This window comes from Miscanthus floridulus, chromosome 7 (assembly GCF_019320115.1).
Source record: "Miscanthus floridulus cultivar M001 chromosome 7, ASM1932011v1, whole genome shotgun sequence".
NCBI lineage: Eukaryota > Viridiplantae > Streptophyta > Magnoliopsida > Poales > Poaceae > Miscanthus > Miscanthus floridulus.
In genome coordinates this window covers 117,506,033-117,577,752 of record NC_089586.1, presented here as the reverse complement: position 1 = coordinate 117,577,752, position 71,720 = coordinate 117,506,033, and the positions used below count along the sequence as shown (strand labels likewise).

At 42.9% G+C, this 71,720-nt stretch overlaps 3 protein-coding genes across 5 annotated transcripts; 1 reads left to right on the top strand and 2 right to left on the bottom strand.

Moving 5' to 3' along the window:
- The first annotated feature begins 18,637 nt into the window (after positions 1-18,637).
- LOC136467706 (nuclear-pore anchor-like) lies at positions 18,638-46,273 on the top strand. 2 transcript variants are annotated; one of them, XM_066466473.1, is made up of 49 exons: positions 18,638-19,098; positions 19,181-19,327; positions 19,945-20,043; positions 20,210-20,338; positions 20,416-20,508; positions 20,584-20,649; positions 21,158-21,247; positions 21,346-21,423; positions 21,551-21,693; positions 24,768-24,876; positions 24,960-25,052; positions 25,478-25,526; positions 25,668-25,771; positions 25,844-25,912; positions 26,292-26,426; positions 26,530-26,634; positions 26,753-26,866; positions 26,987-27,065; positions 27,230-27,273; positions 27,365-27,438; positions 28,003-28,105; positions 28,250-28,384; positions 28,460-28,558; positions 28,647-28,688; positions 28,773-28,826; positions 29,075-29,254; positions 29,340-29,381; positions 30,726-30,770; positions 31,069-31,152; positions 31,465-31,539; positions 31,622-31,806; positions 31,895-31,997; positions 32,733-32,849; positions 34,163-34,255; positions 36,434-36,589; positions 36,671-36,724; positions 37,314-37,427; positions 37,565-37,642; positions 37,727-37,876; positions 38,130-38,201; positions 38,658-38,804; positions 38,882-38,935; positions 39,029-39,116; positions 39,214-39,278; positions 39,346-39,453; positions 44,130-44,192; positions 44,343-44,532; positions 44,700-45,853; positions 45,937-46,273. In XM_066466473.1, exons 1-49 carry the CDS (start codon positions 18,793-18,795, stop codon positions 45,988-45,990), a joined length of 6,030 nt encoding a protein of 2,009 aa, XP_066322570.1. In that variant the 5' UTR covers positions 18,638-18,792; the 3' UTR covers positions 45,991-46,273. The 2 variants fall into 2 exon arrangements, with proteins under 2 accessions (XP_066322570.1, XP_066322569.1); XM_066466472.1 differs by having other exon boundaries at positions 44,694-45,853.
- Positions 46,274-52,815: 6,542 nt separating this feature from the next.
- Positions 52,816-54,111, bottom strand: LOC136464415 (peroxidase 31-like). Its single transcript, XM_066463366.1, has one exon. It carries the CDS (start codon positions 54,024-54,026, stop codon positions 52,950-52,952), a length of 1,077 nt encoding a protein of 358 aa, XP_066319463.1. The 5' UTR covers positions 54,027-54,111; the 3' UTR covers positions 52,816-52,949.
- A 1,192-nt stretch (positions 54,112-55,303) lies between these two features.
- On the bottom strand, positions 55,304-60,035 carry LOC136464414 (chaperone protein dnaJ 16-like). 2 transcript variants are annotated; one of them, XM_066463365.1, is made up of 12 exons: positions 59,595-60,035; positions 59,119-59,242; positions 58,962-59,044; positions 58,769-58,880; positions 58,577-58,681; positions 58,103-58,153; positions 56,669-56,755; positions 56,479-56,587; positions 56,250-56,398; positions 56,108-56,161; positions 55,736-56,036; positions 55,304-55,643 (listed from the first exon to the last, which is right to left on the bottom strand). In XM_066463365.1, the coding sequence occupies exons 1-11, from the start codon at positions 59,753-59,755 to the stop codon at positions 55,746-55,748; spliced, it is 1,326 nt and encodes a 441-aa protein (XP_066319462.1). In that variant the 5' UTR covers positions 59,756-60,035; the 3' UTR covers positions 55,304-55,643; positions 55,736-55,745. The 2 variants fall into 2 exon arrangements, with proteins under 2 accessions (XP_066319462.1, XP_066319461.1); XM_066463364.1 differs by having other exon boundaries at positions 55,305-55,643; positions 55,729-56,036.
- Between the last annotated feature and the right edge of the window lie 11,685 nt (positions 60,036-71,720).

Below are 71,720 nucleotides of genomic sequence, written 5' to 3'. Positions count from 1 at the left end.
CACAGTGTGCTGCGGGCAATCTACTCGGCCCGAATAATCTCCCAGCTTCGCGATCGGAAGGTACTTTATCCGGCCAGCTAAATGTAAGGCATGCGTTCAACATGACTCGAGGCCCAACAACGGACGGTCCTTAATCGACACAGACGGAAACTAACAGCAGCCCAGAACCCTGTCTGGTTGCCTCCAACTTTTCCGTCCGGTCTCCAATTATCCATCACACATGGTTAATTCTAGGATATCATTCTTTTCATAACTAAATTCTTTCAGTAACCACCTATAAATGTAGGTGACCGGATATCACCGATCGCTACCAGTCTAAGCAAGGCTAAGCAGTTATTCGATCCCGACCTAATAGGGTAATAAGGTAATAAGGTAAGCAAGGATAATACTAAATGCATCAACAGTTTCAATCAACTCCTACAACTTAATGCAACAATATATAACTCATATATAGAAAGAATTGCTTTTATAAAGTAGGAGACTTAGAATGCTTCGGGGCTTGCCTGGGATCCGACACAAGTCAGTTCAGTTAGCTTGCACCATCCTGGTGACGTCTTAGGTCCTAGCACTCGCTTAGTCCTTCCATCTTTGGGATAGATCCTCCATACATCGTCTTCGGGTTTGTCTCCAACATCACGTTCTTCACATGGTTCATCTAGCGCACCTAGATGAGATGCAAGATGCGTGTGTATGAATGTGATGAATTTTAACACAAGATGCATCACATAAACATTCAAGACAAACACAAGATTATGCAAGACATAGACACCAATAGCTATTTAACTAACCTCACACCACTAACTATAGAGAGCAAGCTACTCACATCAACTCATATCAAGCAAACAAGTTATTCACAAAAATCACAGAGTCAAGGCTGCAACAGCAGCAACTAATTTTACTCATAACAGGAGTTGTACTAATCCAAAAGACATGTAACAAGACAATCTGGAAAGCTTATGGAATTTTCTACAATTCATCTTTAATCCTCTTAGCATGATTCTCAAGTTAACTAAGTCAATTATACCCATTTACAGAAACTGGTCCACAATTGACACAAAGCAGCCATTTCTGAAACCCAACTTTAAACAGGCATAACTCACAAACCACAAGGCCAAATACCACCAAATTTTAACAGAAACTAGATACATGAATTATCTACAACTTTATTATTCTCATATTAAGATGATTTTACAGTTAGAAGGGTCAACTAATGCAATAATTGCATCTCTATCCAAAACATAGACAGAAACTGACATGCCACTTTAAACAGCTATAAATGGAGTTATACATATACTATAAATGTGATTCTAGACTTTTTAGAAAGCTTAGCAAATTCTAAACAACTTTGTTATAAACACCTAAAGCTAATTATACTATTAAGAAGGCCCCACAATAAGAACAAGGAAACCCTCTCTGGTTTTAGGCAGAAACAACCACAGAGATTTAAGCAAGTATAACTCAAGATCTACTTAGCCAAAAATCATGATATTTAACTTTTTGGAAAGCTTAAGAAAAGTACCACAACTCATGTATTTTCACCAAGTCATGATTCATAACTTAACTGAGCCAATTAGTTCAAACATGCAGAACTATTCAGAGTAGAAGCAAAGCAATACAGGGCATTTGTTATTTTTATAACTCTTAAACTATAAATCCTAAACTCCTGAAATTTTTACCAGACAACAACAATCACCTTAGTAGCACTCCACAAAAATTTCACATTTATTTGAGCATAAAAACTACAGTTATGAAAAAGACAAGACACCACTAGTAGTACAAACCTAACTGCATCAATTGATTTTTACAGCACAAACTTTAAACTAAATACTACCATATTATAGATCTACTGCATAGAGAATTTCACAAGGATTCCAAAAAGACCTCATTTTCTATTTTACGATTTTTGTATGAATTACTATGAATTTTCAAATTGGAGCATTCAAATCTGCCTAAATCAAAGAAAAAGGGATCTAAATCTTGCATCGAGGACCCTGAAGTTTCCACAAATAAAACCCAAACGAACGGGTCCTTTACTGCACTATTCATTAGAGTCACTGTCTATTCACTTAACCCCCTGGAAAAGCTCCTATTCATGCGCGGGTTCCTCTTTCTTCTTCCTCAGTACGGCAGCAGGGAGTGGTCGGCCGGCTCGCGGCTCCGGCCGGCCGTGGTCGTCGACAGCGGCGGTGGCGTGGCGGGGCGGACCAGGGGGGCCACATGCATATGCTGGGCTGCCTAGCATGGCCTGACGTGGCCTATGGTGGTGCGGCCACAGTAGCCGCGGCGACGACGGCAGCTTCTCTGACGGCGGGGAGCAACAGAGGCCAATGGCGCCGGTCTAGGAGGTCCAGAGGCGCAGCGCGATGAAGAGAAGATGATGTCGCGCTTGGTTCGGACGGAGGAGGGATGGAGTGGAGGCAGTAGCAGCGGCAGCGAGGTCGGCGGCGACATTCATGGTGGCCGCGCTCTGGCGCGCACGCGCCGGCGCCAGAGAGCGAAGGAGGCGATGGGGAGCGCAGAGGGAGGGAGCGGGAGTGGAGGGGGAGCCTCTGGCGCGTGTTATGGAGGAGCAGGGCACAAGGAGGCACGCGGCACGCGGTGGAGAGCAGGGGCGCAGCTCGCGCATGGCCGCCACGCACGGGGCACGCGGCATGCGTTGGGGCATTTCCGCGAACAGCTGGCGGGCGACGGAGTGGACATGGTGGGAAGCCGATTTGGGTCATCTCGGTTGCGAATTGGACTTTGGGCCTATAATGAAGTTTGCTTCTTTCCTGACGCTCTACATTTCTTATTTAAGGAGCTAAGTCATTAGAGCTCTGGATCAGTGGGTAATTAGGCTCCAAGTTAATAGTGTCAATGCATTGACGGCGATGAACAAAAGCCCAAATTGAGGGTCAAAACGAAGTCCAACAAGTGTCATCTTTATACATGCTCATCTCCATCATGTACACTCCAACTTTTATCTTTGGACCAAGTTGAGTTGCTTAATGAATTTTGGAGAACGCGGAATGCCAACGTCGTTGCTTAGCGAAACTGACTTAGAATAATTCGAAGTGTTGAAATCAGCAGCAGGTTCCAACTTCGAGCCTCTGTTTGACTTATTTCCAAGTTGATCTAGCTCTTGGTCCAAAAACAAAGTTTGTTCTACATGATATATACTACAACTTTCATTTAAGGTCCAACCTCAAAAATGGTATAGAACCTACTGTTCTACTTTGACCAAAGTAGGATCACGATGAAGCTTAAATTAGCCTTTTTGATCCATTGGAGCATTTTCTTGGCATTTGCTCAACATGAACCTTTCATGACTTTTGTTGTAGAGTTCATCTAGAGTCATTTGGGCATGGTTGCAAGATTTGGTTGACATCTCATGTTCTCATTCACTTAATAGTGCAATTTAAGCACTTAGCAAAGTCATTCCAATAAGGATATAACTTATCATTTCATGTGACTTTTTGATTCCAAACTTCATGAAACTTTTTGAGTGTCCAATATAGATGGGTATTGATGTGAGACACATGAAGATATCCCAATCACACCACCCAAGCATATATCTTGAAAATGGGTCTATAGGCGAGCAAAGGTGCAATACCCAAGTTTAGGTTGGGGCTCGTTTCTATAGGTTTAACCTTGACATCTTCATCATCACTTAATATACCATGTTTTAGCTCAAACCCATTACTTAACTGGTGGCAAACACCTAGGGTGTTATAGCCCTCCCCCCTTAAAAGAATCGTGTCCCGAGATTCAGGACGAAAGACTTTTGTGGAAGAGAGACATGCTACCAGTTTCCAATATCAACAAGAGCTTTAGGCTACATAGCTTCAAGCATAAGAGAGTCTAATTTGGTCAAGACACTTTCTGATACTTGTCCTTTGTAGTAAGTTTTGTCTGAAGAATTTCCTTCGTTGGCCTTCATGATGTATTGTTACTTTGAGAGGAATCCAAGATAGCAATGTCCTACGTACTTCGTCCTCGTTGTACGAAGAGCGATACAAACGTAGACTAAATACTTGTAGCATCTACTTCCCAAGTGGATATAGCACAGACTATATGGACTTTGCACTAGACCGCAGCCTGTTGACAGATATTCCTTGCAACGGTGCTATATTTGTTCCCAAGGTTTGAAAAGCAGTTCTCTATCAAAGTGGCTTGAGCACAACTTCTCGCAAAGGATGTGATCATAAATGGGTAAACGTCCTTTGAGGGTATGAGAAGCTAGTTAACCAATATCCAAACTGGTTGTAGTGGTGCAATCACTCAAATGTCAACTGATGGAAGGCTACATATATTCCATGTGCGCAGTGCTCTTTCTTTGATAACAATATTGTATGGTCTGAGTCTGCTGAGTGAGTGGTAAACATAGTAGCTGACTCTGTCGGTTCAACATTCTCGATGATCATTCTTTAGGGAGCCTTTGGATCCAAGTTGCAACAATGATTCTGGGTGGGATATGATGCAACCTCTTGGGTAAAAACACATATAAGGTACCAAAGGCATGTCAGCATTGGAGAACCATTAACGCAGAAGGATGTTAGCGAGGCTTGGAGGACAACACAAGTTGCAAGTAATCACAAAACTAGGGACTAGTTCACTACCAAGCAGGTTAAGTATAATTTGCCTTCGTGGTGCAGTTGCACTGCAAGTTGGGTTGACTTGCATCGTAGTAAAACCAGCTTTCTTAAACCGTATTTGACATCGAGGCTTCCATTCTAGGGTCAATCAATATCTCCAATCCATGATCCAAAAATCTATGGTTTGACACCTTTCCAATTACTCTTTGACTTGCAACGGCACAAGTTGACTTGTAGAACATCTTGACTGCTCAACTATTATCGATACAAGAGGACAAAGGTATGGCACAAACATGGGTGCAAGGAGTCTTCTCTAGGGCATATAAAGGATTATCTAATGGCAAGACAATGATCGTGTTGCCAATCTTGGCATCAATTGTAAACACAACTTTCTCATGTGAAGGATGATCGCAATCACAGCGAAATTATAGATTCTGTACCCTTTTGTTTTCTATTCATATCTCACAAACTACTGCTCCAATATGCACAAAATTTGGTGGGCTTGTAGATCCATGGGTCTTCTAACTACTCACCAAAATCAACTCAACCGGACACTGTTGACCATCCAAACAATTCATCTACCAAAACTGCTCTGTTCTGAAATGGCAGCAAACCGAGCCTGACAAGATATCTCTCAAATTCGACGTTTTACTCAACCAATACTCAAACCATCTTAAGACATTGAAGGGCCCTAAGCAAGGAATGAGATCACCAAGTTTGGGGGTCAATTCAACTTCGTTTGAGTCACTAATCGCTGGCTTGAAGAGAACCGGTTTAGTGCCACAAAATCTAGATAGATTTCGTGTCCTCCCTTTTCTTCGCTCCACACGTTGAGGTGTGTGTTTGGCACTCTCTAACCTTTCTCATAGCAGCAGCAGTCTTTCTCTAGCTGAGGATGGAGGCTAGAGTTTTCCTTACATGCTTCTCTGGTAACACTTCAACCATCGTTCTAGACACCAACTTGACTATGCACAAGCATTGGACTTGTGGGCTGTTTTCGCAGGGCACAAAACATTATTCCACATGTAGGGCATTTCTACATTGATAAGGAACCATTCCTATATATCCTTTGGCACTTCATCCAATAGAGTTCGGACACATGTGTTAGTGGCAACTTGGGGCACAAAGATGCTGGCTAAAAACTAGGGACGTGCTTTCGCTAGCTCCTACCTAGCCGATACAACATCTTGTACTATATACGTGATTGTCCATGATGGAATTGACTTGATAGCACATTTGGAGAAGAAGTAGCACTTGCATTGCAGGGCTAGGTTTGTTGTTTCCTTGATCAACATTGTTCTATGAGATCTGGCCTTCATAGTTACCAAATAGTTGTTACCTAACTGAAGACTAACTTTTCTACTGGTAACAAATTAGTTGTCCCACAACACTAAAAAGCTTCCAAATCTTCACTCTTGATAATAAAAATTGTGGTCGAAGCCTACAGATGGTCGCCATTGAAGTCAGCAGAAAGGGGTCACACCAAAGAAGGTCGGTTCGTCTACGTCATCTTTATGCACATAAAGATTGAGAACTTGGACATGAATCTCATATATACCAGGTGACCTATTATAGCACATAATCTCCTGGTCCATTTATCATCCGACTGATAACTTGTTCAACCTTAAGTGTGGTGCACCTTTTTGATCCAATAAAAATGACATAAGTTGCTCACTAGATGATCGACGTCATTACAGAGACAGTCACGTCGAGTAGAGTCACTTGTCTACCCTCTTGCAGTCTGTTTATGTTCCTGTTAGTGACCTATTCTTCAAAGGTTAACCATTGGACTACTACAGAAGGAAGTCCTATTGCATCTAGTTCGACATATAGATCTCTTGACATGATAAGGAGAGATAACCAAGGAAGAGCTCAAGTGAGAATAACATATCGGTGTAGTTCTATAATGGAGCATAACTAGAAACCTTGATACCAGCGCGTACCGAGCAGCACAACCTTGTGTGTGCACCCACAGGGGCTCTCGGTTTTGTCATGGCACCATAGATCGCTAATCGTGGCACCATTACTGAACATACAACCCACAAGAAATCTCACATGGCATAAATTGGGTTGCATAGGAGCAAGGACTATGTGAAAGAGGGACAGCAAACAAAGGTAGTCACAAGGTTGGGAGTCAACAAACAGGGGATCCGAAGATCAAAACACAATGCAAGAGAGCATAGCTTAATTGCTAAAGACAACTAAGTATGAGATTCTTGTTTAAATTCCACGCATGCCTCGCGTCTACCAAGGTGATTACCAGATGAAAGATTATCATAAGATCCGATCATGTTGAGCAACAACATGAGACCAAGACTGATAGACATCCCGAGACATGGGAAGGTTGGAGACAAGATAAACAAGATTTAAGGGACAGAGCCAAGGCACTGACTAAGGATTCAGTTGATAAGGCAACGACATGATCTACGAGGAAAAGGTTCCGAAGCAGAGTAGATAGCGATTAGCGTTGCACCAGATCATCAGTAGAAGAAGGAGCAATGAGATCTAACAAGGTTTTTGAGCAAGGTCCTCCCACACAGGAGCGGGACAACCACGAAACATGCGAGCAAAGAAGGGGGCTAAGCTTGGGTCAAAGGTCAAGCAAAGGTAGGGATAAAGGTCTTCGTAGCACAACGTTCAAGGGCTAGCAACCACATGTACAGGCTCAGGCTCCTAAGAGAGAACTTAATTAAAAACGACAACCATGAGATTACCAAAACTTAGACATGGTTCTAGGATAGTGCTCTTCAACACTCGTATGCTTACTGAGGACAAAATAGGTGATAACTATGGCACTAATTAGATAACAAGCATACATACCCACCACTTGGCTAAACTAGAGGATATTATAGGTTAAGCATGGAACCACAATTATTTATAGCAAGGCTAAGCACACACTTTTCTCAAGCACTTCCTATTCAAACAACATGGAACAAGGCATTCTTGTTTAACTCCACACAAGGAAGATAGTGCAATACATCGATCACAAGTTACTTAGTACTTAGAATAAAGGAAGGGAAGCATATTTATGCACAAGCACAATCATGATGCATGCTCGTCCTATTCGTCCTCACAAAATTGCCAGCCTAAGGTGGCAATCACGTTCTATGTCAGTGGCATAACACGTACTCTCTTGATATATAGCTAGTCGTTAGCTACATTCAATCTACGCATTCGTGGTTAGCGTACCTGTAGACAAATTCATTGCAGCCCATCCCCACAAAGAGATAAATAAGCACACAATGAAAGCAGTAAACTAAGATACTCTCCATATATACATCCCCAGATATATATACTTCGATATCCATAGCTACCCGATAAATATACCCGCAATTAAGTACCTTCATATATACATGGGTGTAACATGTAAATATTCCAGTAACCACAGCTAACTCTCCCCTAGACCGACAGTTGGACGGTCATACTCTCACAACTCACACTTATCTGGGCGTAGAGGCAATTGATCCATATAGTACCATTCAAGCGAATGACATCCATACAATAGCACGCCGTATGGACGATGAAAGAAAAAAAATTGCAATACAGTACATCTCTCAAAGTTAGTACTTAGATAGCCACCTAATAGTCCTTAACTGGGCATAAAGGTGGATGTCGCTAGCATAGTTTTGCAATTTAGTTTTGACAAATTTGCTTGTAGCTAAAGTTTTAGTTAAATAGACTTTTTAAAACCAAAACTTGGCTTTTAAAACTATGTACCTGACAGTATTATGCTTAATCTCGCTCTGATACCAGCTGTGATAGAACCGCCCAATTTATACAAGATCAAGTACGGTTGTCCCTGCTAACATGTTGACATACCCATACTTTCACTCATATAAACCCGGTAGTCCGCCGAGTGTCCCGAAAGACCTCGGTAAATCAACATCACAACCAAGATCGCGTGATTAAGCAAATACACATCACATACATTGGGTTGCAGTGGAAATAATATTACAAAGGGGTTAACAAATAATAGTACAAGTTTGGATTTCAAAACTGCTTAGTGAAAACAACATAGCTTTCAAATGATTACATTAATATAAGTTCTAAATATATTGCTAGCATAGTGATATCATCCGACAAAAGCATATAGATGAGAAGTAAGCATAGAATCACCGAGCCCACCGGTGGTTAGCCACCATCATCAACAGGTCGAGAACATCACCTGCAACAAGGTGGGATAAACCCTGAGTACTCGAATGTACTCAGCCAGACTTACCCGTCGGAGACCAAAACAAATGACACCAAGGATCAGGCAAGACTTTCTTTAGTGGGCTAGCTGACTTGTTTACGAAAAGTATAAGCTATCATGAAGAAACCATTTTAAGTACTTTGCATTATCTTTATTATGACCTATCCATCTAGGTAAGCACCTATACTATAGCAATCACTTGATTAACCAATAACATCCAGTTACCAATTTAGATTTAGCATATCCCATACCATCCAGATAACCATCATTGTTCCATAATAATTACTATGATGCAGTAACTCAAGTCAAGTGCTCACTATCCAGGAGCGATGGCGATTCGAATCGATTCCTAACCAGCTGGTGATTTATTCCTTACACAAACCTCACTCACCCGCTAAAGTGAGATATTGATCACCGAGTCAACTATCCAGGAATCTCGAGTTTGCCAGGAACTACATGTACCCGGGGGCCGACCGACTGCACTTTGGTCTTATCGTCTCGCCCCCATGTCCTACCACACCTGCTCCGGCACAGTGTGCTACGGGCAATCTACTCGGTCCGAATAATCTCCCAACTTCGTGGTCGGAAGGTACTTTATCCGGCCAGCTAAATGTAAGGCATGCGTTCAACATGACTCGAGGCCCAACAACAGATGGTCCTTAATCGACACAGACGAAAACTAACAGCACCCCAGAACCCTATCTAGTTGCCTCCAACTTTTCTGTCTGGTCTCCAATTATCCATCACACATGGTTAATTCTAGGATATCATTCTTTCCATAGCTAAATTCTTCCAGTAACCACCTATAAATGTAGGTGACCGGATATCACCGATCGCTACCGGTTTAAGCAAGGCTAAGCAGTTATTCGATCCCGACCTAATAGGGTAATAAGGTAATAAGGTAAGCAAGGATAATACTAAATGCATCAATGGTTTCAATCAACTCCTACAACTTAATGCAACAATATATAACTCATATATAGAAAGAATTGCTTTTATAAAGTAGGAGACTTAGAATTCTCTAGGGCTTGCCTGGGATTCGACACAAGTCAGTTTAGTTAGCTTGCACCGTCCTGGTGATGTCTTAGGTCCTAGCACTCGCTTAGTCCTTCCATCTTCGGGATAGATCCTTCATACATCGTCTTCGGGTTTGGCTCCAACATCACGTTCTTCACGTGGTTCATCTAGCGCACCTAGATGAGATGCAAGATGCGTGTGTATGAATATGATGAATTTTAACACAAGATGCATCACATAGACATTCAAGACAAACACAAGATTATGCAAGACATAGACACCAATAGCTATTTAACTAACCTCACACCACTAACTATAGAGAGCAAGCTACTCACATCAACTCATATCAAGCAAACAAGTTATTCACAAAAATCACAGAGTCAAGGCTGCAACATCAGCAGCTAATTTTACTCATAACAGGAGTTGTACTAATCAAAAAGACATGCAACAAGACAATCTGGAAAGCTTATGGAATTTTCTACAATTCATCTTTAATCCTCTTAGCATGATTCTCAAGTTAACTAAGTCAATTATACCCATTTACAGAAACTGGTCCACAATTGACACAAAGCAGCCATTTCTGAAACCCAACTTTAAATAGGCATAACTCACAAACCACAAGGCCAAATACCACCAAATTTTAATAGAAGCTAGATACATGAATTATCTACAACTTTATTATTCTCATATTAAGATGATTTTACAGTTAGAAGGGTCAACTAATGCAATAATTGCATCTCTGTCCAAAACATAGACAGAAACTGACATGCCACTTTAAACAGCTATAAATGGAGTTATACATGTACTATAAATGTGATTCTAGACTTTTTAGAAATCTTAGCAAATTCTAAACAACTTTGTTGTAAACACCTAAAGCTAATTATACTATTAAGAAGGCCCCACAATAAGAACAAGGAAACCCTCTCTGGTTTTAGGCAGAAACAGCCACAGAGATTTAAACAAGTATAACTCAAGATCTACTTTGCCAAAAATCATGATATTTAACTTTTTGGAAAGCTTAAGAAAAGTACCACAACTCATGTATTTTCACCAAGTCATGATTCATAACTTAACTGAGCCAATTAATTCAAACATGCAGAACTATTCAGAGTAGAAGCAAAGCAATATAGGGCATTTGTTATTTTTATAACTCTTAAACTATAAATCCTAAACTCCTGAAATTTTTACCAGACAACAACAATCACCTTAGTAGCACTCCACAAAAATTTCACATTTATTTGAGCATAAAAACTACAGTTATGAAAAAGACAAGACACCACTAGTAGTACAAACCTAACTGCATCAATTGATTTTTACAGCACAAACTTTAAACTAAATACTGCCATATTATAGATCTACTGCATAGAGAATTTCACAAGGATTCCAAAAAGTCCTCATTTTCTATTTTACGATTTTTGTACGAATTACTATGAATTTTCAAAGTGGAGCATTCAAATCTGCCTAAATCAAAGAAAAAGGGATCTAAATCTTGCATCGAGGACCCTGAAGTTTCCACAAATAAAACCCGAACGAACGGGTCCTTTACTGCACTATTCATTAGAGTCACTGTCTATTCACTTAACCCCCTGGAAAAGCTCCTATTCATGCGCGGGGTCCTCTTTCTTCTTCCTCAGGACGGCATCAGGGAGTGGTCGGCCGGCTCGTGGCTCCGGCCGGCCGTGGTCGTCGACAGCGGCGGTGGCATGGCGGGGAGGACCAGGGGGGCCGCACGCATACGCTGGGCTGCCCAGCATGGCCTGACGTGGCCTGTGGTGGTGCAGCCACAGTAGCCGCGGCGGCGACGACAGCTTCTCTGACGGTGGGGAGCAACAGAGGCCAATGGCGCTGGTCTAGGAGGTCCAGAGGCACGGCGTGATGAGGAGAAGATGATGCCGCGCTTGGTTCAGACAGAGGAGGGATGGAGTGGAGGCAGTAGTAGCGACAGCGAGCTCGGTGGTGACATTCATGGCGGCCGCGCTCTGGCGCGCACGCGTCGACGCCAGAGAGCGAAGGAGGCGATGGGGAGCGTAGAGGGAGGGAGCGGGAGTGGAGGGGGAGCCTCTGGCGCGCGTTATGGAGGAGCAGGGCACAAGGAGGTGCACGGCACGCAGCGGAGAGCAGGGGCGCAGCTCGCGCATGGCCGCCACGCACGGGGCACGCGGCATGCGTTGGGGCATTTCCGCGAACAGCTGGCGGGCGACGGAGTGGACATGGTGGGAAGCCGATTTGGGCCGTCTCGGGTGCGAATTGGACTTTGGGCCTAAAATGAAGTTTGCTTCTTTCCTAACGCTCTGCATTTCTTATTTAAGGAGCCAAGTCATTAGAGCTCTGGATCAGTGGATAATTAGGCTCCAAGTTAATAGTGTCAACGCATTGACGGCGATGAACAAAAGCCCAAATTGAGGGTCAAAACGAAGTCCAACAAGTGCCATCTTTATACATGCTCATCTCCATCATGTACACTCCAACTTTTATCTTTGGACCAAGTTGAGTTGCTTAATGAATTTTGGAGAACGCAGAATGCCAACGTCGTTGCTTAGCGAAACTGACTTAGAATAATTCGAAGTGTTGAAATCAGCAGCAGGTTCCAACTTCGAGCCTCTGTTTGACTTATTTCCAAGTTGATCTAGCTCTTGGTCCAAAAACAAAGTTTGTTCTACATGATATGTACTACAACTTTCATTTATGGTCCAACCTCAAAAATGGTATAGAACCTACTATTCTACTTTGGCCAAAGTAGGATCACGATGAAGCTTAAATTAGCCTTTTTGATCCATTGGAGCATTTTCTTGGCATTTGCTCAACATGAACCTTTTATGACTTTTGTTGTAGAGTTCATCTAAAGTCATTTGGGCATGGTTGCAAGATTTGGTTGACATCTCATGTTCTCATTCACTTAATAGTGCAATTTAAGCACTTAGCAAAGTCATTCCAATAAGGATATAACTTATCATTTCATGTGACTTTTTGATTCCAAACTTCATGAAACTTTTTGAGTGTCCAATATAGATGGGTATTGATGTGAGATATATGAAGATATCCCAATCACACCACCCAAGCATATATCTTGAAAAGGGGTCTATAGGCGAGCAAAGGTGCAATACCCAAGTTTAGGTTGGGGCTCGTTTCTATAGGTTTGACCTTGACATCTTCATCATCACTTAATATACCATGTTTTAGCTCAAACCCATTGCTTAACTGGTAGCAAACACCTGGGGTGTTACACCAGTTTTCGGTCCTCGATAGTAGCTCCTGAGCCCCTGGGTGATTCGGATATAATCGCTCGAGGGGTGATTCGACTTGTCGGAGGGTGCGCGCGAGCGCACCCGACGGGTGTAGTCCCGAGTCTTCGGGTGATTCGGATAGAATCATCTGGGGGTATTTTGATTCGCTAGAGGGTGCGCGCGAGCGCACCCGTCGGGTGTAGCTCCCGAGCCCTCGGGTGATTTGGACATAATCGCTCGGGGGGTAATTTGGACCCTTTACGGGTATGGCTGCGAGATTTGGTGTTTTTTGCTAGCCGAGTAGCTTAAAGAGAACCCTGGTATCCCGTTCGTGGGGATTCGTTTAGGGTCAGCCCGGTTGAGACTCGATCCCAGATCGAGACTCCCTTGAGGCTCGCGCGCCTGAGTTTTGGTCGCTTGTGGGCCTATCTCATTGTTGAGACGGCCATTGAAACCATTGGGTCAGCCCTCGAACTCCTAGGCCTAGGCGGGCCGAAGAAACATTTTTTGACCCGTATGCCTTCTGTGGGAAAGAGTCCTGGTCTGTCCAGGAAGGCGAAACGTCCAGCGTGACTTTGGTGGGAAATGATAGGTAGTGCGGACGCATATCCCGTGTGGTGACGTGGTGCCGAATCATGGCAGGCATGGAGAGCTAGGCGGACAGTTGCCTTTCTCGCATCCGTCACCCCTATAAAACTAAGGGGTTCACCCCTAGGGTTTTGTACATTGCCTCTTTATCTTTGCATCTACAACCTCCGCCGCCAGTCACCTAAGACTTCCGCATCCATATCACAGCCACCGTCAAGTTTGCATCCACCCTCCCCAATCGTTCAATGGAGCTGTGGGGTAGATCCGATGTCACCCTCCAGCGCCTGGAGGGCCTCGTTCGCCGTGGCCTTCTTTGCGCGTGGACCACCACCGAGGAGTGGTGGCTACCCGGCAACGAGGACACGCCGTCATTGCTCGAAGGCTACATTGTGTCCTTCGCTCACTTCCACGAGTGGGGATTCACCACCCCCGCCCACAAGTTCCTTCGGGGGTTGCTGAATTACTACAATGTGGAGCTGCAGCACTTTACTCCTAATGGGATCCAACACATTGCGGCGTTCGTCGTCCTGTGTGAGGGTTTTTTGGGGATTAGTCCCCACTTCGACCTATGGCGACATTTCTTTGCCGCCACCCTCCTGAAGAAGCGGGAGAAGAGGCAAGAGTATCCACTCATCCGTGCAGGGGCCTTTCCCGTTCCACGTAGGGGAAAGCACATCCGTAGGGCCGAACCATCGGCCAGCCCTAGGAGATAGCAGGAGTGGGTGGGTCTACCACCACGCCCGAGGTGCCGGCATAGGGAGGTGGCCCTATCGGCACACCTCAAGAGCTATCAGGGGTAGACGGATCTATCGCCGCGCCCGAGGTGTCGGTGGAGCGGGGTGGCTCTGCTGCCGTGCCCCCAGACGCAAGGGAAGCGGGTCCCTCTGCCTAGGAGAAGGGGACGGGCTCAAAACGGTCCTGCCCTAACAAGGTAGAGCAGAGGCCCGGGGGGTTCGTCCCTCAAACATCTGCATCGACCAACAGCACCAACATAAGTCATCAGCTTCTCTATTTTCTCTGTTTTTCTCTGTTTTTGCCTGTTGTCATCGTGACTCACGCCTTTTGTTTCTTCTGCAGCGTCGAGAGATGGGTCAGACAGGGCACTTCTTTAGCGCTGGCGCCCAAGAAGAGCTTCGCCATTCAGGCAAGGCGGGGGCCATTGCCTAACATTGCTCCTGGCTACGAGCAATAAGAGACTAAAAAAGATGGTGGTCATAAGACAAAAATAGAGGAAGAAAGAGGAGGGCAAGAGTCAAGACTAAGTGAATACTCGGCCGGTGGGAACGATGACGTATTGCAGGGTGCCCCTAGCCTAGTTCAGAGCATCCAGCGCGGCTGTGATCCCCTCGTTGAGCCTCTCTCGCTCCATGCCCTCGGCGGCATCGTTGAGGATGAAGAGTTCTGACGATGGGTCCCATGGATTCGTACACCGAAGCAGGGACTCATCCTACACGGGCGGGTGACGGCCCTCCAATGTCAGGACTAGGGACAACTCCCTACCGGTCTTCTCGGCAACCACTGCAGTGTATGGAGGTCCCTTGACCATGACCCCCTCCGTCCTGCCCATGGCGGGTGTCGTCTCTAGGGCCGCCGGTAGCACGGGATGCGTCGCTGCCTCGGGCGTCGCCATCAAAGCATCTAGGCCCAACACGCAATAAATATAAATTTACTAGTTCTTGTTTATTCAAAACACCGGCAGTTAGCGCGCTAGGTAGGGGGTACAAACAGTCGAGAGAGGGACGCGTCCCAAGTCTTTGATGAAAAGGTCGAACGGGTGCTGAGAGCTCGGTTGCTGCTCAGCTGTGTGTTATGTGATGCGTGGTGTGTTGAATTGATGCGTCTCTCTAGTAGGGTGCCCTGCCCTTTCTTTTATAGATCAAGGGGGAGGAAGGATTACAGATGGAAGAAAGAGGAAAAACCAAAGGCAGAGAAAGTTCTTCGAAGGTGCCGGGTCTTTCTTCTTCTTTGAGCCTACCCTGCTGACATGGTAGACGATGCTAGGGATGGCACGTTCGCTGATCCTGATAGGGTCATGCTATGGCTTTGTTCAGCAAGTGGTCACGTCCCATCCCACTCCAGCGGGCGACGCGACGCACCTGGGTGCCGAGCCGTGACCCTATAGGGAGCCGACAACATAGAGGCCCCACGTTCGTTACTGTAGATGATATGAGTTTCCTTCTTGGATCGTAGCGGTTGTCGTATGTTTCCATCGGGATTCATGTCCGAGGGCAAATACCGGCGCCCATAACACTGTAGGATAAATATTGATGCCCGCAGCACTGTTGGGGCTCTAACATGCCTGGAATGGCTTAAAGAGCCTACCCTCGGACGTCGGGCGAGGCATAGACTGCTTTCAGGCGTCGGGCGAGACGGAGCCTACCTTCATACATCGGGTGAGGCGGAGCCTAGCCTCTGGACGTCGGGCGAGGCGAAACCTGCCCCTAGACATCGGGCGAGGCTGAGCCTGCCCCTGAACGTCAAGTGAGACGGAGCCTAGCCCCTAGACATCGGGCAAGGCGGAGGCTACCCCCAGACATCGGCGCGAGGCGGAGTCTGCTCCCAGACGTCGGCGCGAGGCGGAGCCTGCCCCTAGACATCGGGCGAGGCAGAGCCTGCCCCCGAATGTCGGGCGAGGTGGAGCCTGCCCCTAGACGTTAGGTGAGGCAGAGTCCAGCCCTCGGGGGTCAGGCAAGGTGGAGTCTGCCCCCAGAGGTTGGGCGAGGCGGAACCGGCCCTCAGGGGTCTAACGAAGTAGAACCAGCCCTCAGGGGTCGGGCGAGGCAGAGCCAACCTTCGGTCGTTGGGCAAGAAGTGTAGCTGCGTTCTTGTCTGTTCGGAAGCATTAACGTTTGATGGTTATTAGCTCCTCTTCTTCGGGTACCCCAGTATTTGGTCTTCGACAAAACTCATATCAAAATTAAATTTTTCTTGACTGTAGTACAACAGTACTCCGTATGCCTTGACAATAAAACAAAATTACACAGATCCAGGCCCCTCGTCTCCGCCTAGGGCCCCTCTCCTTCCGTGTCTATTCATGGTGAGAAGAAGAGGGGATCCATCTCTTTTTTTCACAGTTCTTATATCCAGTTTGCTTAGGGTTTAGCCCAAATAAATCTACCGACAAAAATCAGATGATTTTTTGTCAGGATCTTGTTACCTGCGATGATTTCGGTGATTGACACGATAAGATCGTTGTTGCGAGCGGTGATTTCATCAGAAGACGGCCAAATTGTGGCCATTATCAGCAAGGGGTGCTCCTGGGCACTCCCAACGAGGGCAACTGCTCTGGGTCATCGATCTCATCGCCGATGGTCGTCGAGAGGAAATTAAGGTTTGGAGGTAATGAATCTGCATTCTATGCTGTATCCAACGATGCAACTAGTGATGTTCTTTCATCGATTCAGATACGTTTTGGACTGGTTTCAGAACGTTGGATCTTGCGGCACGTCCAATGTTTTGTGGTTAATTATTAGATTCGACATAAGGACTGCACTTTGGCTTCAGTGTTTAACAAGTCTGTGTTCATGAAAAAGCATTTAGAGCAGAAAATGATAGAAGAATCTGGATAGACTATTGTACCTTTTTTATTTAAAAAATTTCAAATAAAATTTAGGGATATATTATGTCGAGTTTAAATAAAAATTTCTCCTTCTCTTTGTAAAAAAAAAAGAAAAAAACAGCTATGTTAAGTTATAGAATAAATTTAGGAAAGTACAAGCACTCACGTCAAAGCCGACAACTTAAATACAGACAATGAGTAGTAGTGAGTTAAAAAAAATTCTAAATCTTTAACTCATATGTATTTGGTTCGCCCATGCCAATGCTCCAAGTTAGGCATGCCGTGGTTTCTTAGGCATGCTTTGGTTTATTGCCGTAACTATGACGTGTCGTACTTTTTTAGCATCATGTCTACGAGGTATAGATTTATTTTTTTACCAAACTTTGCTATACCTCATCATATTTTCTATGGTAACCATATAGTTTACCAAAAAATTAAACGCGGCAAACTTACGTATGAACTAAACAGACCTTGTAGCTTTTTTTGAGGGGTTCTTTCTGCATGTAGACCAGCATCGGTCGTCTCAACAAAGATTGTGGATAGTGGACAGGTGAGACACAAGCACGGCCCAGAAGCAGTTCTTCCAAACAGGGGGCCATGGACTTTTTCTCTAGAACACAGCTTCCTCAGACGCAGAAGGCCTGGTGTACGTTGAATTAGCCCATTTTATCGAGGCCGTGGGCCGAGGTTCAGGTTGTGGATAGTGGACAGGTGAGACACAAGCACGGCCCAGAAGCAGTTCTTCCAAACAGGGGGCCATGGACTTTTTCTCTAGAACACAGCTTCCTCAGACGCAGAAGGCCTGGTGTACGTTGAATTAGCCCATTTTATCGAGGCCGTGGGCCGAGGTTCAGGTGGTGTTCAGATCCGGTGACTAAAATTTAGGAGGTGTATTGAGAGAATGTTGTATAGTGTTTGGATACTGATAAAAAAATAAATTACATAATCCATAAGTACTCCACGAGACGAATTTTTTAAGCCTAACCAATCCATCATTAACACACATTTACTGTAGTACTACACTGCCAAATCATGGACTAATTAGGCTTAAAAAATATGTCTCGCAAATTAGTCTATATTTAATACTCCATGCATGTGTCCAAATATTCGATGGGACAACGACTAAAATTTAGGAGGGGCAACCAAACACCACCTTAATCTACCCAGTTCCCTACACACTTTGTGATCTAATATCGCTGCCTCGTGCCTCGCCTACGCCGCTTTGGCTTCTCACGCCGTCTTTGCTCTGGAATTTATAAAAATAGAACTCGAAACATCGGTCGTTTACGCATTTAAGACTAGATCACGTTTATACACATAGATAGATCCACTTATCATCCTGAGTCGACCATATTCGTAGCGATAGATGGATCCATTTGTCATCCCGAGTGTCATCTTAATCCAGAGTGAATTTTTTCGGTGTCATTTTTGCAATGAATCTTTCCGGTGTCATTTTTGCAATTTTTTCTCTTTCCACTCCCCATTCGAGTCCCTCCGCTTCCGCCCTTCCACCCCCACCTCCACCTCCACCTCGTCCCCAGCGGCGGTCGGCAAACCCTAGAACCCTAGACCCATCCGCCATACTTCGGTTACTGGGCGCGGGCTAGGGCCCGGCCTCCGTATTCGCAGCTCACGGCGATGCCGCTTTTCATCTCCGACGAGGAGCTCCGGCTCCTCGGCGGCGACACGGCCGCCGTTGCCGAGCGGGCCGATGCCGCCATCCGTGAGCTCCGGCGCCAGGTGGATACCGTACGCGCCGAGGCGGACGCCGCTGCGATCGCTGCCGAGCAGACCTGCGCCCTCCTCGAGCAACGGTACGCCTCCCTCTCCGCCGAGTTCGATCGCTCCCAGGCCGAGGCCGCCGAGCTCACCGCCGCTGCCGAGCGCCGCGCTGCCGAGCTTGCCTCCTCTCAGGCGGAGATACATCAACTTCGCATCCAGGCGGTAAGTTTCTACGTTTTCAGTTGAATGATCACATTGTTTGGTTTAGTTGGGTGCACTGATCACTCGATGTTTGTTGTTGTAGATCGCTAAGGATGGTGAGGTGGAGAGGTTGAAAATCGAAATCTCGGAGCTGCACAAGTCCAAGTGTCAGTCGCTGGAGTTGATTGAGCAGAGAGATGCAGAAATAAAAGAGAAGGATGGCATCATCCAGAGCTACTACGACAAAATTGTGAGCACTTCTGTTTAAGTACTTTTAATAATATATATATGCACTAACCAGTCAATTTGGCAGCCATATTCATAGTGAATGTAGGGTATATGATTACATAAATAAAGTTTTTGCGTGTTGCAACTGAATAAGATATTCTTACAAATTCATGCATGTTTGTTAGGAAAAATGTGGATACTGTGGATGGTTAGGTCCACATGTTAGGATGCGCTAGATCTTATCTTAGATTCTTATCAGTATTGAACTTTGTAACGTCAAAGCATGCTCAGTTATACGACTAGACTATCTAAATTATAAAAGCATGAACTGTTTTGATTAGAGTGACCTATGAATATTCCACCAAGCCCTGCCACTACTTTTCTAGTCCTGTGGTCTATAGACACTTATTTACATGCCCTCTTCTGCCCAAGCTGTGGTGAACAAGTTCTCTGCCTGAATTCACAAGTCACAAGAAGTATGGCTCGCCACATGTTCCATGTCATGTGTAGCAGCCAACCAAAAAGGCTCTTAGTTTTTCATTTTCTTTGAGACTTTAATTCTCTTTTATCTCGAGAATTGGGTATATATCCTGCAATTTTTGTGTAAGTTTACTGAAAACATGGTTATCATCTTTTCAGGTAAACCTGGCAGAGACTTCTGCTGGTAAAGAGGCTAGGATACAAGAGGTCGAAGCCAAGTTTACCCATTGTCAAGCAATTTGCAATCGCATTACCCAGGTATGAACATAAAATGGATGAATTGACACCGAGATGCAGAGTTGTTATTTTAGTCTAGTACTGCCTAATACTCTTTGATGCATTAATACTGCCTAATACTGAGCCTTACCCATATGTTTGCATGGTGCACCTGTTGGTTCTTATGTGGTTTGCTTTTCTTTGTCAGGAGAAGGAGCTTCTTGAAAAGCACAATCTCTGGCTTGATGAAGAACTGAAAGCAAAAGTGAAGAACTTAGCTGAACTAAGGAAAACAAATATGGATGAGGAGGCTCGGATGTCAGCAAGGATTGCTGAGGTGAGTCTTTGTGATCTAACTCATGATGGATAGATATGATTTAGAACACATACGCTGACTTAACCTTCGTGTCTCAGCTTGAAAGAGAGATTTCTGAATCTTCTAGCTCCTTGAGGCGAAGCAAAGAACGCATCTCTGAACTGGAGCAAAGGGTATCCTACATGGAAAAGGTAATTTCTCATGCAGATGATTGCAGTATTACTGTTTCCATCTAATTGTTTCTCTTTATATTTTGGTGATTGAAGGAGTTGTGCTCAACAAAGGACACTGCAGCTGCTAATGAGCAACGTCTGGGTGCGGAGCTTTCAACTGTATGGTTTTATCTCTCTTAACTCTCTCTCTGTTTGCCGCTGGTATGTGTGCACCCTTGTGAAGGGCGGGCCTGGTGCAAGCGGTAGAGTCTTACCGCCTGTGACCGGAAGGTCCCGGGTTCGAGTCGCAGTCTCCTCGCATTGCACAGGCGAGGGTAAGGCTTGCCACTGACACCCTTCCCCAGACCCTGCACAGAGCGGGAGCTCTCTGCACTGGGTACGCCCTTTATGTGTGCACCCTTGGTGCTGCTGTATGTCAGTATTTGACTGCCGCCTAGCGCCTAGAGATTCTCCACTCGTCCCCTGTTATCTCCTCATGCCTATTCACCATTCTTATAGTTGAGTGAGACTTTTTGTCACATCTTAATTGTTAATATCTGATGATCCTGTTACCTGATAGAAACTCATTATGAATAGCTGATGCAATGGAATGCTTGTGGGAACACCTGGAGTACTTTAACCCTTTGTTATCTCTAGTAGATGATTTACCATAGCTCATGGTGCTTAGGTCATGAAACTTGCTGAACTTCACAAAGAAAGTTCTGAGGAATGGTCGAAAAAGGCTGGGGAGCTCGAAGGTGTTATTAAAGCATTAGAGGTAATGCCTTTGCTTGTATATCGTGGTTACATGTTTTTGTCCCAGAGTCCCAGTTACAAACAGTAAATAATTCATGATCAATTTCTCCTACAAACTAGACACATCTGACCCAAGTTGAAGATGAATACACGGAAAAGCTTGAGAAGGAGTCCTTGTCCAGGAGAGACCTTGAAAAGGTATATCTATTTATATGTTCATGTTCCCTGCAAAATTTTAGTTGGTTGCAAGTTTATTAGATCTTGTCATAACCTGAGCAAGATCTCAGATGTTCTTTCATTGTGCTCTGTGATCTTATTACCGCAGGAAGCTGTCAACTTGAAGCAGAAGCTTGAAAAGTGTGAACTTGATCTGGAGAATACAAGGAAGTCCAGTGAATTGAGCCTCATTCCATTGGCCAGCATTGCAGAAGACTCTTCTGATCTAGTCGACACAACAGTACGAGGACTGTATGATCTCTAACACTTGACTTCTTTTGTCTAGTGCTACAATTTTCACAAACATCAAGAGCTTGGTTTGTTATACAATTGTGTTTGCATTTCTAATTGAAACATCATAGTTTTTCCCTATTTGTGCTTTAATTAAAATTTGGATCTTTATTTATGGGAATACCTTTATATATATAATTATATTGGACGCCATTACCTTCTTTTTGTGTTAGATCCTTTTAGATATGATTCTCTTTGGTGCATGTCTAATACAAACCCCCGTCAAAGTTCGCAACTTATATGCTATATAGACTGTAAGTCCTTAATTCCCCTAAAATTCTTGGGTTGGTTATAAATGTGTTACATCAAACAAGTTGAAATGCTAGGAAAACAAAAAGTTGTGAATTATTTATCAAATCACCAGCTGTTAACTTTTATTTTGAAATGATTGAAAATTGTATCACCCTAGCATATTGACCCACTTTTGGTGGATGTGGACTAATGGCCTGTCCCATACCCTTGGCTCTGCTTGGCCTGCAGCAGCCCATGGCAGAGTTTTGTCCAAGCAGTTGTGCCCCCCTTTTCGACGATGTTTCATTCAGTGGTGATGAAGCTGGTAGGCCTAACTGATCTACTGCAGCCTCTTTTGGTGGTGGGGCTATTCAAACTGAGATGAGGGTACAATAGGGCATATGAAACAGAATTCATGACTAACAATCATGCTAGGATTTGTTTGTTGCAGGTTGATCGCTTTAGTCCTTTCCATGTCATTTTCTAGGGACATGGAATGGGAATGTTGTCATGAATGTAGCACTCCCTGAACCTTTTGTTTTATTGCACTTCGTACTTCTCTAGGCCAACTTTTAGAGATGATTTTTTTGTAGAAGTGGATGTGGGATATAGAAGAAAGAAATGAAGAAAGCATCACTTCTGAGCATTCTAGGGTAATATTTAGGTCAATGTCTTTTTTATAAGAAATTTTAGATGCTGGCAAAGAAGACTGCAAAACGAGCGGTGAGTGAGGCAAAGGGGCGGGCCTATGAGGACCTTTTACCAACGTTTGACTACGAAGGAAGGAGAGAAGGACATTTATAGGATGGCTAGGGCTCGTGATAGGAAGACAAGGGACTTCAACCAAGTCAAGTGCATAAAGGATGAGAGGGAGCAACTCTTGGTGAAGGAGGATGAGATCAGACATAGATGGCAAGAGTATTTTGATAAATTGTTCAATGGTGAGAACGAGAACACCACCGTTCAGCTGGACGACTCGTTTGATGACACTAACAGGCGCTTTGTGCGGAGGATTCAAGAATCGGAGGTCAGAGAAGCCTTGAAAAGGATGAAAGGCGGTAAAGCGATGGGCCCTGATGGTATCCCAATCAAGGTGTGGAGATGTCTCGGGGTTATAGCTATAGTATGGCTAACCAAGATGTTCAACAATATCTTTCGATCGAACAAGATGTCTGAGGAGTGGAGAAGAAGCATATTGGTACCAATCTACAAGAACAAGGGAGATATCTAAAGTTGTACTAATTATCGGGGAATTAAGTTGATGAGCCACACTATGAAGTTATGGGAGAGAGTCATCGAGCAGCGCCTGCGAGGAACGACGTAGATATCAACAAACCAATTTGGTTTCATGCCCGGAAGGTCAACCACAGAAGCAATCTTCGTAATAAGACAAGTTATGGAGCGGTTTAGAGAGTAGAAGGACTTCCACATGGTTTTCATTGACTTGGAAAAGGCTTATGACAAGATACCAAGAAATTTTATGTGGTGGGCTTTGGACAGACATAAAGTCCCATCAAAGTACGTGACCCTCATCAAGGACATGTGCAACAATGTTGTGACTAGTGTTTGAACAAACGATGGTAGCACAGATTACTTCCCGATTAAAATTGGACTTCATCAAGGGTCAGTCTTAAGCCCGTATCTCTTTGCCTTGGTAATGGATGAGGTTACCAGGAACATACAAGGGGATATCCCTTGGTGTATGTTGTTCGCTGATGATGTAGTGTTAGTGGACGAAAGCCAGGCGGGAGTAAATAGGAAACTAGAGGTATGGCGACAGACCCTAGAGTCTAAAGGTTTTAGATTGAGCAGAACTAAAACTGAATACATGAGATGTGACTTTGGCGGAGCTGCACAGAAGGAGGGAGATGTGAGTTTAGAAGGTCAAGTAGTGCCTTAGAAAGATATCTTTCGGTATATGGGATCGATGCTACAGAGGGATGGAGATATTGATGCAGACGTTAGCCATAGAATCAAAGCAGGGTGGATCAAGTGCGACAAGCTTCTGGCATTCTCTGTGACGAGGGTACCACAAAAGCTAAAAGGCAAGTTTTATAGAACGGCGATTAGACCGGCTATGTTGTATGGAGTATGGAGCAGAATGTTGGCCTACAAATATTCGACATGTTCAACAACTGAGTGTTGCAGAAATGCATATGTTGCGATGGATTTGTGGTCACACAAGAATGGACCGAGTTTGGAACGATGATATACGTGATTGCCTAGGGGTAGCACCAATTGAAGAAAAGCTTGTCCAACATCGGTTGAGGTGGTTTGGTCATGTCCAAAGGAGACCTCCAGAGGCACCAATGCATTGTGGAGTCCTAAGCCAAGCTAATAATATGAGGAGAGGTAGAGGAAGACCGAAATTGACATGGGGGAGGTAATAAAAAGAGATTTGAAAGCTTGGGATATATCTAGAGATCTATGTTTGAATAGGAGTGTTTGGAAAGCAGCTATTGAAGTGTCTGAACCGTGACTTGGGGCTCTTGGTGGGTTTCAACTCTAGCCTACCCCAACTTGCTTAGGACTGAAAGGCTATGTTGTTGTTGTAACAGTCGTCGACATATAATTGTTAAATAATGATACAAACTATTTCCACTTGACGCATCCAGATTTCTTTCCCTGATTTATCATTATTATTCAGTATCATGGAAACTGTCCACATTTTCTGTAGTGTCACATTTATTGAGGAAGTAGTAAAGATAATAAGGAAAGGGGCAAAATGACGAAAGATGAGTGAATCAAAATGGTTGTTCATATTTAAAGTTTGTCTTTCATTAAACCTTGCTCCTATTTTGCAGGCCTATTTCTGATGCAGTTAATCAGAATGACCTAATGGTTATTCCAAAGGTACCTAGTGGTGTTTCTGGAACTGCTTTAGCTGCTTCTCTTCTTCGTGATGGTTGGAGTGTATGTCTTACCTCTTTTGTACTCTTAATTTCTTTGTTTTCACTTCTCTTTATGTTGCCTGATAACATTCATTGCATTATCAGCTTGCCAAGATCTATGAGAAATACCAAGAAGCTACTGATGCTTTCCTTCATGAGAGGCGGGGAAGGAGACATGCAGAAGCAGTTTTGGAGAGGGTAAGTTATTGTGCTTGTTACTATCTCTGAATTGGGATCCTATCAACTGCCCGTCTTTGTTTTACCCAAATGATCGACATTGGTTAAATTTCTTTTGTGCCATTGGAATTCTATTTGCCTTTGGCATGACACAGGTGTTCCCCACGTGTCATTGGGATACTAATAGAAAATAAGAGATTGAAAAATTTTGCTACGGCAAATAAGAAATTACCCTGTGGACGTTTGGCTTTCTATTTTCAATCTAGAATGTCGAAGTAATTTGAATCTTCCGATGGGTCTGATGGGAATTAGAAAGAAGTATGCTAGTTTTTCTACAGGATCACAGAAACAGTAATGTCTTTTACTTTAAAGAGATCCTTCGTGCACAAGTATGTGCTTCTTTATCTGAAACATTGTCGAGTATCTGAATATCTCTTGTGTACCAGGTTTTGCATGAAATAGAAGAGAAGGCTGAGCTTATCCTAGACGAACGGAGTAAGTTTTCGCACATTGTTCTTAACCTCTTGAAGCACCACACAAGTGAAATAACATTACTTGGCAGATGAAAGCACTGCAATACTACTTACTTTATGATTCCTCTCAACCATTCCTCTCTGTTTTTTCTTCTGATCATAGCTGAGCATGAGAGGATGGTCGAAGCTTATGCTCTAATGGATCAGAAATTGCAGCAAGCATTGCTGGAGCACGATAATTTTGAAAACAATATTAGGAATCTAAAGGTACGCAGTATGCAGGTATTACACGTTGATAGGTTTCATTGAATGCAGTTTTAACATCCACATACCTTTCAGTCTGAGCTGAAAAGGCGGGAACGTGATCATAGTGTGGCACAGAAGGAAATAGATGACCTGCAAAAACAAGTGAGCACTTCAACTTGGCATTTGCATTTCAGTCTGCTCGTTTTCATTATTGATATTTCAAATTTAAATTACATGGGAGCTTGTGAACTTTCAAACAGATTGTTCGTTGTGATTTATTTGTGTGTGTCATGTATGAGATTGGAGCAGCTTCAGGTGGTGGGACAGTGGGAGCCCCCGTAGATATTTATGCTGTGGTGGTTATCCACTAATGTCCTTCCTCCTTCCGTTCGTCCTGAAGTTGTTCCAAATATTTCAAGTCTAATAAAAAAGCGTGTGTGAAGTTATATAAATTATGTTTGTTATGCATCATTTCGGCATGAAAATGGCCATGTGTTATTGCATATCCATGTTGTGATTTTTGTTTTACTGTTCTTTGTAGGTTGCTGTTCTGCTAAAAGAATGCCAAGACATACAGCTTCGTTGTGGTTCTAGCCTTCCTAATGTAGGTCATGGCGCTTTTTCTTCAAGCTTAGGCAATGTTCTTTCCAATGTAGAGCATGATATCAAGGACAATGTAAGTCTCGTACTCTCATGGCTATCCCTTCTAAGGCCTTTTGTTTCATTATGGTTTTGCATCACATTGTTGTCTTGTCTTACCATATTATAATCTTTGGCAGATGTCGTTTAAAGATATCAACGGGTTAGTTCAGCAAAATGTTCAACTAAGAAATCAAGTTCACATGCTCTCAGTCGATCTTGACAAAAAGGATATGGAACTACGGGCAAGTGTGATATGTTGCTGTTTTTTTACTGCACGATTTTATTGTTCAATTTGTCAATTGCTAGTTATATTCTCAGTTTCAATTGCGAAGATACTTAATTTTATTCCTACCTTTGTAGGAGAGCTTCCAAATTGAGTTGAAGAAAATTACAGATGATGCTGCGTCCAGGGTTGAAAAAGTTATGAAGAAATCTGAAGAACAAGCAATAATGATTGAATCTCTTCATCGATCTGTATGTCTTACATATTCTTCTTTCAAAGACAGAAAATCTTTTTGTGTTGAAAACATAACATCAATTGCTGCATGTACCATGAATCATGAGGTAGCCTATTGTTATTCTTTATTGTTACAGGTGGCGATGTATCGGAAGCTGTGTGAGGAGCAGCAGAAGGCTCGTTCAAATGTTGATTCAGCACCCAATCCTCTGCAAGGTTTGTTCTATTATGCCTTTCTTTTGATTTGCCCTGCCCATTAGTTGAATAACTTGTATTTGTGTGGGGTTGACTGTGTTGTGGTGGTTTATGTCAAGGCACTTGTACTTCACAGATGCTCTTGGATGTTAACTTTACCTCACTCTTTCCTTTTTATTCTCTAGAGAGCAGCAGAACGGACCTGATGGTTCTGTTTGAAGGATCACAGGTAATTTTCTGGGTGATACCTTTCATGCAGCCTATATGAATACTGTGGTTTTGATCTATTCCATCCTGTGTTTTCTACCTCAACTCTATAGGAAGTCTCGAAGAAAGCTTATGAGCAAGTCTCTGAACGAGCCAGAAGCCTTGATGAAGAGTTGACAAAATTGAGGTTGGTCTTTTCTCTCATTGTTTATCTGGCTTACTTGTTACTTCACATAGCTAATGATCATTGTATGTTTATTTTTTATTTCATTATATAAGATCTACAGTAAGCTTCTAGGGGGTTGTAGGTAGCTTTATAGGTCAGAAATTCATGAACCATAATTTTTTTTTGTAACATTTGAGTAACTGCTAATTTTTTTTGTTGCGAAAAAGCTAGCTAGTTTACCCTTTGGTAGGGGGTTGTCGGTAGCTTTATAGTTCAGAAATTCATGAACCATAATTTTTTTGTAACATTTGAGGAGTAACTGCTAAATTTTTTTGTTGCGAAAAAGCTAGCTAGTTTACTCTTTGGTAGTAGCCACGTCTGCGGTGGTCTCATGCTGGTAGCATGTTGTAGGAACTTTCAGTTCTCATCCACACCAGGTGATATACACTGTTAATTTAGTTTTCCTTGCACTTCCGTTTGCTTTTATTTTGTTTGGTTGTAGATGGCATATTTATTGAAGTTTGACTATGATTTTATTTCTGGATAAAGTTCAAATACCTTCAATACTTACTGTTGTCAATTCAGGACTGAGCTTGAGTCTCTGCGGTCTGAGCGTGATAAGGCAGTGCTTGAAGCTGATTTTGCTCGGGACCGGCTTAATGGGTTTGCAGGGGAGCTTGAGCATCAGGTTCTTTTTCTGTATTGTAGTATTGTTTTCTCGTCTTAATTATATTACTCACACAATTAATTCTCAGTTCTTCGTTTATTTGTTGATGAGAACTCTTGTGTATTATTCTTCATGCTGATTTGGTTTATTCTCCTGTAATTACAGAGGAAGGAGTCTAATTCTGCTTCACTTAGGAATGCGGAGTTGATGCGTTTGGTAGTTGATTACGAAAGAAGACTTCGTGAAGATTTGGATTCTAAGCAAGCTTTAGAGGAGAATCTAAGGATGCTATCAATGGAGGTTTGTTTGCATTTTGTGCATCCATTAAATAATTATAATTATGCAGAATCCTGACATGATTTCCCAACATTCTAGGTGTCCACATTGAAGAATGCAAAAGAGAATTTAGAGAAGTCGGAGAAAAGAGCTTTGGATGAAGTCCGTGATTTAACGGAGCGAGTGCATCGTTTGCAGGTTTTTTTTTTTTGTCATTACCACATAGCCAAGTTTCTGTATATGTGTATTCTTTCTGTGTATATGTATCTGATATTTTACTTTTCAGGCTACAATCGACACAATCCATACCACTGACGAGGTTCAAGAGGTATGCAGTTTTAGGCTTTATAAGATGAGTCATGGAAAGGTTTGGAATATATGTTGCCTCTTTGTTAACCTGTGGATTGTTTAGAATGCAAGGTCCATGGAAAGGAGAAATCATGAGGAGCACATTAAGCGACTGGAAGTAAGTTTCCTCCTTGCTACTTCTGCGTGGTGATGATTGCTTGTATTTTCTTTCTTATGGATATGGATTGCCACTAGTGTTTTGTTTTATGTTTATGTTTTCATGGTTAAATATTTTCGACCGCTCATCTTGTGTTCAAGCTTGTAACAGCTCAAAACTTAGCACAAGTTATCTGCTTTACTCTTTCCTTTCTCTTTAATCTTACCTAGTTACTGACCCAGTTTTTCACAAACTGAATCATTCTGCAGAGAGATTGGGCTGAACTTAAGAAGGAGCTTCAAGAGCAGCGCGATCATGTTCGTGTTTTGTCGCTCGACAAGAAAAACGTGTTTGACAGCTGCATGAAGCAGGTAGAGGATATGAGAAAGGAGCTAAACAACTCGTGGAAAGCTGCTTCTGATGCTGAATCAAAGGCTGCCATTGCGGAGGTTTGTTGAAATATTTCTATTTTAGCTGGACTGATAGCATTATATTTGAGATTGGGACAATTTTGATTTGTTTCTCTTTCTGCAGGCCAAGTGTTCTGATTTAGAGGCAAAGCTGAAATCGAGAAAGGTAGATACAAATGAGTCGAAAACTGTGATTTTGCAAGCATTGAATATCAGAAATCAATCATATTTTTAGCGCTGATAATCTTCATAGTTTTTCACATGTGCGCTTTTTTATTGGTGAACCATTTTAGGCTATGTGAAGTGATTACTTTGTATAGTGACAAAAGTGCATGCCATTTTGAGGATTTTAAACTCCTGTAGAAGTACGATATATTTTAAGTTAAAAAAGCGAAATTTGTAATACTTGTCACTAACCTTTGATATTGAGAGTCTGTCTAGTTCCTTGGGGATGACAATAATATGTAGAGAACTCCTCATGGGCCATATATGCCTAGAATATATAAGTGCTATGGGCATTGACGTACTTACCCCACCCCCACCCTCAAACTCAAGGTGGAAGCGGAGGATCTGAAGCATTGAGTTTGAGTAAGCGAAGTCGATGCTGCCAGAGTTTGTGCTGTAGTGAAAGAAATCTGCCACTTGCAATAGAGGGTACATATTGAAGAACAATTGTTTTCTCATGACGTGCTTTTCTAGATATATGCTATGTCGTTTTGGCTTTTCTAGATATACGCTATGTCTAGATACATAGTTTAGAAAAGCCAAAATGACTTACAATCTGGAATGGGGGGAGTAATAGTTAATATTAAATTGACGGGCTGCAACAATATGCTGTGGTAGTCATTGCAGGGTACCTGGATATTTTTGAAGATACTGCAACATTGAAAGCACCAGGTTTAGTTTTTGGAGTGTTGATGCTGATGTATTCCTGTTTGTGAATATTTCTGAACAAATAATGCTAGATTGTTCATCAGAATTACTTTCATATGATTATATTTTTTTTAATGATGTATTAGTTTTAAAAATAATTGTCTAAATCCCATATCAGGTCTCCTGCCAGTTTAAGAAAATATAAACTATACTAGGGACTGCAGTAATAAAAAGATTATCTATCTGGTAGGAGAGGGAGGACATGCTATAAGGCATACCATTATGTGATGCCTGTTTTTTTTTTTTTTGAGAATGTGATGTCTGCTGAAGGGCGGGCCTGGTGCAAGCGGTAGAGTCTTACCGCCTGTGACCGGAAGGTCCCGGGTTCGAGTCGCGGTCTCCTCGCATTGCACAGGCAAGGGTAAGGCTTGCCACTGACACCCTTCCCCAGACCCCGCACAGAGCGGGAGCTCTCTGCACTGGGTACGCCCCTTTTTTTAATGTGATGTCTGCTGTTCATGGCCAAATTTTAAAAAAATGGCCAGTTCGAACCTCGTACAATTATAAGACCAGATCATATGTTGTACTAGATAGATCATTATCGTGTAAGCTCCTAATTGTGCTGTTATTCTATCAGGTCATTTCAAGGGATGGTTGCCATGAAATCTCAGCCGCATCTGAGGTGAGCTATAATTTGTTGCTATATGCCATTAACTATGTATCTATGAGTTTGTACTCCAATTATCTTGTATCTACGTTCTGCAGGATAATTGTAAGGACTATAGTACTGACATTTTGATTTAAATGGGTTCTATATTTTTTATATCCTTGTCTTTCCATGTTCTTTTGAAGCACCATTGAATCTTTGCACAAGAAGTCATTGCCCCGCCCCTACCCTCCTGTGTCAAGTGTTCCTTTATGCAGCTCATTGTGTATTAACTTGCTGATTGCCTGATACTTGGTGTCTTCGTCACCAATAGGAGAATGATGAGCTATTCCAGTTGAAAGAGGAGTTAGAGAAATACAAGGAGGAAGCACAAGCAAATAAGAACTACATGGTTCAGGTGCCCATCTCACACCTTGTTAAAGCCCAGAAGATCATGCTTACCTAGATGTAAAAATGTTTCTATGCAATGGAAAACTAAAATGAAAGTTAAAACCACCTTTACCACTATTACTTCTTAATATGGTAAAGTGATATTCTATGTTTCCTCCCTTATCTTTCCTGTTACCGACCTGAGTGCTATGTTCATAATATTTTAAATCGGAGGGAGAGGCTTATTTATGACGACAGCACCTTAATTTTGCCTTCCATGAAAGGTGCTTATTCTCAATGTATTGATCTCCTGAATTATGCAACATGAAATCTTGTACAGTACAAAGAAATCGCACACTCAAATGAAGTCGCGTTGAAGCAATTAGAATCTGCCCATCAGGACTACAAGGCTGAGGTACCAGAATTTTATATATGTTACATTGAAGACTACCTTTATTTTATATATGCACATTGACTTTGGTAGTTTTCATGTATAGACCGAGGTTGGCAGGAAAGCCTTGGAAGATGAGATTGTTAAGTTGAGGGATAAGTTATCAGAAATGGAAAAGAGTTATATCATGAAGTGTGAAGAAGCTGCCAATGCGATTGAATCTAAAGAGAAGCACGTCACTTCTCTCATGAATGAGATTTCTGTTTTAAGAACAGAAGTTTCTCAGAAACGGTAAGCATTGGTTTACTCTAGAAATACTTTTCTAGTGTACTTCTAGATGAATTGATGTTTTTTTCTGTTGTTTTGTTCCTCTTAACAGGCCGCAGTTAGAAAAATTAGAAATTGAATTGGCTTCGTCAAAGAGTTCACTTGATGAGCAGTATAAGCGCTGGCGAACCGCCCAAGATAATTATGAACGCCAGGTTTTCTTCTTTTATACTTTTGCTGATGTGAACCAACTTTTCTTGTGGAGAATGAGGGAAGCCCCCCACCCCCAAATAATAGTAATAATAACAAAATAATATAAAAATGTTGGCCACCATGCTTTTGATTCGTGTTGCTTCCGGTTTCATCATGCGGTGCATAAGTCTAAGTGATTTTGTAGAATAATTCATTGTATACTGCTATAATCATTTAGAATCAGCTAGCTTAATAGTAATGACTCATGCCGAATTGTTGGCTTTGCTATTTGGAAAGTTGTGAACAAGGATGTGCATTCGAATTGTAGTTCATGTACTAGCTACCTCTAGTTAGGAGCCTGTGCCTTGCCACGTTTTTTAAATAAATGGCAAGTCCCAATCTCTATCTACTATCCTAGCCGGGGAACTATCAAGTCATCGAGCCAAAAATTCCCTATCATAAAGCAAATGAATTTATATTCTATATAGATCCTCTTTTGTCACATACAAATGCACACAAAAATCAGCTTCATAGGCGTAGAGAAGATCCTCCAAGGTGGAGGCAAAGTGTGCAACATACCACTAGCCACCACCACCACCGCAAAGCACAAACTCAGAACTTTTAAATTATGAAGATTATTATATATCCATGATTGATTCATAGCATCTATCAGATTTACGTTTATTGTGAACATCACAAGTGTATGAATGCAAGGGTTTATACTGATCTGTATTCATGTTTACATCTGTCTTCTGTAGGTTATTCTGCAATCTGAGACAATACAGGAGTTGACAAATGCTTCTAAACAGCTATCTTCGTTGCAGCATGAAATCACTGTACTTCGCCAGACAGCAGATGCACTGAAAACTGAAAATGTAACTTTCCCTGCCACTCTGACCATGTAACCTCTTTTTTTGGGCCATTTTTAGAATCTATGTTATATTTCAGTCAGCCACATATACCTTTGAGTTTTTGTCTGGCTGTGTGCATGCCACTTCCGTAGCTCCTGGTCTGCCCTTCATAAACACCTTTCCTTATTGAAAGTTTGAAACATGAAACATGAATTGGCAGGAAATGGTGGTGCATTAACTATCTCATTATCTGGTACCCATGGTGGGGCCTGCTGCTGATAAGTCGTATATTTATTGCCAATGTATAGATATACATATACTTGTTCTTGCAAAAATATTTTTTGATTAGCCATGTTCTTGAACAATATTATTGCTGATTTTAATATGTAATGCGAATATTTTTTTATTTTTCATTCTCGTACAAGTATTTTGGGTAACCAAATCCATGATCGCTATTGTTGCTGATTTTAACAGGCAATGAGTCTGATTGGTTACTTGCCTTAGCCTTAACCTGCATTAGACCTTATGTAGCATAACCTAAGCTAGCATAAACATATCCAATATCTTGCTGCACAGGCAAGCCACATTTGATAAAATTGTGTTTGGTTTTTTACATTTTGTTGCATATATATTCACCTCCAAGTTCTAGTTGAGGTCTCATGTTTCTAGTAGCGGTAGCGCTATGGTGGTGAGAATATTTCATTTTTTGTGTGCTACCGGCTTGTGCGAACCTGCATTGTCTAATACGACCAAATCTAGCGTACTAGCTATTGCAGAGCACTGTGCAAGCCTGCATAAGAGCCTATTCAGGCAACCGAACATGAGCAAATTGGCACTGTACTGTACAAGCCTGGATAAAGGCTAATACAGTCAACCAATCAACCAATCAGACCCAATGTGATCAAAGCTTGGTTATGTTTCTTTCGCATTTCTTGTCTGACTGCTTGTTATCCCTATTTCATCTTCTGTTGTCAACTTCTTGTTTTGGTGGTTGTATGGCTGGCTTGGGTTCCCAGAATACCATCTCTGTTTTCATTGGTGGACTTTGAATCCATCTATATTCTTTGGTTTCCTTATGCTAGTCTACTTTTGATGCAGGATATATCGTTAGCACATACGTTATTTTTCATAAATTTTGATTATGTATAGTGCCTTCTTTTTGTGATAAATGGGCAAAGCAATCAGAAATAAAATCAAATTGGGCCTCTTCGTGCATTTTTTTTTACAAAAATGTATTGATTTCTTGATGTGCTACAGGTGTACATTTGCTGCATTGATTCCTAGAGTTTCCATTGGTTTGTTTCTTACGTAACTAATCCACACTGCAATCATTTCAGGATTGTCTAAGATCTTCTGCTGAGCAAGAAAAGATAGGCTTATTGAAAGAAAAGGATGATGCCCTGCAGAAGTATAATGAGCTTAATGATCAGGTTATTTAGCAAATTTTGTGTTGAATAACACACTATCGCAAGAGTATTTTTTATTACATTTTGATGTTTTGTTATTCTTGTTTAAGTTATTTTCTGCCTGTTCTTCTGGTTGTGCCATTGCCACTTTTTCATTCATACCAGAGCTAATCAGTTCCATCACCACATTGAATAGTTTACTACAGAATGGGTGTTAAACCAATGGTTATTTAAAAGTTAACCTTGAGCTTTGAGGGGCCTATGTTTTGTAAATTCGTATCTGGAACTTCAACACCTATTCTTATTTATTTTAGCGATTATCATTAGAACTGAGGGATGGCTTGTGCCTGTGATCCACATTGTTGTATTTGTATTGTCACTGGATGTCATGCGAGAGAACATGCATACTACTCCCTCCGGCCATCAATGTAAGGTGTATTTTGGTTAAGGCGTATTTCAATTTGGGAGAAGTCTTCAAAGTGTATTTTGACCTGTCGTTTGTCTTCCATTTTTTTGTCAATGGTTATAAAATTTACCCTGTATTAAAATTGCTTCAAATACGAATCTATTGATGCAATTTTTGTACACAAATGTGCATATAAATTCACTAATTGTTAGTCAACACTTGCACAGTTTGACTTTTCTCAAATAAGACCTTACATTGTCGGACAGATGGAGTAGTTATTTAACATTTAGTTGTAACTGCATGCTCGACATTCACCTTTTCTTTTCTTTTCTTTTCTTTTCTTTTCTTTTCTTTTCTTTTCTTTTCTTTTCTTTTCTTTTCATAGCACGTGCCTACTTCAAGTGTTAATTTGTAGTGGACAGATTGTTATCGCTGGGGTGTTGTGTTGACATATATTTGGAACAAATAATTGCTCTGTCAGTTAGGGATGAAACTGGACTGTATAAATCTCGTACCGTTTGCTGTCTTTGTACCAACCGTTTTTGTATAACCGAGAAAATGCAGTAACGGGACGGAAAATGGGACAGGATTGACCGGGACCGGAACTGGAACCGAAAATGGTTGAGGATATATCCTGCCCGTATTTGCAGTTCCCCGTTTTTAATCGGCATAATACCGTATTCAAACTAACCGGGATGGCCTAGCTTGCTGCATGCTTTAGCCCAGCCGACTGTTGGCTCGGTGTTGCCGCCGGTTGGCCTGCTAGTGCTAGCTGCAGGTTACCCCCTTGAGGTTTGTCTGTAACAATTAGTTGTTTGTTTATACTTGTCCAATCAAATAGTTGACTCAGATTTGCATATCAGCTTGTGGTATCTGACCTGCTAGATGCTGTCTGCAGTGCTGCTTGCGGCGGCTTGCATCGCCTGCTTGCTAGTATTTGTATGTAACAGTTAGCTATTTGCTTATTCTTGTCCAATCAAGTAGATGACTTAAATTTGCATATCAGCTTGTGGTATGTATATTAGTATATCTTAGATATGAAATAATATAACTCAGCACATCTTAGATATAGAAAATAATAAAACTCAATACCTGTAACTTTAAGTGTGTTATTGTGTACTTTGTTCGTGTTTAATATTCCGTTTCCCGTCCATTTCCGCCGAATCCCCGCTCGTATTTACCCGTTTCCGTATTACTGTCTATCCCGCTCCCGGCTTTTTTGGTCCCGGTCCTGCTCCCAGTCTGTTTTCATCCCTACTATCAGCGCAGCACTGTATGGTACTCCCTCCATTTAAAATTACAAGACATTTTGGCTTTTCTAGATTCATAATTTTTGCTATATATGCACATAGAATCTTAGATATACACTATAGATACATAGTAAAAGCAATGTATCTAGAAAAGCCAAAACGTTTTATAATTTGGAATGGAGGGAATATCATGCAAAAAGGCTTGAATTCTCTCCAAATAGATAAATGTCTCATGTGTAGTCGTAAATGATTTGAAGGTGAAAGAGGAGCTTATTTCCAGCCCTAACTTGAATTGGTTAGTGGCGATTGTGGACATATGTGTTTTATATGTTCAACTCCTATTTCAACTAGGCATATATTGGGAGTATGTGTTTTCCATTGTACCAACACATTTAAGGGCTTCCAAGTTGTATGACATTTATTTCTGAAGAAATTTATGTAGAGTTTTCTTCCACTGATTCTTACTTGTATTCTTTTCATAATTAATGATTCTGAGTTTGGCTAGCATGCATTTTTGTTCATGATTTCCATTTTGTTTGAGTGCAGAACAGAATTCTACACAATCAGTTGGAAGCTTTGCACATTCGGTTAGCCGAGAAAGAACGGAATATTGCTGGACTTTCATCACATCGTAATGATAACTCACATGCAGAAGATGATCTACAAAGTGTCATCAGCTATCTGCGCAGATCGAAAGAGATAGTAAGTATTGGATTTGGAGGCTTTTTATTGTATTCAGTTTGCACTAGATGTGGTTCTTATTCAGCCTGTTGACTATTTCAGGCCGAAACAGAGGTATCATTGCTTAAACAGGAGAAGTCACGGCTTCAGATAGAAGTATGTTATGCTAGCATCTGGCAACCAGTCCTGCATTTGTCCTCATTCAAAATGCTTTTCGATTTAAAAATATAAGATTCTGTGGGCCATTAATTGCTGCTTAAAAAAACTGCAGCACTTTCTGCTAAATGCAATGTGCCATGTTGAACATATAATTAAAAAATTGTTCGGTTTCTGTTTGGTAAACTGTGTGTTGGTAGTGTCGAAGGAGCTATATGATTTTTTTTGCTGTGCGTGACATTGCCATCTAGTTGGTGTCAAAACGCCAGCTCTACTGGCAATTGTTTGCTTAAATTGACTTCTCCCTAATTTTAGCCAATTTGCTTTGGAAACAGTCTTTATCTGCCACATGTATTTATGTTGCTTTATTACTTTGTTACTGAAATTGATGACCCTTTTTAATTCATCTGTCTTCAATGAAATTAGCTTTTTTTTTATAGACTAGATTCGGAATATTTGGTTGGGACTTTTGTGTTAGTAGTTATATCGGATGGAGCATGTGAACCTCCATTGTAGTTTACTCTGCAAACTTTCTCCATTGAATGTATTATTGTTTCTAATTTCATATGTTTCTTTAATGTTAATATAGCTGGAAAGTGCTTTAAAGTCCGCCAAGGAGGCACAGGGCTTGTTGCGAAGTCAAGCTGATAGTGCCAGGGCATTGATGTTCAAGGATGAAGAATTCAAGTCACTGCAGATTCAGGTGCAATTCAAATGTCTGTTGGGATTAGTAGATTACATAGCTCTGTCGCATTGCTATGTTGCTTTAACCTGGTTATTGAATGTATTTCAGCCTTATTAGCTTATTTGTCGTTTTTTCTTTGAAATGGCTGACCTCAGGTCAGAGAAGTTAACTTGCTTCGTGAAAGCAACATACAACTTAGGGAGGAGAATAAGCACAATTTCGAAGAATGCCAGGTAAGATATTAAATTGGTAATGCTTCATTGCTGGTTCATATCTGGATGTGCACAATTCTTTTTATTTTAATTTTGTGTGTTCAGAAATTCCGTGAAGAAGCTCAAAAGGCTAAAAGGGAATCTGAGAGGTTGCAGAACCTCCTACTGGAGAAGGAGGTAGACGCTGAAATGTGCAAAAGAGAACTAGAAATGCAGAAGGCAGAAATAGCAAATCTCAACCAAAGAATTTCTGAGGTAAGTTTTAGTCCACCTTCTAACAGTGTAACGACAAAATACCATGAAATTCCTTTGGCCTTATTAAGAACAGCAACTGTGGCTTTTGGTCCCAAGCAAGTTTTAGTCCATTGGTTTGTAATATGCAGGTTATTGTTATAAAAATCCTAACATTGTGAGAAGACAATATATGCATAGAAATCTACATATTGATATATTTGATTCTTCATATATTGAGTTCTGCACTTGTGTATTAATGATTTTTTTTTGGCAGCTGATTGAAAATAGCAAAGGCATTGATTTGAACACTTATGAAGCCATGAAGAATGAACTTCAAAATATCAAAGTTAGTCATCTGCTTTTCTCTTCTTTTTTCTTTTGGATGATGCCATTTTGAATGTTTCTTGGTACATGATGTTTAAACAATTGAATTTGGTCTTCTGCACAAAACAGTTTGATGTCTGTCATTTTTGTCTAGGTTGACCAAACATTTGATGAATCTCTTTAGTGCTTGTTTCCCTATTTTATACAAAATATTTTTGCACCACTTTAATTCCTTTATTGTGAGTTTGTGACAAACTGTATGGGCTTCTGCACTGTACTTCTCTGTATTACGATTATTATTATCTTCTTTTGGATGGTGGCTTGCTTTGGGTTAAAGTGATGGTGCCGAGTCTCAGTAATTGTTACGAGTCATTAAGTGTCTAATTTCATCAGTAGTATGGTATTGGATTTGCTTGACTTTTTTAGGATCATATTTTAGGCGTCTTATTATCACATACATAATTATCGTTTTCAACAGTCAACCTTGAGAGAGAATTCTATGGAGCTTGAAAGTGCAAAGAAACTGGTTTCCGAGAAAGAAGTTGCCATAAAGAATTTGGAGGATAAGCTTTCCGTATGTCAATCTGAATTGGATTCCAAGGAAAAGAAGCTGAACGATGTAGAGGTGAGAATTATTCAAGTTTTTAAGACCAATATATTAACTAATTCGCCACAGTACTTATAATTCTTATCCTATTGTAGGCCTCCCTTAAATCTGAGATTGACAAACAAAAGAAGATCAATATCACCTTAAAGGTTTGAATTTTTTTCACTTTCTATTTGCAATATTGAATATATATTTTCTATTTTTTTGTATTCATGTGCCTTCTCCCATTTTAAATGTTCCAGAGAAAGCATGACAACTTGATGAAGGAGAAGGTAGAGGTCGCTAAAGAAAATCAAGGCCTTGTAAAGCAGATGGAGGATCTTAAATCAAGTAAACACACTGTGCAGTTGCATCTTATTCTTTCCCACTTGTGCAAGCTTTTGAATAATTTCACGCTAGTTGCTGCAAATCTAATATACTTTAGCAGGTCAGAAGACAACATCGGAAACAACACTTGAGCAGGCTATAAAAGAAAAGGATTTCAGGATACAGGTTAGCACACTTTGCTTAAATGGTACACAAAATATTCTTTAGCCTTAACAGGAACATGTATTAACAGACATTAGAAAGAACCCTGGAAAAGGAGAGAGATGATAACAAGAAAGAAAAAGCAAAGAGTAGAAGGAACGAGAACACAATCTTTGGTGCTCTTCAAAAGGTGCAACAGGTACATTCGTTCACAAAAGTATAGTATCTCGTTCCTTGTTCAATTTAACAATATATCTTGGCTGTGTTTGTTTTTACGATCTGTTTGGATAATGGGGCTGGATTTCATGCAATTAAAGTTTTATGTGCCTTAATGAACCTAGGAGGAACTAGGTGGCATTTTAAATAAGAAATAGGCTCCCAAATTCTTTGCTTGTCAAATCCTCCGTCTGATTGTAAAATATATGGTTGTACTAAAAAGTGTGTTAGTGAAACCTCATTGAGTTCTACCATTGATTTATGAACGATTTGGGTTGGTCATGTGGGTGTGTTAGCATTTGGTTTGTTTGAAGAATAATTCCACAATGTAGGATATTTTAAATTTTACTCCCTCTGTTCCAAGTTTTAGTTTCCTAGTGTAGGGCTTCCCCTATGTATCCATCATGTACTTTATATATAATAATACCCAATGGGTCTCAATACAACTATCCAATTTAGTCTCTTATTATTGTATCATGATATCCAATTTAGTCTCTTATTATTGTATCATGATATTAGAGCTCTAGGTTATTGTATCCAATTTAGTCTCTTATTATTGTATCATGATATTAGTCTCTTATTATTGTTTCATTTCAATATGAAACCAGATAAGCTGAGAAGTCGACACTCCCCAACTTCCCGTCTAGGCTATTCCCCTGCTCCTTCGTCTATCCACTCTATGCACTTTTTCCTAGAAAAAACGCAGGAGAGCTGCGCATCATTATATTAAGAAGTAACAATGGGAAAGAATCCATACAACACACCCCAGGCCAGCCAAGAGGCAAGCCCCAGGGACACAAACTCACACTCACGCCAACTCACGCCAAACTCCCCCAAACCCTCTGGTCCTTAGGATACAAGCGCACACGTGTCTGTTTCAAAGGACAACCAACACCAGCACTAGGAGCCTAACTTTCTGAATGGGGGGCAGTCAAGAGGGAAATTCCTCGAGCCCCTGCCAAAGACCATAGTTTTCGCTCTTCTCCAGCAATGATCAGAGCTGTTAGAGTAACTAGGAATAGTACCACATTGTCTAAACACGTGAGGTGTTAGTCCTATGTACTCTATATAATCTGCCCATGAGGTCCAATGCAATATAACACAATCTCCACCAATTATATTCTCCTTCATGGTATCAGAGCCACCAATCGATCTCTGCCGGGGGCAGCGCCGCCTCTTTAGGCGCCGGATCCTATTGATCCCGCGCCCTCTTCGTCGTCGTCAAGCGGCAGATCGGGTCTTCTCGCGGCGCCGCGCTACCTCGCCGCCCTCTCCTCGCTCGCCGTGGAGGATGCTGGGTGTCGCCCCATCCCGCGCCGCCGTGGTGGTGGCCCGGGCAGATCGACCCCAACACCGCGCCGCCATGGTGGCGGCCGGCCAATCTGCGTCATCCTTGTGCGACCTCGCGTGACCGCGACCCGTTGTGCGCCCCGCCCCGTCCGACTCCGGCAGCTCGTGCCGCGAGCCGGGACGAGCCGCGCTGAGGTGCACTGTTGCCGGGGTACACCTGATTCGTTGCTGCTGTATCTTTTTGGTTTGCCCGATCACTGATCGGGATTGAGTCGCCCATCGCCAGTCGACCTCGCGCATACCTACTCCGGCATCGACATCGACTACAATGACATCTACATCTTCGACTGTGCGGCCTGGCCGGGGCAGGCGATGCCGAGGGGACGCCTTCCCGCGTCGCTTCTCGGTCATTCAGTCCGCATGTCCACATCGTCGGTTCGTCATCACCACCACAGATCGGGACGCCTCCACCGGCTTCTTCCATCGTCGCTCCACCTCGCGCGTACTTGGTCCGTACAACCGATTATGCGCGATCCACCTGGCTTCCGTGACGTCCATCGCCGAGTACTATGCGCATCTTCTCCGAGCAACAGGGCTGCTGGCTTGCTACCGTGTCGCCTCGTCGGGCTGCAGCACCGCCGCCCGTGTGTCCGCTTCACCGTTGCATCTACATCACCGTCCCTTGTGCATCGACGACTGTACTGCGCACTCTTTGCTGCGCCATCCGTCTGCACAAGGTCTTCGTCCTGCTGATTGGGTCTTCGTCATCGAGCTACCGCTACCTGCGCCGTCGCTGAGCCATGCTCGCCGGTCGCACCCCTCGTATCGTCGCTGAGCCCTGCTCGCCAATGCGTCTGCTCTCGCACTCTCGCACTGCTTCTTCTTCGTCCAGCACAACCACGTCGACAGCATCACCGTGGTTGGGGCCCTCTACCTTGTACGCCTGGTATTGGCAACACCGACGCGTGCTTTCGTCCCCAATGCGTTGCTGGGACTGGCAAACCCAGCCCACGCCTCGGCGCACAGGTGGCTTGACTGCATCGACTTCGGCATCGACCCTCCCGTTCCTACCCCGTCTGCCTCGACTGCGTCGTCGCCTTTCTTCTACGTCTGCGACGGCCTTGACTGCGTTGACTTCGGCATCGCCCCCTTCCACGACGACTGCCTCGACACGTCTCCGTCATCATCTTGGCGCCCCTCGCGCGCCTGCAGCTCCATCGACATGGCAATCCGACCACAACTACGTCGACCTCGGCCATCTTCAGCACGGCTTCTTTGACCACGGCTATTGCGCCCTCACGCTCGGCTACCTCGACATTGGCACACAGGGCTACCGCCTTGCATGAGGACTCATCAGTTTCTTCTCCAGCCACATCATATGCGCCGCATCGACTGTTATGACTGCAGGGGATGTTAGCTTTAGCTTCTTCTCCGGTCTCACCGTCTGCAGCGCTCCCGCTGTGACTGTAGGGGGATGTTAGAGTAACTAGGAATAGTACCACATTGTCTAAACACGTGAGGTGTTAGTCCTATGTACTCTATATAATCTGCCCATGAGGTCCAATGCAATATAACACAATCTCCACCAATTATATTCTCCTTCAAGAGCTCTTGCAATATAAGTGTCTGCTCCATCGAAAACACACCTGTTGGCTGTTGCGATGAGTCCATACAGTCCATGCCCCAAGAATTATGAGAGAATTGATTCCTTGCATTATTATGTCACTAGTAGCACTACTCACTATATCCCACCAATCAAAAAATGAGATTTCAGTGGGCTGAGGGGAGAGGGATTATAGGCCAACTTGTGACAAGAAATGGAACCAGAACTCTCTTGTGAAAACACAAAGAATGAGGAGATGATCAATGGTTTCTGCTGCTTGGTCACACAAAGGACGGCCCTCAGGGTGAGGAAGAGTCCCAACCTATGCACTGCTGCTCCCTCTCTCTCCACCATCAGCCAGGCTGACGCCGGAGGATGAGCTGAATAGCTCGACGGGATGTCTCCCTCTTTGCTGCGCCACCATTGGTTGAGCCTGCCTGAGATCCCTTCAATCATCAAGCTGCCCTCTGCCGCGTAGCCCCAATTGTCCAACAATATCGACAACAAGGTTGAACTCCTTGTTCCCGCAACCTTAGCTCAGCAACTTCCTGGATTTGGGGTTGCTGGGATTGGGGTTTCATTGGTTTTCCTCGATTTGGGGCTGCGTGTGAGGTAAGTTTAGGGTTACACTTGATCTGGGGGTGTGGGGATTAGGACTGGAGAAAAGGGATGACAAGTGGGCCTGCTCCCAAAAGCTATAGGCAAAATTTGGAAGCCCAAACACAAGTTTTTTTTGTGCAGCAGCTTGTCAAAAAGTGACTTCTCCAGACACTTAGAAATAAGCAACATGCATAAGTTTGAGCTGTGCCAAACAGAACTTATATTGCTAGGACATTTACAACAACAACAACAACAAAGCCTTTAAGTCCCAAATAAGTCGGGGTAGGCTAGAGTTGAAACCCATCAGAAGCAATCAAGGTTCAGGCACGTGAATAGCTGTCTTCCAAGCACTCCTATCTAAGGCTAAGTCTTTGGGTATATTCCATCCTTTCAAGTCTCCTTTTATTGCCTCTACCCAAGTCAACTTCGGTCTTCCTCTGCCTCTCTTCATGTTACTGTCCTGGCTTAGGATTCCGCTACGCACCGGTGCATCTGGAGGTCTTCGTTGCACATGTCCAAACCATCTCAACCGGTGTTGGACAAGCTTTTCTTCAATTGGCGCTACCCCTAATCTCTCACGTATATCATCATTCCGAACTCGATCCTTTCTTGTATGACCGCAAATCCAACGCAACATACGCATTGCTAGGACATTTACAACATCAAATTAGTTTTATTAAATCCACCATGGATAATGTCTTGATACTGCGTTTATTTGGTACTAGCAAACATGCCTGTGCGTTGCAACGGGACGTACAATTTGTTGCGCGGCCATGCCATGATGTGAGTGGTGTGGCACCAATGAAGGTTTTGCAGCTCCAAACTCAAAGCTAGAAGGGTGAGAGGGACAAAGAGGGGTGAGGAGCAGGCAGATGGGTGAGAGTGGGAGACGGAAGAAAGAAAATTTTGCTCTTTAATATTAGGTATAGATTTAGATGAACTTTGTCCAAGCTAGAGAAGTTTGACTTAGGACAAACTAAAACTTTACTTACATTTTGTAGAGAGGGAGTATACTACCATTTTTCTGAACATAGGACCAAGTTGCAAATTTGACTGTCCTTGTTCAAAATATTATATTTTAAGAATGGAAGTAATTAGAAATTGTTTCCTGATTATTTTGTGGGTCCCCTTTGATCGAAGTACTGATTGCAAGTATTGATTTACAGGACAAGAAACAAGTAGAAGAGTCTATAGAGAAGCATAAGCAGGCTGTGAAAGAGTTGATTGAGGTATACTTTTGATGCCAAGTTACTGGACAAATGTTTCAGATTTTCCTATTTTAGTTAAATGATCCCTAACTTTGATAAAAGAATACATAAAACATTGTCTTTGATGTACCTTCTATATAATAACTGAAAGTTACAACACGTTCTTTTCAGAATTATCCTGGATTATCATCTGAAGTGCCACCTGTCTCTGCACTAGAAGAGCAATTTCTTTCATACTTCCGTGCAGCTAAAGATATGGAGGAATCTTCTAGTCCCTTCCGTGATGGTGCAGCGACTCAAACTCCAATTGTTGAAACTGCCCCTGTGGATTCAGTATCTCAGAGACCGACTTCAACTGCAGGTGATTCAGTATTCGTTTTGTTATGACATCGCTGGCATCCTATTCACTAGTGGACACAATGATCAATGCACTGTCTTCTGAAGCATTTGATGTTGTTTCTTATGTGATGACATTTGATTCTTTACTCTTCTGGTCAATGTGGGAGCTCATAAGTCGTTCAGTTGCAGGACGTCAGGTAGATACTCCGCCAAGACCAGCTAAAGCTAAAATGACGGAAGATAGAGCAGTTCCCAAACCAAGCACTGAAGTACGCAGGCCTGGAGGAAGAAGACCCCTTGTTCGTCCTACTCTACGAACTGAAGAACCTCATGCTGATACAGATACATCAGCTGTTGATGCCTCCACAGTTGTTCAGGACAAAGGGGGGCCATCAGTAGAGCGTGAAACTTCTGGCATTTTACCTGTGTTACAGCCTTCGAGTCGTAAACGGCTTATCCCATCTTCACAGACGATAGACAGTGCCTCACGGGGTGAGGCTAATGATGCCAATCCTCCATCTAAGAAGCCCAAGGAGGAAGAATCTTCACAAGGGACTAGTGAGCTCAAAAGTGGTCAACCACCTCTTGGGGATGTAGCGGCACAGGTTGGTGTGCTTAAAGCCACTGATGACCTAGATGGACAACAACCTACAGAAGAGATCGATACTGATCAGGCATCTGCGCCAATGGTAGAGGCTGAGGCAACCAGGGAGGATGATGTGGGTGATAAAGATGAATCTGGAGATGCATCGATGGACATCAAAGGCCAGGATGCTGATGTTAATATTGACACAAATGTAATTCCCGTAGAAGATGAGCATGTGGTGGCAAAGTCAGAGGCAGTAATTGAATCATTTGACGATGACCAGAAAACAGAAGATTCGAAGGAAGATGCTCAGCTTACTACTGCAACTGATGTTGATGATGACATGGAGGAGGGAGAGTTGGCAGAGGAACATGAAGAGAAGAGTGATGTTGATATGTCAGAGATTGAGGGTGAGACTACAGCTGAGCGTGCTGCAGTGGAACCAGACCAAAGTCCTATAACACAATCTGGTGCAGCTGATGCCTCACCAAGCAGAACTGCAGATGCATCTCCTGCACGTGAACCTTCCCCTAATCCAGTCCAAGCTGGTGCAACTTCTCGACCCCAGAATACTAGCACTGCAACAGAGGCACGTGAACCTTCAACTAATCCAGCCCAAGCCGGTGCGTCTTCTGAACAACGGAACACCAGAACAATCAACTTTGAAAGGGCCAGACAAAATAGGCAAGCCAGGTTTCAAAGTGCACAACAACCTGCTGCTGCTCGGGGTCGTGGCCAGCAATCTGTTACACTCAGGGTATGGTTTCCTCATATTTGTTCATTTCAGTTGTGTGCTTATATCCAGCACTAAGCTGTTTCGGTGTTGCCTTTCTTTTGCAGAAAGATGCTGCGGGTCGAGGATCAAGGGGCCGTGGGGGGCGTGGTCAGTCCTAGGGAAGTAGATTGTCGTTTCCCGTGCAGGGATAATTTTGCCCATGGGGATACAGAGACCACCTTGTGTTTTTAGATCTACGAATTGTCTCTCATTGGCTCTTACTAAATGTGCCCTGACCTGTATGCGAATCCTTGTGGGTTCTGCGACAGCTACTTTTAGTCCAAACCGTAGTGTTTGTAAAGGCATCGTACCACAGCCTGTATGGCTGTAACTTGGGTCACTGGGCGGGGCATGTGATGCTGATTTGAGAAGTGTTTAATGTTTATACAGGGTGTAAGAGCATCTCCAAGAGTACTCTAGTTTGTCTTCCAAAAAACATGTTGTTTTTCAACTCCTAAAGGTATTAGGAGGAATAAATAAGACCATCTTCAACAATTTCTAATAATCCACTCTTAAAATAAGAATACAATTTTGCATTAGGAATCCTATACTATTTCTAAATTATTCTAACTATTTTTATAAATTGTTTCTTTCTTGTATATTTGTATCAGGAACCCTTTACTATTCTTTATTCTTTCCACGTTCTTACACCTTTAGATTGGCCAACAAACACGCGCGGAGAGGGAAGATACGAGCGACTCGGAAGCGCGTAACTTTACGTGAAACATGGTGATTTTTTTTAAGTTTTAAAAGATTAGGAGGATGGATTAGGAGCTGTTGGAAAGAGGTTTTTTCTTATCTTGCTAAACACCAAGGATTAGGAAAGGATTTAGGAAACTCTTGGAGATACTTTAAGAAAAATAGACCCTAGCAAGGGTTTATTGATTTTGGAGGTTGATTAACAATATAACTATTAGGATTAACAATGTTTGCTAGTATAGAAGATATAAAGTTTTATGGATAATAATATAACGATTATTACATAAGATATTCAGTCAGAGATACAAGAAATGGACTAAGTTAGGCTAAGGTGCAAAGATCAAGGACAATCATGAAAACTTTAGAAGACAAGCTAAAAGCTCAATAAGGCAAGCTCGGTCAAAAGACGCAAATAATCCAACTCAGAAGGTAAGTCTATTAGTCATTGGAGAAAGCCCCAGAGCTTCTCCGTGAGCAGAGAAGTGGGGATGGTAACGGGTTTGTTAGTCCTGTGGTCCGTGTGTGTGCGCCTTGAGTGCCGCACGGCCCAGGTTCGGCAGACGCCATCTAACTGGCCAAGGATACCGCTGCGTCAGGATGTGGACGGGGGTTTGGAGGTTTTCTCGATCTGTGTGATAAGATCTTCTTCTTAAAAGAAAAACCCGGGGCCGTCATAACCCCCCGCAGGTCGAGTTTTTTTTGTTAGTCGGGCCATATTTTAGAGTAAGTTAGGTTAGGAGATGGCTTAAAATTATAGTTGGGAGATAGCTTTAAATTATAGTGCCTTATACGGGTATATACATATCCATGGGTTTATGGACTTGGCTAGAACATAACCATCTCCATACACAAACCCATTGGGTATCAATTTTTTCCATTAACAAACCCATGGGTACATAGATTACCCCACATTCATACTCTAATGGGGTAAAAATCCAACCGGATTTCGAGTTGCGGATACCCGTTGCCATCCCTAGAAGTGAGTATTTGAGCTCTCTAGTATGTGGATCATAGAGTTCAACGAAGCTTCAAGGTGGGTTTAGAGAGGATGCACTCCTCGAAGCATGGGATAACTCAACGGAGAAAAGATTGGATTTTGGACTTTTGCATGGGAGGGAATCTGAAATTTTTCAGAGCATTCAGACTTAAGGGTATTTTAGACTTCATCATCGTAGTTTGACACTGATAGAAGCAAATGTGACGGGAGTGGTATAGAGGGCAACGAAGTTTCACGAGTGTCACTAAAGCCTCTTGGATCTTTTCTTCGTTGAGTTATCCCGCTCCACCATTGAACACCAAATTGTTCAGAGTGGGTCCTCTCTAAACGCACCTCAAAGCTCTGATGAACTATTTGATCCACATACCAAAGTGTCACTAGAGTTGCCCAGACATTTTTATGGCTCAATGGAATTTTGAACTTTTTAATGGTGCACAAGGAAAAGCCTTAGGATCCAACGGTCGGTGATGACTAGTTGGTTTGCAGAGGGCATTAAATTTCTCTGCTATGGTCACGAGAGCTATCTGGTACACCTACTTTTGCATCTCGAGCTCCCAATGGTTATTTGGTGCTTGTTGAGCAATATACACTCTCTTGGCTTGTCATTTGGAGTGTGTTGGAGTTTGAGAAAGCTAAAGTTGAGTTGAGGTTCAAACATTTGTGCTCTCTCCGCCATTAAGAAAAGATTTGACGATTAGCAAAAGTGTTAGGATCAATGCTTAGGTGTAAGGATCTAGATGGTTAGAAGGGAGTGAATAGCCTATAAAATGTTTCTATAAAACACAATTTTACTAGAGCAAAGTGTTAGAGCAATAGGTGACCCTAACAACAACTATCAACACTAGCTCTAGTTCACTTCAAGCAAATCCCCCTACACAATTCTAGTAGCAAGGTTGATTACTAATCTAACCACTTCACCAAACAAGCTACTAGCTACACAACTTCACAAGAGAGCAAACTAGAGAGCTACTAACAACTAGCTACTCTAGTGCTACACTAAACAAGAGAGCTACCACTACTCAACTACATAAGTAATGGAATGAATGAAATGCAATTGTTGGGCTTTATACCAAATCGGACAAGAAAGATGACACAATTAATTTTTCTCCTGAGGTTTAGTTGCTTGCTGACAACTTAATCCCTGTTATGGCGAGTCTAATGGTGAGTGATTCGTGCACTAAGCCACTAACAAGTATCACATGGTAGACCCACCACTTGGTTGTCGCAAGAATCACTTCCACAAGCCCTCCTTCTAGCCACACATAATTTACTAGAGTATCCCTTTTACACTCCGCGAGGCGGGATCAAGTTCCTCTTCACAATCACTTGATTGGGGGGGGGGGTGCAGAAACAATCACCAATTCCCCTCACCAATCACCAAAGCTCCAACCGTCTAGGTGGCCACAGCCACCAAGAGTAACAAGAATGTCCAAGCTTCACAATCACTAGTACCACAAGAATGCAACTCACAAATGCAATGCCTAGTGATGAACCAATCCCTCTCTCGAAGTGTTTTGCAAGAGCACGAGAGCATGAGAGAGTTGGGAGAGGTTTTCTCGGCTTGTATGGGATGAGCAAGGTTCAACAAGTGGCAAAGAGAGCTCCAAATCCCATGCACACACACACACACACACACACACACACACACACACACACACACACACACACACACACACACACACACACCACACACACACACACACACACATATATATATATATAGAGAGAGAGAGAGGAGGAGGAGGAGGAGGAGAGAAAGTAGCCGTTTGGGACACCAACCAGCACATCCGTGCACTGGCGGTCCCACCGCCAGGTGCCTAACAATCACTAACAGAGCGCCAACAGTTACTTTCAAAGCCTCAACTTATAGTCCGATGCAAACTCTAATTGATGCAATGTCCTCAATCCAATGTCTTCCAGAGGGCCAAATCCACATCGGATTCATCTCATGGATGGAATAGGAGCATATGCCAATTCGATGACTCTGTTGTAGCTCAGCTAGTGCCTGGCTGGGGACGACCGGTCCCACTGCCAGCGATGATGACATGGCCTTTCCTCAGCGCATGATCCAACGCCATATGTGCCGATTCGATGACCTTTGAAACTTCCCTGTGTGCACTGCTACCTGGACGCCCTGGCGGTCCCACCGCAAGGCGAGCCAATCTAGAAACAACAGCTCTGAGTGGCGTTATTTAATGTGTAGCATAAAGTCCGATGCCACAGTGCTAAAACACCCTATCAACTCTATTTCTCAAAGCCTTTCAAATGTGCTCAACTCCATCAAGTGGTACACCATTTCATGTGTGTGTGAGTTAGCATTTTTCAAACATTTTGAAAGACTTTTAACTTGCATCTCACCACATCACTAAGTTTTATGAATATGCAAAATGAAACCACACCTAGTGGCACTAGATAACCATTCAACTTGAGAGCTCCCCTCTTAATAGTATGTTGCGTCTTGACCGACAAAAAAAAGAGCTCTATCTTATACCTTTGCCTTCAATCCATAGGTTTTTTTTCTCTTTCTTCTTTTCCTAGAATTGAGCACTTGATCAACTTGTGGCCACCTCTCATCTCCTCCATGAGTGCCATCTTGCTCAACCATGGTGTATACATAACCTATCCCAATCACAACACTTGGAATAAAGGTTAGTCCACTAGTTATCTCAATTACTGAAACCATACATAGGGCTTTTATTCGACTAGTTAGAGGCCGCTTTAACGCTTGTTCTAGGTTTAGGCCTAGTGTTTAGATAGTTTAGTGAATACATATCTCCATGATATCAGTGCTTGCACGCACCAAGAGTTATATATGCCAGGCTAGTAATACTGCAAGATAACACTAACTGAGGTCTTGGTGTTTTGTCCAAAACCTCTTCCTAGTGAAGACGGCAAGGAATGGTTAGGGAGAGGTCACACGGAGGCCCGTGGGAAAGGCTCATGGGCTATCTACGGAGTTATCCAACCGTGGAGCCTAGCCCTTTTGAGGTCAATCTTGTGAGGCGTTATGATGAGAACTAGTGAAAAAGCGTGAACTTTCCAATATTGCGGGAAAAATCATTATGTGGTAGTTTACATTCTCTAACTGAATCTATGTTTCACATTTGCAGTCCTTTGTGCGTGCTTTACCTTCCTAGTCTAACTTGTTACGATAGTTAATAGTTTGGAACGTACTCTCCGTGTTCTAAAATATATATGCAAAAGGTAAAATATTTGGTTCCTACGTTCTAAACTATTTGCAAATAGTTACGATAGCATATCTTTTAAAGTTTAACTAAATATATATGCAAAAGGTAATAATATTTATGATGGATAATAAGTATCATTAGATTGTGGAATATATTTTCATATTAATTGTAGAATGTATTTTCATAATAAATTTATTTAGAGATTCAATGATATAATATTTTCTATATATCTAGTTAAACTTAAAAAAGTTTGACTCCTTAAGGAGTGAGGCATGCAGTTATTTTAGGACGAAGGGAATAAGATGTAAAGAAAAAATTGTGCTACATATAATATTTAGAAAAATATAGTGCAAATCTAGATAGAACTTATGTGTGTTTCATAAGTGCCCTAATTCAAGCGTCACAATGTGGTAGTTGCCAAATTTTGTCTCGTCTGAACTCATCTTTTGCTCTATTCGTGGCCATTGCCTGATTTGTATTTTTGTTCTGTTTGCCAAAAATAAATGTATGTCCGGTACTTGCATCCCAGAGTTTTTGGCTGGGGTAAACATGGTGCTGATTTTGCCAATGATTACGTCATATGGTGAAGGAAGCTGTTGTTACGTATCATGCAATTCCACTAAATTTACTTGCTTTACGTACACTCTCGAATGCTCAAAATCCGCACCAGAATAATACAGGCATGTACAAAACGAATTCAGAATGGCAAATTTGAATGACGAGATGCGCCATGCTATCCCACTACTGACTACTCTATTGTACAGTTATAGACTTAATCCTCCCGTAATGGCAAAACCATATGGCCTCCCGCTCTTGAGATGCTAATAAATCACCAGCCATAAGCCGCAGTAGCCAGCCATACTGCAGGTCCTCTTCTTGCATGTTATTGCTTCTATACCACAGTCATCATCAGTCCTGCATCTGTGGCTAGCGTGTGCATCTGGTACATGACACGCACTCTCCCATGGGGTGCCAGCGCTTTTCCGGAAAATTGCCTCTCCGGTAAGGCAGGCGCGATGGACGAGGAGGAGGCGGCGATCTAGTGGCACGGGACGGAGCAAGCGCGGAAGGAGGCGGTGGCTGCAGCGACGGCAACTAAGGAGTCCCTCGCGAATCACGCGCTTGAGTCGAGAGGGCACTGGAGACGCTAGTTTTCGACGACCCCATCAAAATCCAACGGTGGAGGAAAAGGAGGCGAGGTGGCCCAATGAGGTGCCCGAGCTTGGCTCAGATTTAGAAAGAAAGAGATTTAGGTCTCGTTTGTCAGGGCTTCACTTCACTAGTGAAGCTATTTTTTTTTTCTTCAGCTCCACGAACAGTTCCACCGGTGGAGCTGAAGCGGTTTTGGTAAATCGTTTGGCAAAATGGCTTCCCTGTGAGAGCATATTTTTAGGGGCCCGGAGGAGAAGCCGGGAGAAGCCACTTTTTTTTTGCTCCATCCCACCCCAAATCACTGTGAGAGCATGATTTTAGGGGCTTCATAAATAAAGCTATTTTACTTTACCCCGTTTGATAGAAAACGGCTCCAAATGGCTCCTGAAGCCGGTGGAGAGACTCTGCCAAACGGAACCTTATGCTGCGCTTAACGTGACATTTTGCTTTCCCCAAATCATGAAATGAAAACCTGTGTACACATAGCAATGTACGCAAGGCGGCGCGCACTAAAACAATTTGCCGGCTTCAGAACCAGATCATCTATGACGTGCACGCCCACGGGACTAGCCAATCACAAGCGCGCAGACATGCTGCCGTGGCCTGTGTCCTTGGCCGCCAAATGTCACAAATTAAAAAAACGATCTGTTTGTTTTAGAAAAAAAACCGGTCTGTTTCGCAACATTTATTTAGCAAAAAAATCATGAGAAAAAAATGTGATAATCTGCGTGAGTTATATACATGATGATGAATAAACTGGCAAGACGATCAAAGGACAAAAAAAAAAACGAATTAATTTATACTAGCAATTAGCAACACTTCAAAGTTCTTTTTTTCCGCAGCACACGGATTAGGAATAAATTACTTGATCGAGCAGGAAACATATCACATTTCCGCACCAAATCTTAACACCATCGTGACCGCCGCAAGAGGAGGAGCAGAGAGGTCCTCGAGCAACGCGTCGTCGTCGTGCCACACAGCTCGGCCGTCGATCGATCGGCAGACAAGCACGTGCGCGCGCGTCGTCGTACCACGCGCAGCGTCACATCTTGGGCATGGCGCCGCCGCCGAAGGCGCCGGGGATGGCGGGGCCGCTGTTGTAGGCGTCGCAGCGCCGCCTGACCTCGCCGTCGGCGCCGGTCTTGACGCCGTACAAGCTGAGCTTCTCCATGGCGCGGCCGAAGTCGGTGAAGAAGGCGGTGGGGTTGGAGGCGTAGAGCTGCACGAGGGGCTTGGTGCGCGGGTCCGTCCACAGCTCCTCGTCGGTGCTGAGCAGGCCGAGGCCGCGCTCCAGGTTGACGAAGTACATGTTGTCGAACTTGCCGGGCGTCATGATGTCGTTGAAGGCGGCGATGGTGGGGTCCTTGAGGTAGTCCTTGCACACGTCCTGCAGCCCCCTGGCGTAGGACGGGTTCATGCTGGGGTCGAACGGCTCCGGCTTCCCGCCCTTGTTGCGGAAGTTGTAGAGCCGGTCGGCGAACTCCTTGCAGTGGGAGAAGCCCAGCGTGTGGGCGCCCGACAGCGCCACCAGCTCCTGCACCGTGAACCCCTTGGCGCCGAACATCTGGATGAGGCGGTCCATGGTGAAGTTGGAGTGGGGCAGCTCGACGTCGGGCGCCGTGGGCGACGACGTCAGCGAGTCCTTCCGCCCCAGCGGGATCGGGTAGCGGGGCCCGCCGGTCATGGTGACCAGCACTCCCGACGCCAGCGCGAGGATGTCGGCGCAGGACACCACCCCGGGGCACTCCAGCTCCAGGGCCAGCTTGGCGCGCACCACGGCGTCGAAGGCGTCCCCGGGGAGGGAGTGGTTGATCTCCGCGTCGTGCTCCGACTTCTGGAACTGGGTGGACGCGATCAGCACCGACGCGTCGCACCCGCTGACGAAGCAGTCGTGGAAGAAGACGCGGAGCACGCCCGCGGCCGTCGTCGGGTTCGCCATCTGCTTCGTCTGCATAACCTCCGCGATGATCCGCTCCGCGCGCGGGCACGACTGGCTGTAGAAGTCCGGCTTCAGAGCGCCCGCCGGCGCCGGCAGCTGCGCCGCGGCGCGCGCCGAGAGCGCGGCCACGAGGAGGAGGAGGGACAGGCGCATGATGGCTGGTATCTCGTGCTGGTGCATCGCTGTGCGTATGGATAGCTCTTGGCTGATGGGTTTCCCTCCTAACTTTTGGAAGCGTGGGGGTGCGGGTCCAAGAAATGCGAGGAGCGGCGGTTCTTGGAGGCAATGGAGGGGAGGCGAACGGAGCCGAGGGAGTGGCGGGGAGAGGTTTGCGGTTGTAAAGGATGGAAAACGGTCGCTGCGCGCGCGCACGCTGTGCTGCTTGTAACGTGTGTCTCTCGTCCTGGGCGTTACTACATTTAGCAAATGCCAAGTGCTATCGATTTGTGCCTGGGAAAGTGGGAAGTGGGAAGCCGTACAAATTTGAATCGTCGGATCTTTTTAGCAGGTTTATTAGAAAAGGAAATATAAAAATAGGTGTAATTCCTAGTTTTAAAAATGAGGATAAGAAAATCACACTATTAGGGTGCAAAGACAAGATAACTCTAGTACATGAACGACCCCACTAAAAATTTAATACAACTTCTCGCTCATGAGGCCCTCTATAGTGTGTTCGGAGTGATGCCTAAAGAGGAGTGAGAAAATTGAGGCATCACTTCAAACACTGTAACAAGCGATGCTAATTCGGAGTGGTGCCAGCAAAACCAGGAGCGAAGCAAATAGAGGCATCGGTGCCGAATCTTAAAATAAATATATCTAGTTCTGGTCCGAAACTATTGCTAGTCTTTGTTGCTCCAAACATAAGATTCAGAAGATGGAGTCATTTTATTTCTTGCAGTCCCCACATATACTAATGGCTTTGGTGCCAACTTTTTCAAACATTGCAGCTTCACAGTCCGATGCCCATTTGATCACCGTGAAACCCATTCATTTTTGGGCATCGATTGCACACTGTGGAGGGCCTTAAGGCAACCCTGAACAAAATCGATCGAAAACATCAGTCTAACTATCAGTTTCACTTAATCTAGCACTGACTTTACCAGGAAATTACGCCTATCACAATTACAGACCAACTATGGACCCGTATCTGTTTCTAATGCTAGAAGGGAAAGGAAGCCAACATCCTTTGTTGGACAATTTGTCCGTGGGATGTGCCAAAGCTTGATTTTGTGCCGAACACATGGTCAGAGTTGATTTTGTCTCCAGCACACCATGAAAGCGCGGTTTGGTCTACGGCACAACACACAGGATAAACTAATCATTATCAACTGAGGGGAGGGGTACAAATTTTCTCACTTCGTGCGATACCTGAATTTGTGACTAGCCTAGGAGAATACCAAGCTCACACAACCTAGGAGTTGTAACAACGTGTTCATTCACTGTTTGAAACAGCAAGAATCATCAAAACCTTGTTCCTTCATGAAGCACCACGCACAAATTGAACAAATCTGAATTGGATTCTGCCATTCTGGACAGCACACTACTAAGTTCTCTATTGTACATTCATCATTAACTGTCCAACTTGAGATAAATACAACAGTATCTGACTAGGGTCACGAAACTACGTGGTACATTTCTTTACACCATTTCTGAAACTGGCGAGGTTCCTGACTTTTCAGGAAACAAAATGAGTATGAATATGATCACAGGAATCATCGACAAAATGAAATGCTGCATCTTCCAGGACGTCAAACGGGAATTCCTTCCTTTTGCTTGGAGCAGAGATCTAGGAAACACCTACAAATTAAGAACAGAAAGAACAAGTGAATACTGAGAGATAGATCTTCCGAACCCCCACCCACCCACCAAAAAAAACAGTTACATGGTACATTGCAGTTATCAGCATGGCCTTCTCTTGTCCACTTTCAAATGAATGTTGAACCACTTCTTCCTTCGAATCCGATCTTTAGGCTTTTTTTCCTTTTTATTTTTGGGACCCTCGTCATCGCTTTTGGATCCATCCATTGGCTGGCTCTTCGATTTATTTTCCTTCTTTACAGTTTGGTCATCCTCACTTTTGGACCCTTTAGAGGGTGATTTCCCTTTGCTGCTACTGGAACTCCGCTGCAGAGTTGGGTTGTTGGTATAGGATGCATGAATTGCATTCCTTTCCTTTAGAAGCTCATCAATCTATGCATTAAAACATAGAAAGTTCAGACCACAGTGAGAAGCACAAATGCCAGCTTAATGAATGCACATACCGTTTGCATTTCTTGAGCATATCTGCTAGTCATCTCAGTGAACTTTGCCAAAACCTTCCAATTTAGTCATGTGTTTTACATTAAAACTTTATGATAGATGGAGAACCTGTATAAATAAAATATGTCAAAGAGAACTGCATACCTCCCGATACTCAGACTCAAATTTAGACAGCTCAGATCGTTTTGCAATTATCTTTGTCTCCACACTTCGTAGCTTCTCCTTTTGATCAGAGAAGGGTTCAGCACATACAACCTCAATAGTATAGCTCGCACTTTTGAAGAAATTGTCACCTGAAAAATGATTGATTTTTTCAGCAAATTGTAAAATAGTCACAGATGCCTAGATATGGTACAACAGAAAATGATATTACCATATACAGCAAAATAATGGGTTCCTGCTTTCAGTTCATTTACTTCACAAGGTTGAAAGCCATCTAATCTTTTAAAGAAAGCACCATCAGGATCCTTCGCAGCAGCAGCCTAGTAGTAATAGGAGCTTGTAAAAATAAACACACAAAGAAAAACAAAAGGAGGCAAAAAGGCATTAATTTGTATACTCACTGAATTATTTTGTTCAAATCGATACACAGGAAAGCCTAGAAAGAACATCCCCGCAGAAGTAACTTTTCCAGTTTTTGCACTATCTTCCTGCACTAGGCTAATAGACATTAGCTGAAATCATGCTCAGACAACATGGTAAGATCACAAAATCCCCTTCTGGATAGAAGAACATTGTCAAGCAGCAGACTTTAATACAAACAAGGCAATAACTTCAGAAATAAGTTAGTAACTATGATGCTCTTTCTAAATGATGCGTCTGTTTTATTCTCTTGCGATGCCCTATGTGCATCCATGACATACTATCTGTATAGTTTTTGTGTTCCCTTTACCAAAAATGGCTCAACTGAGTTACTTGGGTTGGTTCCCTAGACATGATATCTGAATCAATACTGCACTAGATTAATCCAAGTGCAGTAGATTGATATGTTTCCTACCTCACCTACACTCTCCCTAAATACATAGGCAACTGAGTGATCTCTCTCAATAAGAACTGACTTTAATACCAAGGGGAAGTAACATCCTCTCACAGCATCAAGAATTGATGGGCCAGATATTACTGTCTTTTCCTTTGTGACAGCATCTCACAACAGCTCAGGGTGTGCTCACAATCAGATTCCTTAAGCTAATTACTCAACTGTTCAATTTGGAGAGAAGTGGTGTGGTAGCAGCCATTTGTCCATTTCAGTATCTGGTAAATTTATAGTTAAAAGCTTCTAGATGGATAACAGAACATTTAATAATGAAGTCAAGGTACACACAGTTCATCCCTGGGAGAGTGGGACTGTGGGAGACTATGTAGATAGCACGTACCCTTAAACCCTTGGTAATATTTCTGGACCAATAAAGGCTTCTAGATGGATTGTACATAATGCTAAGGAACATATTCAGATTTAATACAACAACAACAAAGCCTTTAAGTCCCAAACAAGTTGGGGTAGGCCAATATATTCAGATTTAATATACCACAGAAATATTTCCTACAGGTCATCCAATTGAACACTGATCTTGTGAGATTGAGATAAAAAACACAAAATTAACTTATAATGTCAGGATGAAATTTCCCAGCCAACGATATTAGTACATTACTAAACTGTCAAAAATCATGTTGAGGGGACTTGCTTCAGTCACAATACCACATCAGCTATATTTTAGAATGAACAGATGCCAAACACATCTACAGTGATAAACAAAGCATTATTGATACTAACATACTACAGTTATGGCAGTCAGTGCGCTGTAGCTACTTGGCTGTGCCCTCAAGGTTGCCATGCCAAATCAACAAGATCTAAACTTGGTACGAAAATATTTGTTTTCACATGTTTGGCGTCATATGCTTGGCAGAATGGCAGGTGATAAGCCAGTAACCAATAGAACTTTGTCTTCTTTTTTCATCGGTACTAACAAAAAAGATAAGCTGGCTACACACATGCATACCTGTAAAGCAAGGCTTAATCCACCATTGTCCTCAAGCTCAAAATACAACAGCTGAAAAGAGAAGTGTCAACAAACTTGTTTTGCTGCAATTACACAGTACATCAAGTACTTGGTTTATTTAAACGTTCTACGCTGCGATAATATCAACAACTAAAGAGAATCAGCTGATCATCTATCGACTATCGTAATTTAATAACAATGGAAGTGAAATAATATTTTCCACTAAAAAGGTAGACTTATATTCAGTAAATAAGAACAAAATAGGTTGCTTATGGAACACTACAATTAAAAAGAAGACGATGCTTATCAGTTAACTGACATAATCAAGTTACATGGTCAGTTCTGTATAAAAAAAGGACAACATTTATTAGTGGAATGTGACATTTAGAATTGAAACACAATAACTGATGTAACATAGGAGTTATATGGTCAAACGATCATAGAAGATGGATGAATAGTAAGTTGGCAACAAACCTTAAATTTACTTTTAGAAGTTGAATGAACTCTACAAACTAAGCCCATTTTGGCTTCTTTATCTGTTATGTCCACAGAATAAAAGTGAGCTGACTGCTTTTCTACCTGCCAACATGTGTATAAATACCAAAGCTTACTCACTGGTGTTAAAAAAAGTGAACAGATAAAGAACAAAAAGGAGCAGTTGCCAACCTTCCTACATAGAGATTTGCCCAGCTGAAGCTGAGAAATCTCTACTGATCCATTCAATGCCTCCTCTAAAACTGTTGCTGAGACAGTGGTCTTGATTGGTACACCTAGTTTGCTGCACAAATATATTGCATTACATAATGAGGCAAATAATATCGAGTAAAGAAGAATAGCAGATATATCATCTTTAAGTTACCTAAACAGAGCAGCAAACACTGTATTTACAGTATTGAGACTTGATAGGTCCAGCTCCAGTTCCTGACTTTCTGCTTCAATGGCCTGAACAGTAACAAAGGCATTAAGTCACACGAAAAAATAGTCAGCTCAAACTGCTCAACCATGCCATCAATCACCTCAAACCCTGATGCATCATACTGGCGCCTCTTATCTGGATCTGACAGGATGTTATAGGAGAATGTGGCTTCTTGAAACTTCTCTGAGGCAACAGGGTCGTCTGAATTCTTATCTGGATGGTACCTGCAGGACAATTTTTACCAGATATATAAATACTCAAACAGCTGCATTGTCTCCTCCATCAAATTATCAGTAAACGAGATAGCTAAACAGTCTAAACTGAGCCTTTTTTTTTTTTTCTTTGCAAGACAGAGACTTGTTTTTTGTTCCAATATAATGCACGATTCAGAAGCTACCTAATACTGATCTTTATGTGGTTCCAAAAGGAGAGGCCAGCTACTCATACTTGGAACAAAATAAGCACAAAATGCAAAGTAATCTACAAAAGAATTTGAACACAGTCCTTCCATCTGAGCAAAATAAAATAAGAGCACGCGAAGTACCGAAATCCAAGAGCAATGCAGACAATACTTACTTGAGTGCCATGCGGCGGAAGGCGCTCTTGATCTCCTGCTCAGTAGCATTACGCCCCACCCCGAGCACCTCGTATGGGTCCTTCCTCTGGGCCGCCGCGCCGGCAGCCGCCGCCGAATCCCCCTTTTCAGCCTTGAACGACCCGAACTTGGGCCCCGCCATGCTCACCGGACCAGCCGACGGAACCAGTCGCCTCCCGCCACAAAAAAGCCTAGGAATCCTTCGGATCTTATCAGCGGCGGCGAGGAGCTCCGGTCACGTCCACCCGCCGCAGCCGCGGCGGGGGCGGGGCTGAGCTCCCTGTCAACGGGGGAGCGGCAGCCGATAGGGCTTCGCCCTCGGGGAGGCCAGCGGGCGAGCTCGGCCCGGTAGATTCGGAGCTCCTTCTAATTCGGGGTGGCGAGGCGGGGGAGAAGAGGAGCGAGGAGACCGACGAAATGGGTGGGGGACACGAGGGAGGGAGACCCGACCGAGACGGACGAATTAAATTAGGTTCCGACAGGTGGGCCCAAAAGACAGTGACCGGGCCCAAAAGACAGTGACCGGGCGGTGCTCCGCTCGAGCAGTACTGTACCGGGACTGCCGGTTACCGCGTCGCCGTCTTTGCCGCCCTAGAGGTTTAACCGTTAAACTGTACGGAATACAAGTCAAATGGTGAGTGATCATTCAGCCTGTTCCGGGCGGTTTCTGGGCTGATAAGCCCGGCTGACGCTGGTTTGTTATGAGAGAAAAATATCGTATCATGACTGATAAGCTCTGGCCGAAACCAACGAGCGAACAGGCTGATTCACTGGTAGGTGGGGTCAAGGGGCATTGAACTCAGCTATCTGGTCCACACGTCAGGCGACAAATCGAAGTGTGAGAGAATATGCCCCGTTCGTTTTAAACCTAGCTTGATTCGCTTCTTTTTTTTCTAGTGTGTTGTTATCTCTACCGCAAAAGGAGTTATCCAAATAATGTAAGTACGGAAGCTAAAGGACAAGGTAGAGATATACAAACTCCCGTCGACGATTTTGATATTTTTACCGGTGTATCGAGAAGCGCGCAAGCTTCTCCCTAGTCCTCGTTGGAGCCGTTCGTAAAGAATCCCTCGCAAGGGCCAAGCTCCCGGTCGGATAACTCCGTGGATAGCCCCGGGCATTTTCCATGCGCAAGTGGGTCTCTGGTGTGTCTTCTGACAAGCCTCTTCTAGATCGCTCCCCGTCGTCTTCACTATCAAGCTTCCGGTCGAACCGTCGCGGGCCTTGTTCCCTTCGGTACACGGTGGCGACCACACCACAAACGTGGTTGGTGTGATCTCGCAAGACTCAAGCCCCTCCGATATACAACAATGGTGCGCGCAAGCACCGAGTGGTAAGAAGTATGCAAACCTCACTAAACACTAGGCCTAAACCTAGAGCAAGCGCATAAGCAGTGGTCTAATCAACCTAAGCACTTCGCAAAGCACCTACGCTAATCACATAATGAATCACTAAGCACTATACAAGTGGAGATCACTAAAATGGTGTATCAACATCCTTGGTATGTTTTCTCAGCTCCCCCTATCTCAAATGACCGGTTGGGGGTCTATTTATATGCCCCACGAAGAAAGTAGCCGTTGGGGACGAAATTCTGCTTTTCTGCTATTGACCGGACGCTGCTTTCGTCCTGACCAACACGTCCGGTCGTCCCAACCGTTAGAGCCACGATCAACTAATCGGACGCTGATGGTGTCCGATCACATGCAAACGGACACGTTCGGTCGCAACTTTGCTGCTCTAGAACCTCTCTGTACTCGGTCGAACGTTGCAGTTCCTACGTCCGATCGATTTGCTGCCAGTGTCCGATCAGTACTGAGTGTGTTGCCGGGATGATGAATAGCGCCATCAGTGCATCCGGTCGCTGCTGCTAACGTCTACTGTTGCAGAGCCTCTTGATCAGTGCTGTGAAGCTCATTTCTTCGCGATCTTATGTCCGGCTTGGTTCCTATCTTCGTGCTTGGACTTTGCTTGATATCTTGGGTCTTCTCTTATGCTTCTAGGGTCTTGCTTATGGTGTTGATCATTGGATCATCACATCGCCTTTATCCAAGTCACGTCTTGCATCCTTTTGAACTACAAAACAATCACTTGCAAATTCATTAGTCCAATTTGGTTGTGGTTGTCATCAAACACTAAAATACAAAGTAAATGAGCCTAGGGTCCATTTTCCTTATAATCTCTCCCTTTTTGGTGATTGATGACAAAACGACCAAAGCAAGCAAATAATAAGAATTTTGAAATTGAAAAACTATCTACTTGCTAGATGCAATACAAAGAGCAAGGTTATATGATACTAAAAAGATACCACTTGTAAGACTAAAAGATCCCAATTGAAGATACCAATTGTAAAGCTAAAAGGTACCACATGTAAAACATCTTTGAAAACTTATCTTGCCCTTACAAATGTTCTCATGTGGCATTATGGATTTAAGCATAGCTTTTTGGTCCTATAAATTCTCCCCATTACATCACATGAATGTGAGAATCATTTTGAAGGTGATATTCGGAAGAAATTATCTACAATTTGGACTTTGGCACATATTAGATGAATAATTGTAAACAAGCTATGTACTATGCTCCTAAACAATTTAAACCATGTAGGTTTGCTCCAAGAGTTAAGAATGAAACCGAGCAAGCCTACCATAAGATATACCTAGTGTATGCATGATAAAAGATATAAGCATGCAAATGCAAACCAAGGCATAAAAAGTAACTAGATGCTTAAAGATACCACTTGTAGAAAATTTAAATCTAGTTACCTAACATGAGAAGGGGAATTTAGGTCTAGAGTATTCACTAACCCACTTGGCAATTGATATTGTCCATAAGGATGCACCCCATGAAATGCACCTATATTTTGCTAAGTCTCCAAATTCCTCGAAGTCCAAACAGACTCCTCGCTTCCCTTTCAAGATCCAAACCTTCTTGGTGCTCTTTATATTTGAAATGATTTTCTTTGGCACAAAAAAATGTTTGACCCTATTGTTGACTTGCTTGTTCACCTTGATGGCCACCACCTTGTCATTTTTCTTCTTCTTTAAGAGATAAGGTATGGAGGCCTTTTTATCCACCTTATTGGTGTAGGTGTTGGAGAGCTTGCTTGTTTGCTTTTTCTTTTTCTTCTTAGCTCCTTCCCCATTCTTCACCTTGCACTTATAGGACTTGTGGCCTTCCTTGTGGCATACATAGCAAACCATGGTTTGTCCTTCATCAAGCTTCTTCACTCCCTTGACGGTGTTATCTTAATGAAGTTGGGCTTGCTTTGTCTTGCCTTTCACTCGAGTCAAGTCCTTGGTGAGGCGAGCAACTTCTTGCTTGAGTTGCTCATTCTCCTTTGCAACCTCTTATGTGCATGTATCTATAATAACTTTCTCAACACAAACTTGGTTGCACAAGAATGAGTTTAAATATAAATCATTACAAGAAGTAGAGGCATCCTTTTTAGGCATATCAAAGATTGAACATTTCTTATTAAGTGCCTCGGTGGGGGTTATATCGACGGCTTCAAGATTAGTAACTTTATTAGTTAGCTCATCATAATGTTTACACATAGTTTCCATTTTAGCAAGCAAACTGTCGACATGGAATTTCGTCCCGTGTCGAGGGCACACAAGCAAGCCAGAAGGGTTCGCTCGATGGAGCTAGAGATCCGCCTAGCTTCAGCGTAGGGATGGTCGATCCTGCGCACTCCTCCCAAGACGTGCCAGTCAATTTGACCCTGTAATTGACAAGGAGAGAAAGTTTATCAGTAGTTTAGGACGGAACGTGCCGGTGTTGCCAGACAGTCCCGAATGTGTGGCTCTGAGAGCCGATATGAAAAGAGATCGACTAAATAGTCGATTCCTGCATATTCATAAGAATAAATCAGTTAAAGCTTATGGAGTTGTGTAAGAAGAATCGGTTATCATTTAGGATTAATATCATTATCTAGACAAATATTGGTCAATGGCAATAAGATGTCAATAGTAATTAGTTCATGCTAAGCCAATGACTGCAAGTAACCGAACCCCTTTTTATAAAAGAAACAACCCATCATCATTCAACCATTTAATAAAGGTAAATCTAATGAACATATTAGATCTCATCTATCGCTATGACCAGTGGGGCATGAGGCAGAATCATGCAGGTCGTAGAAACAACAATAGACTCGATGACCCTAACTTATTACTAATATCAGTGGGGCATGAGGTAGAATCATGCAGGCCATAATACAATAATAAGATCATGGGGCTAACACATCTTTCAACCTATGTTTACTTCAATGATCTCGTAATATGAACTGTTCATGAAAACGCTCGATATCGGCTAAAACAGCCGTTTCAGGCATAGCGCATAGTTAAGATCAAGCCTTCTTAGGAGCAAATCTACCAAATAACGATTCCCACTCCACGGTGCTAACAGTGGGGTGTGAGGCAGAATCACACAGGCCGTGATAATGGGCCATGAAACGGTTTTCGTTAGCTAATAGATCTACTCAAGATCTAACACGCCTTAATCGCACGCTATGCAAACAACCGATAAAACATAACTCATCATTTAAAGTACAGATTAGATCAGTTTAGATTAACAAACGATGGGTTAAACAAGATATAAGGCCAATCTAGATCAATCTCAATCGGGCGAAGTGATATTGCTGTAATTAAATGAATAATGGAAGCAATAAGCAATATCGGTAACTTAATGAATCTATCCAAAGGAACGCCACACTTAGAGCCGATAACTTGACCTTAATCTAGTTCGAGCAGTGGAGGTCGACTGGATCGATGCAGCCATACTTGAACTTGACAAGAGTCGACAACTAACTTATACCAGAGTCGTAGTGGAGGTCGACCGGATCGATGCAGCCGTACGAATAGAGGTATAAGCCATGATAGTACTTACAAATAAGCAGTGGAGGTCGACCGGATCGATGCAGCCATACTTGCTGAAGAACTCGTCGAGATCTACTCTATTCCTACTCCTAAGGGGTGGCCGGAGCCAAAAAAAAGTAAATAACTTGTATTGGATTGATTGTCTGTCCTTTACAATAGCCAGGGTTTGATATTTATACCCGGGACCCTCGTATGACTCCCATCTAAGCACGACTCACCACAATTTTTGGCCCTAGAGAAGACATTCCTAATTTAAGATAATTTAGACTCTAATCTTTTCCTTTTTGTAGAGTTCAACATGCATTGTCCCGGTGCCGATCATAGCCTTTGTCGTTATCTACTGGTGCTACCTGAAGAAAGTCAATTCCAGTGTTGCATTCGAATCAGCTGGTTCCAATATGCACACAATTGATTCCTTGATGATGTGATCTTGGGAGCTTTTGAGTCCCTGCGACTCTTCTTCCAAATTTTGATGTAAACACATGCCCCCTAATTTTGGGATAAAAATAATTTTATTCCAAAATTATCGTGTATGTATCCCCGATAGGTCCGCAGTCACGGGTAGAGAATCTTGATCTTTTTATTGTAATATTTTGCAATCCTCAGTTTATTGGCTTTGATATTTTTAAGAGCACGCAACCAAAGGCAACTCAAGTCCTCCAAAGTGTCTATCATAAGATTCTTATAGACTTTGGCTGATAAATCATTCTGCAGTGTAACACGCCTCGATCCAGTCTGAACTTCCCAAGGAAGAACTGCATTATGGTCATACACAAGTTCATAAGGCGATGCTTTAATTGATCCATAACAGGCCATCCTATATGCCCATAGTGTCTCATTTAGCGTCGAATACCACTTCCTTGGCTGTTCCTCGATCTTTGTCTTGATCAGCTTAATCATAATTTGGTTGGACACCTCCGTCTAGCCATAAGCCTAAGCATAGTAAGGAGAGGAATTCAGTAGCTTGATTCCCATACTGGCAATAAAATCCTCGAACTCTTCTGATGTGAACATTGTCCCTTGATCGGTAGTTATAGTTTGAGGAATCCCAAAATGATACATAATGTGTTCCCTGACAAAATCAATCATGTTCTTTGAGGTTACCATCTTCAAAGGAATTACCTCAACCCATTTAGTGAAGTAATTTGTTGCTACCAGTATGAACTTATGTCCTTTGCTTGAAGGCCAAAAAATCTGGCCAATTAAATCTATTCCCCAACCTCGAAATGGCCATGGCTTGATTATTGGATTCATGGTTGACGCAGACGATCTCTGGACATTACCAAAATGTTGACAATCCCGTCACCCCTTGTAATATTCAAAGCAATCTTCCAATATCATTGGCCAGAAATATCCAGTTCTGTGAATAATCCATTTCATCTTATAAGCCGATCGATGAGCTCCATGTATCCCTTCATGCACCTCACCCATCAACACCTTAGCTTTTTCTTGGTTTAAGCATTTGAGCAACACCCCATCGACTGTTTTATAATATAACTGATCATCTAACAAAACATACTTAGCCAATTTATACCTTAGCTTTCTGGTAACTTTCTGAGACGGATATCTAAGGTAATCGGCTATTTTGACTCTCCAATCATCACTTGAGGTTTCACTACTCAAGACTTTCTAAAATACTCGATATCCTAATGCACTTTGAGCTAGATGATTAGCCTCTTGGTTTTGTGCTCTCGGAATATGTTGGAAAGAGATACGAAGAAACTTTTTGAGCAACTTTTGGCACTCATCACAGTATCCTTTTAAAGTCTCTTCTTTGCACTCATATAGGCCGATCAACTGATTAATAATTAACTGTGAATCTCTAAATACTTCAATTGCTTCGGCCTTTACTTCGTGAAGAAGTTGAAGTCCCTTAAGAATAGCTTCATACTCCGCTTGATTGTTAGTAATCATTGGTTCAGTTGGAAGAGCAAACTCAAAACTTGCCCCCCGAGGCAAAATAATAACAATACCAATACCACCACCTTGCTTGCATGATGATCCATCAAAGAATAACGTCCAAGACATTGGCTCTACATAACCAATGCTTGGCTTATGATGCTGGGTGACAAAATCGGCCATTACTTATCCTTTGACTGCTTTAGTCGATTCATACTTCAAGTCAAATTCTAATAATACAAGAATCCACTTTCCCATTCTTCCATTCAGTATTGGCATTGATAACATGTGCTTAATCACATCAGCCTTAAAAACAACTGTACACTCGATTGATAATAAGTAGTGTCACAACTTAGTGCAAGAGAAATATAAGCACAATCATAACTTTTCGGTGGAAGAATATCTTGTCTCTGGATCCAGTAGTCTTCTACTCAGATAGAAAATAACTCTCTCTTTTCCTTTAAATTCTTGCATCAAGGCCGATCCAATTGTCTTGTCATCAGTCGTATGTACAACTTAAAAGGCTTACCTTGTTGAGAAGGGATCAGCACAGGTGGACACTTCATGTATTCTTTTATCTCTTCAAACGCCCTTTGTTGTATGTCACCCCACTTGAATTCTTGATCACTTTTCAATTTCAACAAAGGAGAAAATGACAGGATCCTTTTCGACAAATTAGAAATGAATCTTCTAATGAAATCAATCTTACCAAGCAGAGATTGCAACTCTGTCTTAGTAGTCAGGGGAACTGCTTCATCAATTGCTTTTATGCTTTTTTGACCAACTTCGATTCCTCTCTCGTGGACCATAAATCCCAAGAATTGTCCAGCGGACACTCTAAAAGCACACTTATTAGGATTTATCTTTAGACCATGTTTTCTTGTGCATTCTAGAGTCTCACAAATCAGCTAGGTCTCTTTGTACTCTTTGGATTTTATCATCACATCATCAATGTAGATTTCAACAATCCTACCGATCAACTTATGGAAAACGTAATTCATCGCCCTTTGATAAGTTGCACCGACATTCTTCAGACCAAAGGTCATCACAACCCACTCGAATAAACTGATTGCGCCGAGGCACCTAAAAGCGGTCTTTGCTGTCTTCCTCAGCCATAAAAAATTGGTTATACCCTACATTGCTGTCCATGAAGCTAATAACCTTGTGTCCGGCTGCTGCATCTACTAACATATCAGCTATCGACATCAGATAACCATCCATGGGTGTGGCTTTGTTTAGATATCTGAAATCAATGCAAACTCTTAATTTTCCATTCTTCTTATATACAGAGACAACATTCGATATCCACTCTGCATATCGGCACGGTCGGATAAACTTCGTCTCTAGTAACCTTTCAGTCTCCTTTTTTATATCATCAAGCATATTTGGGTTGAACCTCCTTGGAGCCTGTTTAAACGGTCGATATCCAGGTTTGATTAGCAACCGATGTTCGACAATTGACCGGTCCAGACTAGGCATCTCATAGTACTCCCAAGCAAAACAGTCTTTAAATTTTCTTAATAAATCAACTAATTCTCATTTATACTCAAGGTTCAATTTGGCACTTACATACATCGGCCTAGGTCTATCTCCAAAACCAATATATACTTCTTCTAATTCATCGGTCGACGTGAAACCATATCTTAGTTTGCCATCTATACCATCTATTGGATTATCCATTAAGATAAATTTTTAAAGCCGACTGCTTGGATCGACTATTGGCTTTCACCATTGACTCTAATGAAGCCTCTTTCCCATAACTTGCTAGAAAAGCACTTGAAGTCTCCTAGTTCCTAGAAGCCTGGATCAGTTATTGCGATGCTCACAGACTCATCAGCGCGAACCAGCTCAACATCATCTCTATGCCATTGAATCAAACACTGATGCATGGTCGATGGTATGCAACAGTTCGCATGTATCCAATCACGACCAAGGAGCAGACTGTACGACCCTTTTCTATCGATGACGAAGAATGTGGTGAGCAGGGTCTTACTTTCGATTGTTAGTTCGACATTTATTACCCCCCGAGTCTTAGACATATTACCTCTAAAATCCTTAAGCATCATGTCAGTCTCCATCATATCTCCTGGTCCCTTGCGAAGTTTACGAAAAGTGGTGTAAGGCATGTGTAGCACCCGGTTTTAAAGACAAAACTAGATACACACTATATGTGAGCCTAGGAAGTCAAATCTCACATATAGCCACAAATAAGGGTAATATCAAGAGACAATACTTATTACATAATGTATTAGTAAAAGGAATATAACCTTAGAGTATAGACAACAGAAAGACAACTCTGATCTTTAGGCGAAGACTCTAAATCCACAGGGATGACTGACTGGTTGACCACAAGCCTAACTCCTCCAATCCAACAATCTGGTACCCATCCGGGATTTCTATCCAAAGTATAGAAAAGTAAAGCAAGCGTAAGTACATGTCGTACTCAGCGACATAACATGGGGTTCATGAGGCTCAAAAGGCTGACACTAGTTTAACTATGATTAGCCTTTGTTTAGCATAATTTTAGCAATTGGTTGGCAACAAGTTTATCCATAAACCCATAAACACATGATCAAGTAAACATGAATAATGAATAGCATAAACAATTAATCATTAATACAATTATCCATTAGTGATCATTTCTATTCTATAAGGGTCCAAGGCCACTCGTGACCGTGAGCATGACTGTTATAATAGTTTTACACTCTACAGAGGTTGTACACTTTTACTATGAGTTGTGATTTACCCTTTCGCCTGAGGTAGCTAATCTCTTGACCCACTTCCAAGAAAGGTCGGCAGGGTTTAGTATGAAGCCTTTCAAAGGTTCATCTAACAAGTTAGGGCCGCTAAGGTTTTCCCATCAATAAGTATAAACTCCCCTCCAAGGAGTGACTAACAAGTGCACCCACTTGGTAGGCCGAGATCATACCCGTCGGAGCCCCTCTTGAATCATAAAGGTAACCACTAACAAGCTAGAAAAGGTCCTCATACTAAGCTAAAGCCAGAGCCATATAGCCCTCACAACTATACTATAAGTCCTGGATGATCGCTTACAGATAAATCCTTAGGGAGAGGAATCTAAAGCATTTAGAAAGTAGTTAAACACTCTAGCCCCCTATTTCTATGTTACTAAAAAGTCATGTTTTAATGTTTATTGCACATATCATTAGTCAAATTACAAGATCATGGTTTTGATCAAGCACTAGCAAAAACTACCCCATGCAATAACCCAAAGGTATCAAGGAATCCAGGATATCAATTAACTAGGGAATTTACTACAGTTGCCAAGGTAGACACATGCATCATGAATAAAATGATTAATGATGAATAGGTATCAAGGATGGTCCCATGCTATACTTGCCTTACACACTGATCCTTCGGTAAGCTTTAATCTTCAACGTCCTTCTTCTTCTTCTGGATCACCACGTATATCTCACCGACTAGACGTATTCATAGAACACCACACAAACATCCATATACATACATGCATAGCATACAATTATATTTATATCAGAACAGTACACCAATTATAGAAAAATAAGTAAAAGAGTTTGAAATACGATTCTATGCATCGCTACGAACACACAGTCGCGAGAGGCACGCTAATCGGAGCTACGGTTGAAAAGTTACAACTATCGAGAGATTTACTTATAAAACAGGAACCCATAAGCTTTATTTATTTTATTATATACAAGCATGTATATGATATTTTAGAGAAAGTTGAATTAAGTCAAACTTATATTTGGTTCTAAAAATCGAAGTGGAATTTATTATATTTTATTTACAAATCTAGTGGCATTATTATTCAAGTTGGGATTTAAACCATGAAATTCCAGAGATTTTGACATTAATACTAATGCATAGGTCATGTCATTAGGAAACCAACGCAATTGAACGGACTATTTCGGAGTTAAAATGAATAAGTTATGATTTAAACAAGTTTTACTTTACTTAAATAATAGATTAAATCTACCCATGAATTTCAAATATTGAAAACATGCCTAATAGTAGTGTAAACACGTAGAAAACATAAATACGATCCTAACACAATTCAAACGGGTCAAATCAGACTTAAAACGCGAAAGTTACGCATAAAATAAGATTCAATAGCATTTCTATAAATAAACTAAACTTATTTATGAATTAAAACAATTAAAAATATGAATACTGGACTATGTGTACTATTTCTGGAAAATACATGGACGTAAACGAATAAAAATAGAACTAAATTATAATTCTTTTGAATCAATCTGGACTATGGGTTAATTACTTAAAAATCCAAGGGCTGAACTGCAAAACGTGCATGGCTTTGACCAAGGGCTGACTGCGGCTGCTGACCGGGCGCCACGCGGCAGCCGCTGGTTGGCGCGGTGCGCCATGCATGCGGTGGACGCGCTGACATGGCGCCGTGGACCGAGTCCATGGGTCCACGGTGGACCGATTACGTAACCCCGAAGGGGTACGTGATCTCGGCCATCCACCATGCATACGACGGCGCAGGAGGCACTGGACGATCTCCGGTGAGCCTGCCATTGCCGGCGGCGAACCAAACTCGGCGACGGACGTTGGGTTGGCAATTCCGGCCACGCCCTACCAAACTGAGGACACCTAGATGATCTACAGGACCTCGCGATCACGATGCAAACACTACCGAGGCGAAGAACATGCCGGAGCGTTAGTTCCACGGTGGCACCATGGCCGATGGTGTCGGAAGCTCGCCGATACGATGCTCTAGTGCACTAACCGCAACAGGAAGGGGACGAGGAGGTTCGGGAGCTCACCTCGAGTCGGATCGAGGTGGTTGCGGCGTCCGAGAAGGCTCCAACGGCTTGGGTCGATGGTGACTGGAGAGAGAAACACGGCTCAAGGGAGGGGAAATCCGATCAAATCGAGACCAAAACGTGAAATTGGAGTTACCTACGGGCGCAGGGGAACAAGGCGAAGCTCATGGGTGCATCGGCGACAAGGTTCGAGGCGTGGAAGCGATGGATTGCGGCGGCGACTGGTGAGCGTGAGCGCTGATAGAGGAAAGAGAGAAGGAGGGGGGCTCGGTTCAGATTTTGTAGGCGGGCGGGGCTACGATAGATGGTAGGGAAGCAGGAGATGGTGATTGTGGTCGCTTGCCATGTGGGTGCAGTGGACCGATGGCCTGCCATACTTGCAGCGCCATCGCTGGGTGACTGGGAAGGAAAGGAGCAGGGGAAAGAAAAGGAAGGGGAAGAAGGGAACGGGGCCGGCTGACGAGTGGGACCCGGGTCATAGCGAGGGAGAAGGAGCAAGCGCATGCGGCGTTTGATAGGCGGGGCCAGCAGCGCAGCAAGAGGGAGGGAGAGATAG

Bases quoted from the DNA above. Each gene is read 5' to 3' on its own strand.
- LOC136467706 (XM_066466472.1), top strand. From the start codon at position 18,793: ATGCCGCTTTTCATCTCCGACGAGGAGCTCCGGCTCCTCGGCGGCGAC. The intron at 37,428-37,564 runs GTGCAATTCAAA...GGCTGACCTCAG, and splicing joins TCAAGTCACTGCAGATTCAG to GTCAGAGAAGTTAACTTGCT. The intron at 38,936-39,028 runs GTTTGAATTTTT...TAAATGTTCCAG, and splicing joins AGATCAATATCACCTTAAAG to AGAAAGCATGACAACTTGAT.
- LOC136464415 (XM_066463366.1), bottom strand. From the start codon at position 54,026: ATGCACCAGCACGAGATACCAGCCATCATGCGCCTGTCCCTCCTCCTC.
- LOC136464414 (XM_066463365.1), bottom strand. From the start codon at position 59,755: ATGGCGGGGCCCAAGTTCGGGTCGTTCAAGGCTGAAAAGGGGGATTCG. The intron at 56,756-58,102 runs GTATGCATGTGT...AGCCTAGTGCAG, and splicing joins GATTAAGCCTTGCTTTACAG to GAAGATAGTGCAAAAACTGG. The intron at 56,588-56,668 runs GTGAGTATACAA...TATTACTACTAG, and splicing joins GATTTGAACAAAATAATTCA to GCTGCTGCTGCGAAGGATCC.